The sequence below is a fragment of the Tachyglossus aculeatus genome, chromosome 2, assembly GCF_015852505.1.
Source record: "Tachyglossus aculeatus isolate mTacAcu1 chromosome 2, mTacAcu1.pri, whole genome shotgun sequence".
Classification (NCBI taxonomy): Eukaryota; Metazoa; Chordata; class Mammalia; order Monotremata; family Tachyglossidae; genus Tachyglossus; species Tachyglossus aculeatus.
In genome coordinates, this window is record NC_052067.1 from 150746132 (window position 1) to 150818220 (window position 72089).

The window sequence follows — 72089 nt, forward strand, 5'->3', positions numbered from 1 at the left end:
ATTGTATTTTCCAAGCAGTTAGTAACGTGCTGTGCACACAGTAAGCACTCGAAAAATATGATTGAATGACTGAATGAATAATCAATAATTTCAGTATTTGTTTATCACTTACTATATGCCAAGCACTGTTATAAGCTCCAGGGTAGATACAAGCTAATCAGGTTGGACACAGTCCCTGTCCCACATTGGGGCCTGCAGTCTTAATCCCCATTTTACAGATGAAGCAACTGAAGCACAGAGAAGTAAAGTGACTTGCCCAAGGTCACACAGCAGACAAATGGCAGACTGGGAATTAGAACTCACATCCTCTGACTCCAAAGCCCATGCTCTTGCCACTAGGCCCGCACGGCTTCACACTGTTGCATTGTCATGTTGTTTGTCTCTATCTTTAAACAATTTTTCCTCATTGCCTCATGCCAGTCTTTCAGTCTTCCCCATTGCAGATTGTGAGTCCAGATTCATGACATTCATCCTTTAATGTCTTTGAATCATTAATTGTACTTTCTTCAATGCTTAGTAAAATGCTACAGGTTAATTTTTTTTTACAAACTGCAAATTTAAAGTCACCTCAGTATCATAAACACAATAAAAAGGAGTGAAAAGAAAGGCTGTGAAAATGAGAAAATGGCTTTCATCATGTAGACAACTCTCCTACTTATTTCTCTTCACTACTGGATCAGGGAAATCCAGGCTTCACCCTAGGCTAGGGTTAGCAATTGTCAAACCAAGCAGCTGTCAAACCATTAATGTCTTTTGATTAAGAAGTGAACACACTTGTTTCTCTAAATGCTTACCTTTCCTGAGTGAATTGACTAGACATCCTTATTTATAAGAAAGAGGAATTTTTGTAGTCTATTTCACAACGAATTACAAGGAGCCAGCATGATATTAGGTGCTTTATAAATAAGTAAAATGTCCATTCCCAATGGGCTCTATTTGGACACTGTATAATAAAATGGCCTTAATTTGTAAATCTCCCCTTTTGTAACTGAATCCGAATAAGCGATTCTTCATGTTCTTGCAAACTGAAAGGAACATGAAAATACAGAAAATCATTAATTCTGCCATTCATCCTTGGTGCTATCACAAGAATCCAGCTAGCTTTTTAATATTTTATTGAATAGTATGGGTATCTGCCTGACTTCTAATATTCCCAATTCAGTTTTTCAGCCCAAAGCAAACTTTTATGGCCTATAAAGCCCAAATAAGCAAGGCATGTGGCGGGCTGGAGCATTTCAGGGCTGTTGAATAATGGGAGATAGAGGGGCTACAGTGTAACTAGATCTCTAAGTGTCTTGTTTTAAAAACATAAAATGCCCAAGCCAACTTTCAAACCCCAGCACCGATTAGTGCATCCCTCTAGACTGTAAGCTCATTAATAATACTAATTATAGTATTTATTAAGCATTTATTATGTGCCAGGCACTGTTCTAAATTCTGGGGTGGAGACACACAAATCAGGTTGAACACAGCCCCTTATCCCATGTGGGGCTCACAGTTTTAAACCCCTTTTTACAGATGAGGTAACTGAGGCACAGAGGAGTTGTTCAAGGTCACACAGCAGATATGTGTTGGAGCTGGGATTAGAACTCATGACCTTCTGACTTTCAGGCTCGTGCTCTATCCACTAGGCCATGCTGCTTCTCTTCACACTGTGGGCAGGGAAAATGTTTACTAACTCTGTTGCACAACACACCCATATAAGAATCATATTCCCTGCCCACAGTGAGTTTACATTAATTGATGCCATCATGAGACAGGATAAACAATGGCCTGATTTGTATGAAAAGATTATGTTGCTTTCAATCCTGTTAGCTTTTAAGGGTCATAGGCATATTTTGATTTGTGGAAGCTAGGGAAAACAATAGTCAAGGGGTAACATTCCTTCACAGGGCTTGTTATTGTGGATCGGAAAAAGAGCTAAGGTGGGTAAGGGATTTCTCCACTCCTCCATGTATAGAGGTGAGATCTGAAGGAGGAGAGGGGAAAGGAGAAAGTTGAGCCATGTGATGTGAGAGGACAGTCCAGAAAGATGACTGGCAGGGTATCAGGAATGTGAGAAGGGAACGAAAAGATCCCAGAGATGCCTGATGTGACAAGAATGAAGGAGTAGATGGGAGACTAATTAGAGAAAAGAACAGTGCAAATAAGGGCATTGAGCAGAAAAGAACTCTACACCCAGCTGGGGACCATCACCACTTGAAAACAAAGAGATCTTAATTCGGAATTTGAGCTAAATAATCTTTGGTTGAAGAAGTCAGCTGTTGTTTTCCTTGTGAAAACTGATGTAGGAAGACAACATAAAAACTTTAGTAAGTTTTTCTTGCTTCATCTCTCTAATCATCACTTGATATTTCCTTTATAACAGCCAAGGTTTAAAGAAGTTTATAGAAATGAAGCAACTTGATCTAAAATTTAACATTCTTAGAAACATAACTCTTTAGCAATGTGACCTAGTGGAAAGACTACTTCTAGACTGTGAGCCCACTGTTGGGTAGGGACCGTCTCTATATGTTGCCAACTTGTACCTCCCAAGCGCTTAGTACAGTGCTCTGCACACGGTAAGCGCTCAATATATACGATTGAATGAATGAATGAATGAAAGACGTCAAAGGACCAGGGTTCATGTCCCAGCTCTGCCACTTGTCTGCTATGTAACCTTGGGCAAGTCATTTAACTTTCCATGCCTCAGTTTCCTCCCCTCCTCAAAAATCTCTGGTGGTTGCCTCTCCACCTCTGTATCAAACAAAAATTCCTCACTTTTGGCTTGCCCCTTCACCTTGCCCCTTCCTACCTCACCTTGCTTCTCTCCTACAACCCAGCCCACACACTTCGCTCATCTAGTGTTAACCTTCTCACTGTGCCTCGATCTCCCCTGTCTCGCCGCCGACCCCTAGCCCACAACCTACCTCTGGCTTAGAATGCCTTCTGTCCTCAAATCCGACAATTACTCTCCCCACCTTCAAAGCCTTATTGAAGACACATCTACTCCAAGAGGCTTTCCCAGACTAAGCCCCACTTTTCCCTCATCTCCTACTCCCTTCTGCATCACACTGGCTTGCTCCCTTTGCTCTTCCCCTTGCCCCTCCACCCCAATCCCACAGCACTTGTATACATCTGTAATTTTATTTATTTGTATTGAAGTCTGTCTTCCCCTCTCTAGACTTTGAGCTCATTGTGGGCAGGGATTGTCACTGTTTATTGTTATATTGTACTTTCCTAAGTGCTTAGTACAGTGCTCTGCACACAGTAGGTGCTTAATAAAGACCACTGAATGAATGAATGAATGAATGAACTGTGAACTCCATGTGCTACTACTACTTCATTACTTAGCACATAGTAAGAATTTAACAAATAACACATTATTTACTGAAGATTAATCTAATTTCATTTACATGGTTATTTGTTAAGTGTTTATTATACGCTACACACTATTCTAAGTGCTGGAGTAGATACAAGATAATCAGGTTGGGCACAGTCCATGTCCCACCTGGGGCTAACAGTCTTACAAATGAGGTAACTGAGGCACAGACATGTTAAGTACCCAAGTTTACTCATCCGACAAGTGGCAGAGCAGGGTGTAGTTACAGATCCTCTGACCCCCAGGCCCATGCTCTTTCCACTAGACCACACTGCTTCCCTGACCACTGATCCTATCCTCTATCCTAATCCTCCTCGACCTCTCAGCTGCCTTCGACACTGTGGACCACCCCCTTCTCCTCAACACGCTATCCAACCTTGGCTTCACAGACTCTGTCCACTCCTGGTTCTCCTCTTATCTCTCCGGTCATTCATTCTCAGTCTCTTTTGCAGGCTCCTCCTCCCCCTCCCATCCCCTTACTGTAGGGGTTCCTCAAGGGTCAGTTCTTGGTCCCCTTCTGTTCTCTATCTACACTGACTCCCTTGGTGACCTCATTCACTCCCACGGCTTCAACTATCATCTCTACGCTGATGACACCCAAATCTACATCTCTGCCCCTGCTCTCTCTCCCTCCCTCCAGGCTCTCATCTCCTCCTGCCTTCAGGACATCTCCATCTGGATGTCTGCCCACCACCTAAAACTCAACATGTCCAAGACTGAACTCCTTGTCTTCCCTCCCAAACCCTGCCCTCTCCCTGACTTTCCCATCACTGTTGACGGCACTACCATCCTTCCCGTCTCACAATCCCGCAAACTTGGTGTCATCCTCTACTCTGCTCTCTCATTCACCCCTCACATCCAAGCCGTCACCAAAACCTGCCGGTCTCACCTCCACAACATTGCCAAGATCTGCCCTTTCCTCTCTATCCAAACCGCTACCCTGCTCGTTCAAGCTTTCATCCTATCCCATCTGGATTACTGTATCAGCCTCCTCTCCGATCTCCCATTCTCCTGTCTCTCTCCACTTCAATCCATACTTCACACCGCTGCCCAGATTGTCTTTGTCCAGAAATGCTCTGGGCATGATACTTCCCACCTCAAAAATCTCCAGTGGCTACCAATCAACCACCGCATCAGGCAGAAACTCCTCACCCTTGGCTTCAAGGCTCTCCATCACCTCGCCCCCTCCTACCTCACCTCCCTTCTCTCCTTCTACAACCCAGCCCGCACCCTCTGCTCCTCTGCTGCTAATCTCCTCACCGTGCCTCGTTCTCTCTTGTCCCACTGTCGACCCCCGGCCCACGTCATCCCCCTGGCCTGGAATGCCCTCCCTCCCCACACCAGCCAAGCTAGCTTTCTTCCTCCCTTCAAGGCCCTACTGAGAGCTCACCTCCTCCGGGAGACCTTCCCAGACTGAGCCCCCTCCTTCCTCTCCCCCTCCTCCCCCTTTCCATTCCCGCTGCCTTACCTCCTTCCCTTCCCCACACCACCTGTATATATGTATATATGTTTGTACGTATTTATTACTCTATTTTACTTGTACATATTTATTCTATTTATTTTATTTTGTTAATATGTTTTGTTTTGTTCTCTGTCTCCCCCTTCTAGACTGTGAGCCCACTGTTGGGTAGGGACCGTCTCTATATATTACCAATTTGTACTTCCCAAGCACTTAGTACAGTGCTCTGCACACAGTAAGCACTCAGTAAATACGATTGAATGAATGAATGAATGAATGATCCTGGATCTTCCTTGAATGGACAACATACCTCAATCCACAGCTTTAAGAGGGAAAATAAGCAAATAATTATAGCACATTTTGTCCCTGATCTTCAACTGGTAGACCAAGTGCCTTTATGCCAAAATCACTTAAACCCTCAGTCCCTCAATTTGCACACCAGAGGAATGATAGTAGTGACTCAATTGCCCTTTCTAATGTACTTTCAGATCACTGGAAAACAAGCACTTCCTACAGACTGTCATACACATTCATGGATCTATAGTGAAGCCTCCTTAACTGATTAACATATAAATGAATACAACATTTAGGAATTAAATCCTTTTTATTCTTATCAGAGTGGCAACATTTAATGGAATGAATGAAATATATAATCATCAAATTACTCAATAATGTAATGTAGGTATATAGGCTCTTTTGATTACACACTGAAACCAGAAAGCATTCTATTAGCCAGTTAGCAAAGCATTCATTGTCAAGTGCTGCTAAAGAAGTGATGAATTCCCTTTCCTGCACAGAAATGGCACTGATATTTAGTTGAAACCTAATCAGTGGCAAGAAAATGAGGGGCTCTTTATAGCACACCACACATTTGTCATTATTTATTAGTAGTATTTCCTTGGACTTAAGTACATAGAAGTGCAATGTGAATTTTTGGTTGGTATCCCTGAATGAATTCAACTTGAAGGCAATTAACTGAGAAAGTCCTCGACTCTTCTTTAGTCCTACTCAGAGGCTAAGCCTTTAGTTGATCAGATGTTACTTGTAAAAGGCAAGGAACAATGATATAGCTTATTGCTGAAATGTTTATGGTACTTAACACCCCCCTTTCTAAATGCTCAAAGAGGTTGTGAAAGGATAGAAATGAGGGAAACCACTATTGATTGTGCATTAAGATTCAACAGAGAGATGAAAGAGCTAGCTCTTGGTTTCCAGGGCTTTAATGGTAGAAATAAAAGGTACTGGTTCCTTCTCTTCCTCTTTGTCCTTCTTCAAAGCCGGCTAAAAATACATTTTCCAACCTCTTCTCACTGTGCTCACCAAGAAAAGCCAGCAGGTCTGGGGTTCTGCTTAATAAAAGTTGGAGGTATATGAAATCTGACAAAGTGAGAGCAACTCAGACAAATCTGACAGAGAAGCAGCATGGCCTAGAGTCAAGAGCACGGGTTTGGGAGTCAGAGGTCATGGGTTCTAATCCCAGCTCTGCCACTTATCAGCTGTGTGACTTTGAGCAAGTCACTTAACTTCTCTGTGCCTGTTACCTCATCTGCAAAATGGGGATTAAGTCTGTGAGTCCCACTTGGGACACCCTAATTATCTTGTATCTACCCCAGTGCTTAGAACAGTGCTTGGCACATAGTAAGCACTTAAAAAATACCGTCATTGTTATTACTAACTCCTCTAGAAATAAACTGTCAGGGTCCTGCTTCAGAACTTTTCTAAATTTGAAAGTTTAGGGGAATTCACCAGGATACTTAAAGTAACCCTACTACTGTCAACTAAGACATGCTTATTGCGTCTGACCTAATTAACTTGTATCCACACCAGCACTTGGGACAGTGCTTGACACATAGTAAGCACTTAAATACAATAATTATTTATTGAGAGCAGAGCACTGTTCTAAGCTTATAATGATAATAATAACAATAGAGGCATTTGTTAAGCGCTTACTATATGCTAAACACTGTACTAAGCACCGGGGCAGATACAAGGTAATCAGGTCCCACGTGGGGCTCCCAGTTTAAGTAGAAGGGAGAACAGTAGTTAATCCCCATTTTGCAGATGAGGGAACTGAGGCCCAGAGAAGTGAAATGACGTTTCCAAAGTCACACAGCAGATAAATGGGAGAGCTGAGATTAGAGCCAAGGTCTTGTGACTGTCAGGCCTGTGCTCTTTCCACAAAGCAGTGCTGCTTCTCCAAGATTTGGGGAAAGTACAGTTTGTAGAAGCGATATAGAGTTGGTAGAAGTGATACCTGACCACAAGAAGCTAAGTGTTTAAGGGGGAAGGTGTTTTTACCTTTTCAGTGGTGGAGTGAACCAGGACTGTGTTGTCAGTTTGTCCTATATCGATTGTATTTATTGAGTGCTTACTAAGTGGAGAGCACTGTACTGAGCGCTTGAGAAAACCAACCTAATCTTTGCCACCATATTGAAGATGCAATGGGGAATCTGGGAGTAGGTGTCAAAATAATCTTCCAATATACTGAGAAACTCTTCCAGTTCAACAGCTAAAAACATCCTCAAAAGTCTTTGGGACAATCACTCAGCGCAACTGAATACATACTACTGTGATCTTTTTTTGTCTTGTTGGTTTTTATGGTATTTGTTAATCAATCAATCAATCGTATTTATTGAGCACTTACTGTGTGCAGAGCACTGTACTGCACTTACTTTGTGCCAGACACTGTTATAAGCATTGGGTAGGTACAAGAAAATCAGGTTGGACACAGTCCCTGTCCCACATAGGATTCAATGTCTTAATCTCCCATTTTCAGATGAGGGAACTGAGGCACAGAAAAGTTAAATGACTTGCCCAAGGGCAATCAATCAACCAACTGTATTTGAGTGCTTCTTGTATGCAGAGCACTGTACTAAACACTTGTGAGAGTAAAATATAACAATATAACAGACAAATTCCCTGCCCATAGTGAGCTTACAGTTCAGTGGAGGAGAGACTTTAATATAAATAAATAAATTATGGATATGTAAATAAGAGCTGTGGGCTGGGATGGGGGATGAATAAAGTGAGCAAGTCTGGGCAAGGCAGAAGAGAGTGAAAGAACAGGACAAGAAGGCTTAGTCTGGGAAGGTCTCTTGGAGGAGATGTGCCTTCAACACAATTAATGACTTTCAGAAAACTGCTCCAGGCAGCAGTACAGATTGGAGTAGGGAGAGAAAGGAGGCAGGGAAAGTCAGCGAGGAAGCTGATGCAGTAATCAACGCAGGATATTGTAAGTGATTGCATCATCTTGGTAGCAATTTGGACGGAAGAGAAAGTAGATTCTAGAGATGTTCTAATTCATCCTGCCAAAACTTCTTGGTTACTGTGAGAGTCTGGTAGAAGCATGCCTTGTCTCCAAGGATTTGAGAATATTTCTTAGAAAATAATTAATTGTCAGCCATTCCAGATTCATGAGTTTTCAAACATGCTCATATATCCCCTACCCTGAAAAAACCCTCCTTTAACCCTGCAGCTCCCTCCAGTTATTGCATCATCTCCCTCCTATCATTCCTATCAGTCAATCAAGCAATCATATTTATCAAGCACTTACTGTGTGGAGAGCACTATACTAAGAGCTTTCTCCACTTCCTCTTCTCCAATTTTTTCTTTGACTCTCTCCAATCTGACTTCTTCCCCCTTTATACCACGGAAACTTCCCTCTCCAAGGTCACCAATGAACTTCTTGCCAAATCCAATGGCTTTGACTTCATCCTCCTTGGACTCTCAGCTGCCTTCGCCACTGTGGACCACCCATTTTTCCTGGAAACACTATCCAATCTTGGCTTCACTGACACTGTCCTCTTCTGTTTCTCCTCCTATCTCTCTGGCTGCTCATTCTCAGGTTTTCTTGTTGGGGGTTGGTGGGCCCCTTCACTACCTACGGTCCTCACACTTTGCTCCTCCAATGCCAAATAGCTCACTGTACCCTGATCTCATGTATCTCTCACCAACTTCTTGCCCACATCCTCCCTCTGAACTGAAATGTCCTTCCTTCCATAGACAGGAGACTTACACTCTCACCATTTTCAAAGCTTTATTAAAATCCCATCTCCTCCAGAGTCCCTTCTCAACTAGACCTTCTCTTTTTCCCAACTCCCCCTCCCTTCTGTATCACCTATGTACTCAGGTATCACTGCCCTTTAAGCATTGATATTCACTCCACCCTCAGCCCCTTACCACTTTTATGAACATCTGAAATTCATCTATGTATGTATTTATATTAATGTCTTTCGCCCCCTCTAGACTGTAAAATCCTTGTGGACAGGGATCATCTCTGCCAATCCTGTTGTATTGAATCCTCCCAAGTGATTAATAAAGTGTTCTGCACACAGTAAGTGCTCAATAAATATCATTGATTGATTAACTGACCATTAGGTGACTCACAAAGCCTGAAAGAGAGTTCATTCATTCATTCAATCGTATTTATTGAGCGCTTACTGTGTGCAGAGCACTGTACTAAGAGCTTGGGAAGTACAAGTTGGCAACATTTAGAGACGGTCCCTACCCAACTGCGGGCTAGGTACACCTGACAGGTTACCTCACTTTCCACTCTTTCCCTATTCACCCTACTGTCTTAACTGGCTCTAACCATCCCCTTATTTAGTTCTATGAGGCACAGTTTAAGGAAAAAAACATAAACATTGCTGAACTGTCAGTGTCTTTTGGCTTTAGATCAGGTCATATTGTGATCCACCAAAGTAGCTCAAGACAGAGCTCTGTATCTTCCCTCCCAAATACTGTCCGCTCCCTGACTTTCCCGTCACTGTGGACTGCATTACCAACCTTCCCATCTCATAAGCCCACAACCGTGGTGTCATCCTTGACTCTGCTCTCTCATTCACCCCAACATCCAATCCATCACCAAAATCTGCCCGTCTCACCTCCGCAATATTGCCAAGATCTGCCCTTTCCTCTCCATCCAAAACCACTACCTTGCTGGTTCAATCTCTCAACCTATCCCAACTGGGTTACTGCATCAGCCTCCTCTCTGATCTCCCATACTTCTCTCTCTCCTTGCTTCAGTCTATACTTCATTCTGCTGCCTGGATTATCTTTCTACAGAAACAATCTGGGCATGTCACTCCCCTCTTCAAAAATCTCCAGTGGTTGCCTATCAACCTTTGAATCAAGCAAAAATTCCTCACTCTCAGCTTCAAAGCTTTCCATCACCTCACCCCCTCCTACCTCACCTCCCTTCTCTCCTTCTACAGCACAGCCTGCACACTCCGCTCCTCACTGGGCCTCCTTCTCGCCTGTCCTGCCATAAACCCCTGGCCCACGTCCTACGCCTGGCCTAGAATGCCCTCCCTCCACACATCTGCCAAACTAGCTCTCTTCCTCCCTTCAAAGCCTTAGTGAGAGCTCACCTCCTCCAGGAGGCCTTCCCAGATGGAGCGCCCCTTTTTCCTCTCCTCCTCCTCCCCTCCCCATCACCCTCCCTCCCTCCTTCTGCCCTACCCCCTCCCCCTCCCCACAGCACTTGTGTAAATTTGTATATATTTATTACTCTATTTTATTAATGATGTGCATATAGCTATACTTGTTGGCTACTTGTTGTTGTTTTTTTGTCTATCTCCCCCTTCTAGACTGTTAGCTCGTTGTTGGGTAGGGACTCTCTCTTTATGTTGCCGATTTGTACTTCCCAACTGCTTAGTACAGTGTTCTGCACACAGTAAGCGCTCAATAAATGGTTGAATGAATGAATCAATAGTTGCCCTCTGTTTTTCAGGGAAAAGGACCCAACTGCCATTATCACCTGAAAACAGAATTATTTACTTAATTCCTTTTAAATGGGAATCAATATTCTTTTTTAGCACTTAAGCATTCTTGTGCTCTTTCGGGTTGCCATTTGACTGTTGGGCCAAAAGGATGAGTTCCAGTGTTCCAAGTTACAATAGTCCAAGACTTCATTGTGGAAAGCCTGCGCCTGCCCCTTGGAATTGAGTTTTGAGCCTTGTGACAGTAGTGGGTTAGTATGAATTTTCTTTCCAGAAAACGTGTGGAAAGATCAGAGACAACAGGGACAGCAACAGTCATTTACTGCTCTCTCAGGGACTAGGACTCTGGAGAGAGCAGCATTCAAGCCACCCAGTAGAAGGGTAAAAAAAACTTCTCTGGGGCAGTAACAGGAGGAATACCTTTGTTCTATTTTCAAATTTTGCAATGCTAGGTTGTCAGAAGGGGAACCAATGTCTTCTTAATGCTTATTGCAAGGCTAATCTCTTCAGACATGATTAGATTTGTAGCAAGTAACCTAAATTGGTTTGCACCTGCCTTTCATTTTGTTTCAATTTACCTACAACATAGCTAAGGGAAAAACATTGCTGAATTGAGAATAAATAGTTTACAATCGAAGAGTCATGTTTCAGTTTGATGGCAACCTGTTAGTCAGTCAGCTATCCATGCTCATTGTATTCATGCTCCCTACCTGCTGTGTGACCTTGGGCAAATTACTTCACTTCTTTCTTTCCTTAGCTGGAAAAATGGGGATTCAATATTTGTTCTCTTTTCCCCTTGAACTGTGAGCCCCATGTGAGACAAGGCTGTGTCCAAAATGTTTGTATTGTATTTGTTCCAGGGCTTAGTATGCTGCTTGGCACATAGTAAGTGCTCAACAAATACCACACTTAATTATTATTATTATTATCATTATTACTATTGTTATCAGTGCATGTGAGGGTTATTGAAACAACAATCTATTGCCCACTTTCTTTATGAAATGCAGCAGTACACTGGGAAGTAGCATGACCTAGTAGATAAAGCACGAGCATAGCATCAGAGGACCTGGGTTCTAATCCTGACTCTGCCATTTGTATGCTTTGTGACCCTGGGTAAGACTCTTAACTTCTCTGTGCCTTAGTACCTCATAATAATGATAATAATAATGGTATTTGTTAAGCACTTACTATGTGCAAAGCACTGTTCTAAGCACTTGGGTTGATATGAGGCAATCAGGTTGTCCCACGTTTAATCCCCATTTTACAGATGAAGGAACTGAGGCACTGAGAAGTTAGAGAAGCAGCGTGGCTTAATGGAAAGTGCCCGGGCTTGGGAGTCAGAGGTCGTGTATTCTAAACGTGCCTCTGCCACTTATCTGCTGTGTGACTTTGGGCAAGTCATAACTTCTATGTGCCTCAATTCCATCTGTAAAATGGGGATGAAAACTGTGAACCCCCATATGGGTTCACAGATGGGTTCACCTCACCTTCTAGTTATCGCCCCATATCCCTCCTACCATTCCTTTCCAAAATCCTTGAACGAGTTGTCTGCACACGCTGCCTCGAATTCCTCAACAACAACTCTCTCCTCGACCCCCTCCAGTCTGGCTTCCGTCCCCTACATTCCACGGAAACTGCCCTCTCAAAGGTCACCAATGACCTCCTGCTTGCCAAATCCAACGGCTCATACTCTATCCTAATCCTCCTCGACCTCTCAGCTGCCTTCGACACTGTGGACCACCCCCTTCTCCTCAACACGCTATCTGACCTTGGCTTCACAGACTCCGTCCTCTCCTGGTTCTCCTCTTATCTCTCCGGTCGTTCTTTCTCAGTCTCTTTTGCAGGCTCCTCCTCCCCCTTCCATCCTCTTACTGTGGGGGTTCCCCAAGGTTCAGCACTTGGTCCCCTTCTGTTCTCAATCTACACGCACTCCCTTGGTGACCTCATTCGCTCCCAAGGCTTCAACTATCATCTCTACGCTGATGACACCCAGATCTACATCTCTGACCCTGCTCTCTCCCCCTCTCTCCAGGCTCGCATCTCCTCCTGCCTTCAGGACATCTCCATCTGGATGTCTGCCCGCCACCTAAAGCTCAACATGTCGAAGACTGAACTCCTTGTCTTCCCTCCCAAACCTTGTCCTCTCCCTGACTTTCCCATCTCTGTTGACGGCACTACCATCCTTCCCGTCTCACAAGCCCGCAACCTTGGTGTCATCCTCGACTCCGCTCTCTCATTCACCCCTCACATCCAAGCCGTCACCAAAACCTGCCGGTCTCAGCTCCGCAACATTGCCAAGATCCACCCTTTCCTCTCCATCCATACCGCTACCCTGTTCATTCAAGCTCTCATCCTATCCCGTCTGGACTACTGCATCAGCCTTCTCTCTGATCTCCCATCCTCGTGTCTCTCTCCACTTCAATCCATACTTCATGCTGCTGCCCGGATTATCTTTGTCCAGAAACGCTCTGGGCATATTACTCCCCTCCTCAAAAATCTCCAGTGGCTACCAATCTGCGCATCAGGCAGAAACTCCTCACCCTGGGCTTCAAGGCTGTCCATCACCTCGCCCCCTCCTACCTCACCTCCCTTCTCTCCTTCTACAGCCCAGCCCGCACCCTCCGCTCCTCCACCGCTAATCTCCTCACCGTACCTCATTCTCGCCTGTCCCGCCATCGACCCCCGGCCCATGTCATCCCCCGGGCCTGGAATGCCCTCCCTCTGCCCATCCGCCAAGCTAGCTCTCTTCCTCCCTTCAAGGCCCTGCTGAGAGCTCACCTCCTCCAGGAGGCCTTCCCAGACTGAGCCCCTTCCTTCCTCTCCCCCTCGTCCCCCTCTCCATCCCCCCCATCTTACCTCCTTCCCTTCCCCACAGCACCTGTATATATGTATATATGTTTGTACATATTTATTACTCTATTTATTTATTTATTTATTTTACTGGTACATATCTATTCTATTTATTTTATTTTGTTAGTATGTTTGGTTTTGTTCTCTGTCTCCCCCCTTTTAGACTGTGAGCCCACTGTTGGGTAGGGACTGTCTCTATATGTTGCCAATTTGTACTTCCCAAGCGCTTAGTACAGTGCTCTGCACATAGTAAGCGCTCAATAAATACGATTGATGATGATGATGATGATGATATGGGACATGGACTGTGTCCAACCTGATTATCTTGTATCTACAGTGTTTCTGACACATAGTAAGCATTTAAGAAATAGCATAAGAAGTCCAACTAAAAAATACCATTTTCCCCTCCAAACTGGGCAGACTGGAGCTGGAAAGTGGCAGAGCAGAGTAGAGTAGTAGTGTTTCAGGAGGTATGTAGTGCGGCCTGGCCAGCCTGTCACAATAATCATAATAGTAATAATTATGGTATTTAGTGTTTACTATGTGCCAGGCACTATATTGTGCTGGAGTGGATGCAAGTAAATCGGGTTGGACACAGTCCGTGTCCCACGTGGGGCTCATAGTCTCAATCCCCATTTTACAGGTGAGGTAACTGAGATCCAGAGACGTGAAGTGATTTGCCCAAGGTCACACAGCAGACATGTGGCAAAGCCAGGATTAGAACCCTTGAGCTTCTAAGTCCCAGGTCCGTGCTTTTAGCACTACATTATGCTGTTTCCCTGTCACTTCTACTTCTGGGCATATTTTGGAAGAACTAACCCCAGTGAGACCGAATCCAAAAGGCATCTCTTTTTTAAAAAAATGGTATTTGTATACAGAAAGACATCTGATAAATAAGGGAAATCCAGTTGTAAGCTCATTAGGGCCAGGGAATGTGTCAGTTTTCATACTGTAATCTCCCAAGTGCTTAGTACAGTGCTTTGCATACAGTAAGCACCCAATTAGAGAAGCAGTGTGGCTCAATGGAAAGAGCACAGGCTTGGGAATCAGAGGTCATGGGTTCTAATCCCCGCTCCGCCACTTGTCAGTTGTGTGACTTTGGGCAGGTCACTTAACTTCTCTGTGCCTCAGTTATCTCATTTGTAAAATGGGCATTAAGACTGTGAGCCCCATGTGGGACTACCTGATTACCTTGTATGCCCCCCAGAGCTTAGAACAGTGCTTGGCACTTAGTAAGCACTTAACAAATGGCATCATTAATTGAATGAATGAAAGAATGAATGAATCCAGTTCACCTATCCATGTGTTGTCCTTTCTCAGACCCAACAGCCTCACCAGGGATTGTGATAATGATTTCCCATCCAGCCAGCCCAAGTGCTACAAGTGATTCAATCCTTTCTGGACAATGACTGTTCCCATTGTAATATTATAACCCATGTACTACACTGCAAAATTTCCTGCTTAATAATAGAAGTAGAATTCCAGCATGGCCTACTGGAAAGAGCACAGACCTGGCAATCATGAGGCCCTGGGTTCTAATTCTGGCTCTGCTGCTTGCTGTGTTACCTTGGGCAAGTCACTTGAGTTCTCTGTGTCTCAGTTTCCCCAACTGTAAAATGGAGATTCACTACCTGTTCTCACTCCTTCTTAGACTGTAAGGAGTATAAGGAAGACACTGGATGAAGAGCTTATATAATTTAATAATAATTAGTGATTATGGTATTTCTTAAGCACTTACTATGTGCCAGGCATGTTCTAAGCTCTGGGTTGGAAACAAGCATATTGGGTTGAATCGAATCCCTGATTCAATTCACAGTCTCAATCTTCATTTTACAGATGAGGTAACTGAGGCACAAAGAAGCAAAGTGACTTGTTGAAGGTCACACAACGGAGATGTGGTAGAGCAGGATTAGAACCCATGGCCTTCTGACTCTCAGGCCCATGCTCTATCCACCTCGCCATGCCACCTCTCTCGGGGAATAGTTGGTCAGGAACTCGGACATTCTAATCCTGGCTCTGTAATAAATTTCCCGGATCTGTCCTTGGACATGACATCTAATCTTTCTGGGGACCCATACCTCATCAGCAAACAGGGAGGGTGAAAACATTCTCCTGCCCCAGAAGCCAGGTGCCGTAACGCAAAGGCAGAGATATGGAGAATGAATTCAGTCCGACAAGGCTGATTGAGTGCCAACTGTGAGCAGTACAGTACACTAGGTTTTATGTCACAACTCTCTTAGATTGACAAGTGTTCCAAGATTAAAGCATGTGAAAACTTGTCAAGTGGCTGGGAGAACTTTCTTGCTGCCAGGCTGAACCGGATGGGATGGATGTCCTTGAAAAGCTCCTTAAGAGGCCCTAGGTTTTCTCTCTCTCTGATCCTTGAAGTTTATATCTCAATTTCGAGTGCCAGGAAGGGTCCATTTCTAGGATGTGCTAATACATTAATTTGCTTCTAGTTCTAGTTTCTTCCCTTATTTTGGTTTAAAGGTGACAATAAACAATCAATCAATGGTATTTAGACTTTTAGACTATTTAGGCTTTTAGACTGTGAGCCCACTGTTGGGTAGGGACTGTCCCTATGTCTTGCCAACTTGTACTTCCCAAGCGCTTAGTACAGTGCTCTGCACACAGTAAGCGCTCAATAAATACGATTGATGATGATATTTATTGAGCGATTGCTGTGCGCAGAGCACCATACTAGGTGCTTGGAAAAGTACAATGCAATAGAGTTGGTAGATGTGATCCTAGCCCACAAGGAGCTCACAGTCTATAAGAGTTATAGACATTAAAATAGATTAGGGATAGGGAAAAAAGTGGAGTATAAGGATATTTCCATAAGTATTATGGGGTTGGGGTTAGTAGCAAGGCCTAGTGGAAAGAGCCAGGTGCTGAGTTCTAATCCTGGCTCTGTCACGTACCTGCTGAATGACTTTGGGTAAGTCACTGAACTACTCTGTACCTCAGTTCCCTCATCTGCAAGCTGGGAATTCAATATCTGTTCTCCTTCCTACTTACTCTGAGTGCCCCATTTGAGTCTTGATTATCCTCTATATACACAAGGCCTTAGTGATTAAAGGGTACAGAGTTCATAGTCAATGCAGAGGGAAGGGCAGTGAGGAAAAATCCTCTCTTGACCCCACTGCCCCTTCCAGTTATCACCCTATCTCCCCCCTACCCTTCCTTTCCAAACTTCTAGAAAGAGTTGTCTACACTCGCTGCCTCAAATTCCTCAACTCCAACTTTCTCCTAGACCCCCTCCTATCTGGCTTCCATCCTCTCCACTCCACCGTAACTGCCCTCTCAAAGGTCACCAATGACCTCCTTCTTGCCAAATCCAACGGCTCCTACTCTATCCTGATCCTCCTTGACCTCTCAGCTGCCTTCGACACTGTGGATCACCCCCTTCTCCTCAACACGCTATCCAACCTTGGCTTCACAGATTCCGTCCTCTCCTGGTTCTCCAGGAGAGCCACTTATCCTATCCTGCCTTGATTACTGTATTAGCCTCCTTGCTGACCTTCCAGCCTCCTGTCTCCCTCCACTCCAGTCTATACTTCACTCTGCTATATGGATCATGTTTCTACAGAAACATCCAGAACACGTTTCCCCACTCCTCAAAACACTCTAGTGGTTTCCCATCCACCTTGGCATCAAACAAAACGTCCTCACCATTGGCTTCAAAGCACTCAATCACCTTCACCCTACCTTTCTCACCTCACAACTCTCCTACTACAACCCAGCCTGTACACTTTGCTCCTCTAACATGAAACTTCTCACTATATTCACTATACCTCGATCTCATCTATCTCACCACCGACCCCTCACCCAGGTTCTGCCTCTTACCTGGGATGCTCTCCTTCAACTCTGACAGCTAATTACTCCTCTCCCTTCAAAGCCTTATTTAAGACCCAAGGCCTCCAAGAGGACTTCCCTGACTAAGCCCTCCATTCCTCTTCTCCCACTCCCTTCTGCGTCACACTGACTTTCTTCCTTTATTCATCCCCCCTCCCAGCCCCACAGCGCTTAAATACATATCTGTAATTTATTTATTCATGTTAATGCCTGTTTCCCTCTCTAGGCTGTAAGCGCTTTCTGGACAGGGAATGTGTCCGTTTATTGATACATTCCACTTAGTATAGTGCTCTGCACTATAATTCATTCATTCATTCATTCAACTGTATTTATTGAGTGCTTACTGTGTGCAGAGCACAGTACTAAGCGCTTAGGAAGTCCAAGTTGGCAACATATAGAGATGGTCCCTACCCAACAGCGGGCTCACAGTCTAGAAGGGGGAGACAGACAACAAAACAAAACATATTAACAAAATAAAATAAATAGAATAGTAAATATGTACAAGTAAAATAGAGTAATAAATATGTATAAACATATATGCAGGTGCTGTGGGGAGGGGAAGGAGGTAAGGCAGGGGGGATGGGGAGGGAAAGGGGGAGAGGAAGGGGGGGGCTCATTCTGGGAAGGCCTCCTGGAGGAGGTGAGCTCTCAGTAGGGCTTTGAAGGGAGGAAGAGAGCTAGCTTGGCAGATGTGCGGAAGGAGGGCATTCCAGGCCAGGGGGGAGGACGTGGGCTGGGGGTCGACAGTGGGACAGGTGAGAACGAGGTACAGTGAGGAGGTTAGCGGCAGAGGAGCGGAGGGTGCAGGCTGAGCTGTAGAAGGATGAATAAATATGATTTAATGAAAGATTGAATGGGTGAATGAATACAGCATCAGCCTCCACACTGGCCTCACCACTTTCTGCTTCTTCTCACTTCTCAGTCCTTACTTGATTCTGCTGCCTGGATCATTTTTCTAAAAAAAAAGTTCAGTCTACATGTCCCCACTCCTCAAGAATCTCCAGTGGTTGTCCATCCATCTCTACATCAAATAGAAACTCCTTACCATTGGCTTTAAAGGATTCAGTCAGCTTTTCCCACCCTACTTTAGCTCGCTGATTTCCTACTACATTCATTCATTCATTCAATCGTATTTATTGAGAGCTAACTGTGTGCAGAACACTGTACTAAGCACTTGGAAAGTACAAGTTGGCAAAATATAGAGACGGTCCCTACCCAACAACGGGCTCACAGTCTAGAAGGGGGAGACAAAGAACAAAACTACAACCCGGTCCAAACACTTCACTCCTCTAGGCATTAAGTTCATTATGGGCAGGGAATGCTTCTGCTAATTTCTCTTGCTTTGTACTCTCCCAAGCACTTAGAATAGTGCTCGGCACATAGCAAGAACTCAATAAATGTCATTGATTAATTGACCAATTGATTAATGCCAACTTACTCACTGTACTTTGATCTCATTTATCTCACGCCTGACTCCTTGCTCAATTCAAGAGAAGCAGTGTACCCTAGTAGTAAGAGCATGGGCTTGGGAGTCAGAGGACATGGGTCCAAATCCTGGCTCCACCACTTGTCTATTTGACTTTGGGCAAGTCACTTCGCTTCTCTGTACCTCAGTTACCTCAACTGTAAAATGGGGATTAAGACTGTGAGCCCATTGTTGGGTAGAGGCCATCTCTATATGTGGCTGACTTGTACTTCCCAAGTGCTTAGTACAGTGCTCTGCACACAGTAAGTGCTCCATAAATATGATTGAGTGAATGAATGACTGTGGGACAACCTGATTACCTTGTATCTACCCTGGTACTTAGAACAGTGCTTGGCACACAGTAAGTGCTTAACAAATACCACAATTATCATTACTATTATTATTAAGTCCTTCCTCTGGCCTGGAACTCCTCCCCCCTGACAGATGATCACTGCCCCAACTTCAAAGCCTTTTTGAAATGACATCTCCTCCAAAAGGTCTTCTGTGATTAAGCCCTCTTTTCCTCAACCCCCTCTCCCATCTGTGTTACCTATACGTTTAGATTTACCCTTTAAACATTTAATATTCATCTCTCCTCCAGTCATACAGTACTTATGTACTTATCTGTAATGTATGAATTTAATTTAATATCTATCTATCTCTCTAGCCTGTTGGTTCCTTGAGGGAAGGGAATGTGTCTACCAATTCTGTTACATAGTACTCTCCCAAGTACTTATTACAGTGCTTTAAACATAGTAAGCACTTAATAGATATCACTGACTGATTGATACTACCCTTACCCTAATGCACTCAAAACACTTCCCGATATTGTCATTATCCTCTTGACATACTGGCGAAGCAGGAAAGGAGATAAATTTTAATCTACCCTTTGCAACTATGTATCTCTTTATTTCCTACCTGTTGCACTTTTTGTTTCTCCAATTCAATATGATTCCTCTGGTGCTAAACATTCCAATTGGAGAGGATCTATTCAAAGTCCCAAGGGAATAAAACCTATTGAGGAAAATGTACATTTTCTAGCTAGAAAGCACTCCTGACCGTTGGCTCCATTAGCCTGAGGAAAATTTTCTGTGGAGAGTGTTGATACCTCTATCTCCAGAGACATTTACCACTGGACTGGAAAGTGCAGCTACCGAGCAGACTGGGAAGAGCAATTCTCTCCAGGCCAGTGAACAGACTGAAATCCTAGCTGAGATTTTCCAACAGGAAATCTGAACAGACGAACCACTCTACTGACAGATTTGACCTGTGTCCTAGCTAGAATTGCCTTCATCAAGTCGCGTTATCTTTAATAATAATAATAATAATAATAATAATAATAATAATAATAATAAAAACAATGGTATTTGTTAAGCACTTACTATGTCCCAAGCACTATTCTAAGTGCTGGGGGAGATACAAGGTAATCAGGTGATCCAGTTTTACAGTCTTAATCCCCATTCTACAGATGAGGTAATTGAGGTGTAGAGAAGTTAAGTGACTTGCTCCAGGCCACACAGTCGACAAGTGGTGTCTTGACCTTTGCAGAAACCAACAATCCTCCTCTCTTATTGTATAATTCTAACATTGTTGATTGCCACCTTTCATGTGGCAAGTCTCCACAACACAACAGTTTGATCAAATAATGCCCACATTTGAGCCAGGGAACCAACAATTTTTTTCACCATGCACCTGGGGCTTCTATCAGTCTTTCCTCATATTGAGTTTGGCGCTAACTAGAACAAGAGCTATATTTGGCTTCCCTCCAAGATTTACTGTCATATGCAGTCCAATAAACAATAGAATGAGATTTTGATACTCTGTAAGCAGAGGATAAGGGGGCTAAGAAGATGAGAGTTGACACTTGATGGACAGTGATCAGTATTTATTCACCATGTCCTGATTCATTGCTAGTTTCAGAAGCCCAGAGCCATGAATAACATATTAAGTGATATTAGTGTGAAATATGGTTCCTGCTCCAATCACAGACTGAGAAAATAGATGGCTGCTCTATGTAAAAAATCATACTCAGGCCTTTCCTGCTCTGTCCAAACTTTACTTCAGGTACCTTATCAAAAGCTGTTCTAAATCTAGTGATGATACTCATTACAATTTTTTTTTCATTTAGCTATCAGGTTGGATCTTTTCTTCAGATTTTACGCTTCCAGTTCTATAGATGATGTGCCTTTTCTCCATTCCCACCCCCGCCACTCCCCAACCCTTGAGTGGTTGGGAACTCAGAATTGCAGTATTTCCTAAGCACTTACTATGTGCCAGCACTGCACTAAGTACTGGGGTAGATATAAGATAATCAGTTCAAACACAGTCCCTGTCCACATGAGACACACGGTCTAAGTAAAAGGGAGAACAGGTATTAAATTTCCATTTTACAGATGAGAAAACTCAGTCATTGAGAAGTTAAGTGTCTTGTCCAAGACCACAAAGCAGGCAAGTGGCAGAACAGAGATTAGCATTATTAATAATAATAACAATAATATTACTATATATAATTTACTATATATTACTATACATTATTAATATAATAATAATTATAATGGCATTTGTTAAGCACTTAGTATGTGTCAGCATTTACTGTAGCATTTACTATAGCATTTACTATTTACTATGTGTCATAGCATTCACTATGTTCCCTGGCCACTATTCTAAGCACGGGGGGGATACATGGTGATCAGGTTGTCTCCTGTGGGGCTCACAGTCTTAATCCCCATTTTACAGATGAGGTAACTGAGGCTCAGAGAAGTTAAGTGACTTGCCCAAAGTCACACAGCTGACAAGTGGCAGAACTGGTATTAAAACCCACGACCGCTGATTCCCAAACCTGGGCTCTTTCCACTGAGCCACGCTGCTTCGTTAGAAAGTAAGCTCATCCTCTAGACTGTAAGCTTGTGTGAACAGGGAATGTGTCTGTTTATTGTTATATTGTACTCCCCCAAATGCTTAAGATAGGCCTCTGCACACAGTAAGTGCTGAATAAATGCAATTGAATGAACCAGGTGCCCTGCTTTCCAGCCCATGCTCTTTCTACTAAATGCAAATCGCTATGCCACCCCCATCTTTTGAAATAATTCTTGTTAACCACAGAGCCAGGATTAGAATCCAGTTCCTCCTGACTCCTAAACCTGTTCTTTTTTCACTACGCCACACTGCTTCTAAGGGTTCTGGGAAAGTCTGCATGCCTGAAACTGGGAAAGGAATAAAGACAGAAATAATGACAGGCCCCAGAGGAGGCCTGACCCAGCCCACACCCTCCACTCCTCTGCCTCCAATCTCCTCACCATGCCTCGTTCTCTCCTGTCCCACCATCGACCCCCAGCCCACATCATCCCCTTGGCCTGGAATTTTTATTTTATTTATGTTTTTATTTATTTATTTATTTAATTTTATTTATCTAATTTTATTTATTTTTATTTATTTTATTTTGTTAATATGTTTTGTTTTGTTGTCTGTCTCCCCCTTCTAGACTGTGAACCCGCTGTTGGGTAGGGACCGTCTCTACTTGCCAACTTGTACTTCCCAAGCTCTTAGTACAGTGCTCTGCACACAGTAAGCGCTCAATAAATACGATTGAATGAATGAATGAATGAATGAATGACAGCAGCAGCAGCAGCTTCAGTCCCTGGAGCCATTAGCAAGGGACTGCAAAACAGAACCGTCTTCTACTCCTGAACCCGTAGCTGCACCGCTGCTGCCACCACTGCCACCACTGCTGCCACCACTGCCACCACTGCTGTCACTGCCGTCTGAGGGGAAAAATCATGAGGTGAGTGTCTCTGTCGGTGACGGAAGGGGTGGTGGAAAAGGAAGTGACTGCTTCTGATCAATCAATCAATCAATCGTATTTATTGAGCACTTACTATGTGCAGAGCACTGTACTAAGTCCTTGGGAAGTACAAATTGGCAACATATAGAGACAGTCCCTACCCAACAGTGGGCTCACAGTCTAAAAGGGTGTGATCTGCTTCTTTCTGGATCTTCTCTTTCTGTCACATGCCTTTCCCTTTCTCTCTGCTTTATCCCTGTCACCTACTTCTATCTCTCTGTTTTTCTCTTATTTCATCCGTCTTTCGTTGGTCTATGTCTGTCTCTCTCTCTGAGAGAGCCACGACTGCCCTTTCTCCCCAGAGAAACAGCATCCACTGTATTTATATCTCCACGACAAAGAGAGTGATATTTCTCCTCACTAATTTCCTTTCATTTTGTTCTATTTAACCAAATGATTGTTCTAGTTAGCACTGAGAAACAGCGTGGTCTAGTGGATAGAGCATGGGCCTGAGCATCAGGAGGACCATCTAGAAGATCTCATCTGTAAAATGGGGATTAAGACTGTGAGCCCCTTGTAGGACATGGACTGTGTCCAGCCTAATTAGCTTGTATCTACCACAGTGCCTAGCACATAGTAAGTGCTTAACAAAACCCGTAAAAATACATTGTTGATTACGAATAATTTTACAAAGAAAGTCTGAGTAATTTATTGTTTTAAAAGAAATTTTTCCTAAGTGGCCCATCCTCAGGAATGCCTTACTGTATTCTATGGCAACATGTTAATCAATCAGTCAATCAATGGTATTTATTGAGCACTTACTATGTGCAGAGCACTGTACTAAATGCTTGGGAAGGTACAAGACAATAGAATTAGCAGACACTGTACTAAATGCTTGGGAGACTACACAACAATAGAATTAGCAGGCACATTCCCTGTCCATAACGAGCTTACAGTCTAGATACATGTCAAATAAGCAGAAATCAAAAACCCCAAGTGTCCACTGGTTCTGTGGAGTGTGGTAGGGCAAAAATCGGGGGTAGGCAAATCTACTAAAATCACATGTCCTCCAGGAAGCCTTCCTGACTAATCTCTCATCTCCACACTCTGTCTTTCATAACTGTCAGCTATGCCTGTGAATCCATACCCTCTAAACCCTTAAATACTCAAACCATCCACTGCCCACCCTGACAGCACTAATGCAATATTTTTCATATTGGGCTCCTTCCCCTTTGTGTAATTTATCTTAATATCTATCTCCCTCATTATACTGTCATTCATTCAATTCTTTCAATCATATTTATTGAGTGCTTACTGTGTGCAGAGCACTGTACTAAGCGCTTGGAAAGTACAATACAGCAGCTCCTTGAGGGCAGGGATCACGTCTACTTACTCTAGTACACTCTCCCAAGTGCTTAGTAGAGTGCTCTGCACACAGAAGTACTCAATAAAGCCAATGATTGATAACTACACTAGAGCTTTTACTCCTCCCTAAACTCCTTGAGGGCAGAGATTGTTTGTACTCTCCAGATAGCTTAGTACAGTGCACTGCACACAGCAAGTGCTCAATAAATATTTATCGACTGAAGTGTTTCCAATCTCTGATTGCCCAAGTGCTATATGCCTGGTGCCCCATGTCCTGACGGATGGGCACTGGACTTGGAAGGGCTGAAATGAAGGGCACAAAGAATCTATGAAGGATAATGACATGTCAAAAGAGAAGTTGAAAATTATTTTCATTAGCAGCATTTAGAAAGGACTGGATATGGGAAGATTGATTTATAGATTACCCAGGAAGGACTTGATAGCAGTTGGAATCAGTGACTAGATTCTTATCATTTGGATTTGATCGCTGAGAGGATCTGGGCTGGCACTAAACAGTTGCCTAGTCTGGGGAGGCTGCAGGGTCTGAGATGGATCTTCATTCATTCATTCATTCATTCATTCAATCATATTTACTGAGCACTTACTGTGTGCAGAGCACTGTACTAAGTGCTTGGGAAGTACAAGTTGGCAACATATAGAGATGGTCCCTACCCAACAGTGGGCTCACAGTCTAGAAGGTGGAGACAGAGAACAAAACAAAACATATTAACAAAATAAAATAAATAGAATAAACATGTACAAATAAAATAAATAGAGTAATAAATACGTACAAACATATATACATATATACAGGTGCTGTGGGGAGGGGAAGGAGGTAAGGCAGGGGGAATGGGGAGGGGGAGAAGGGGAAGATCTTCAGAAGGCGACATACAGAGCCCAAAGCTCGGTTGGCCCAGGTCACCAGAGGAGCACTGTACTGACTCCCCAGGGGTCTGAGAGCACAAAGAGGCATACAAAGTGGAACGGTACAGGCTCTCTACAACAGCAAGTCCTCCTCTCTCTTTAGCAACTCAGCAGTCATTCAACCAGTCAATCAATCAGTCATATTTAAAGAACACTCCCTGGGTGCAGAGCACTGTCCTAGGAGCTTAAGAGAGTACAATATAGCAGAGTTGATGGGCACATTCCTTGCCTACAAGGAGCAACATGGTTTAGAAGCAGCATGGCTCAGTGGAAAGAGCATCAGCTCGGGAGTCAGAGAACGTGGGTTCTAATCCTGCTTGGCCACTAGTTTGCTTTGTGACATTGGATAAGTCACTTACCTTCTCTGAGCTTCAGTTACCTCATCTGTAAAATGGGGATTAAGACTGCGAGTCCCACATGGGGCAACCTGATTACCTTGAGCCTACCCCAGTGTTTAGAATAGTGCTTGGCACATAGTAAGTATATAACAAATGCCATAATTATTATTAATACTATTATTAATGCACTCATGCACTCCAGTGACCATCTGCATACCTAATGGCAAAAAGGAGAAGCAAGTGAGGTGTCCCCTCCACCTCTCCAAGAAGCATGGGCCCTTGTGAGAATCAAGTGCAGCACTTGTAAATCGTTCAATTTCTCACTTTAATATGGAATTTTTCTTCGATCAACTTGTCTCTTCTTCAATTTGTGATCTCCTTGGCCTTGATAATTCTTTGAACCCTTAAATGTGAATTACCAAGCAGCTAAGTAAAAAGGAGACTCTCAAAAAATAATGAATTTTTTTAAGGGCATATTTGGGGAGGGTAATTGCTTTTTGCTAAGGAGGAGAGTATCCAAATGCATCCTCTCCTATTTGGGTAGGGCTCCTATGGAAAATGGGACCTCAGGAATTTAAAGGAAGAATATTATTAAAGAGGAAGAGAGACCTAGTAAAAAGAACATGGCTGAGAATCTGAAGACCTCGGTTCTATTCCCAGTTCCACCACTGACTTTCTGTGTGACCTTGTACAAATCACTCACCCTCTCTGGGTCACAGTTCCTCATCTGTAAAATTGAAGATTGTGAGACATGTGGGACAGGGACCATGTCTGATCTGATAACCTTCTAGGTACTCCAAGTCTCAGCACATGTAAAGAATTGAAGAATTCCATAATTACTAAATTAGATATGATTCCACATTCATTCAATCATATTCATTGAGCACTTACTGTGTACAGAGCACTGTACTAAGTGGTTAATATGTGGGATGATGTGGAAAAGGAGAAAAATTTGTAGTGGGTGAAGGAATTGTTGTGAAGAAACCAGGTGACAGAGTGGATAAGGTTCAACAATCAAAACAATAGTATTTACTGAGCGTGTACTGTGTAAAAATCACTGTACTATGTTGAGCTACTAGCAGGGAAAGGCATGGCTCCTGCCCTCTAGAAGCTTACATGCTAATGTCATGTAGCCTAGAGGGAACAGCATGACTTAGTGGATAGATTATGGGCCCGGGAGTCGGAAGGACCTGGGTTCTAATCCTGGCTCCTCCATATGTCCACTGTGTGATCTTGGCCAAGTCACTTAACTTCTCTGTGCCTCAATTACCTCATCTGTAAAGTGGGGATAAGAGTGTGAGCCCCATGTGGGACAGGGACTTTATCCAACCTCATTAACTGGTATCATCCCCAGCTTTTAGAGCAGTGCTTGGCACATAGTAAGTGGTTAACAAGCATCATAATTATTATTATCAGAATGGATAGAAGTAGAGCTATGGAATCAAGGAAGCTTAGCTGAGTCTGATATGAATCCATGAAGAAGAATGATATCTCAAAACAGCAGATGAAGATTATTTTAATTAGCAGCATTTAGAGAGGGCTGGGTATGGGAAGATTAATTTATAGGTAATCCAGGAAGGAGATAATAGCAGTCTGAACCGGTGGCTAGATCCCTGTCATTAGATGCAGGGAAATATTTATCTTGCTAAGTAGTTCCAAAGCCTTGGCTAGGAAGATACAGGCATCCAGACTCTCCCAGGAAACTGCCAAACTTTGTCTTGACCTAGGGATGTAGTTGCAATTACCATGACAACCAGACCCCTGGTTTGTGGTCAGGGAATGTGTCTACCTACTCTGTGTATGACACTTTCCCACAGCACCTAGGTACAGATCCGTAGTTTATTTGTTTATATTAATGTCTGTCTCCCCCTGTAGACTCTAAGCTTGCTGTAGACAGGGAATGTATCTGTTATATTGTTGTGTTGTACTCTACCAAGTTCTTGGTACAGATCCCCTACACACAGCAAGTGCTCAACATATATGAATGACTGAATAGCTTGTGTAAAATGTATACACTGCCAGTGAGTACAGTACTTGGAAGGAGTCTTTGGGGATAAATATTAATCAGGGAAAACCTCCTGGAGGAGATGGTAATTTAGAAGGGCTTTGGAGATAGGGACAGAGCACTGTGCTAAGCACTTGGGAGAGTACAATACAATGTACAATACAATATGTGCTACGGATGATTTAACAAGGAAGGAAATCCCAGGCAGTGAGAAGGGCCTAAGAGAGGGGATTCATGAGTTCTAGGATGATGACCCAGGCAGAAGAATATAGCATAGGCTGAGGAACTTGGTTCAGTGGAAAGCATATGAAACACAGACAGGACTCCTAGGTTCTATCCCCTGGCTCAACCATTTAAACTTCTCTTTGACCTTAACACTTGACTTTTCCTTGCCTGATTATTCTCATCTGCAAAAATAGGCATAAAAAACTTTAAAAGAAAAAAGAAAATATAATAAATATAAGATTGAAAGCATTGTAATGCCTCTATAATTAATGCACGCAATTTAATTTTATATTTCATTAATAATGCTAATAAAATAAAAAGTTTAAAAAAGGATATATCTGTAAAAAATATGCATAAAACATGAGGCCCATGTAGGAAAGGGACTGTGTTGATCTTATTATCCCATATCTGCCCCAGTGTTTTGTCTACTGCTTGGCATATATAGTAAGTGTTAAATAAATACCATTATTGTTATTATGATAATGATGATGATGATGATGATAATGATGATTTTTTCACTGACAGGAGAGGAGCTGGAGACAGTAATCCAGATGGGAAATAACACAAATTTGATTCAGGGCACTAGCAGTTAGGGTGGAGAAGGAGAGGATTTTTTTCATTTATTCATTCAATCATAATAATAATAATGATGATGTTTGTTAAGTGCTTACTATGTGCAAAGCACTGTTCTAAGTGCTGGAGCACTGTTCTAAATGAGTGCTTACTTTGTGCAAAGCACTATACTAAGCGCTTAAAAGAGTACAATATAACAACAGACAGACACAATTCTTGTCCACAACAATCTCAAAATCTAGATTTGGAAAATATTCCGGAGAAAAATCAGCAGGATTTAGTTAGTAATTGATGAAATGTGGAAGGGAAAAGACAGAGAGGAGTCAAAGATGGTACCATAGTGACCTTCTGGTGCAGAGAGGTTTGTTTGATTTTTTAATAGTATTGTTTAAGAACTTACTATATGACGGACCCTGTTCAGAGCACTGGAATAGATACAAAGCAATCAGGTTGGACACAGACCATGTCCCACATGGAGCTCAGAGTCTTAATCCAAATTCTACAGATGTGGTAACTGAGGCACAGGGAAGTGAAGTGACTTGCCTAAGATCACACAGCAGACAAATGGCAGAGCAGGCATTAGAAACTAGGATTAGAAGGACTCCTGGGCCCATGGCTCTTCATCCCTAAAAATACACGTGAGAAATCACACTGCTTCTTTGGCTTAGCCTTAACCTGTTAATGGAGAGGGTGATATTCCATGATGATTTCTTTACCATCAACTCTCTCCCCTTTATTCTCGAAGATGGTGATGGTAATAAAAGATGGTGTGGAAGCAGAGCATACAAAAATTCACACCTAAATTTTTCATTAAACCGTGTGTTTATTTGGTTTAGAGTTAGATTTTTTTCCCTACATCATTTTATGAAGAAATTTGAAAGTGAGAAATATTTACTTGTGACGATGATAAATATGCATGAAAATGCTAAACAACAATGCAATGCCAATATTTATGTCCATTTGCATGTATTTCAGAGTAATATGAATCAAAAAATCTAATATTATCATTTAAATACTCTTCAATGGGACAGAGAAAACAAATAGCATATATTATGAAATTCAGTTCAATGTTTGACTATTTTTTCCAAATAAAAGCCAAATAAAAAGAAATGAAACAGTTTTATCTGTTTAAATTAAGACATCAAGTTTAGGCATAACAAAGTGAAATATCCTAATCTATACATGAGAAGCAGCGTGGCTCAGTGGAAAGAGCCCAGGCTTTGGAGTCAGAGGTCATGGGTTGGAATCCCAGCTCCACCACATATCTGCTGTGTGACCTTGGGCAAGTCACTTCACTTCTCTGAGCCTCAGTTCCCTCATCTGTAAAATGGGGATGAAGACTGTGAGCCCCATGTGGGACAACTTGATCACCTCGTATCCCCCCAGCACTTAGAACAGTGCTTTGCACATAGTAAGTGCTTAACAAATGCTATTATTATTATTATTATTATGTGAAGGAGGTACCATCAACCAATACAACATCTGTTAAAACAGCTGAATGTATTTTTCACTTCTCATGTATTAGAATATGTACTTGTATATTAAGAAAGAAAAATATACCTGCACTAAAAAGATGTCATATTTAATTTCATACTTAAGTTCATATCTTCAACCTTGACTATGAATGTAGTATTTAATTTTATATTAGTATAAAAAGTGAAAGATGATGTGCTTCTTGAACTCTTCAGAACATACACGTGGATAGTCTAGTGGTTACATGTTTATGAAAGAAAATTGCAGAGCTAGGACATCAGCAAAGCTTTATCTATAGCAATTACAACATGCACCCCTTTAATGTTTAATTACTGTACTACTACTACTACTACTACTAATAACTGTGGTATTTTTAAGCACTTGCTACATGTCAAAGCCTGCACTGAATGCCAGGGCAGATACAAGAAAATCAGTTTGGACAGCCCCTGCACCTGAGAAGCAGTGTGGATTAGTGGAAAGAGCATGGGCTTGGGTGTCAGAGGTCATGTGTTCTAATCCCGGCTCTGTTACTTGTCCGCTGTGTGATTTTGGGCAAGTCACTTAACTTCTCTGTGCCTTAGTTACCTCATCTGTAAAATGGGGATGAAGACTGTGAGCCCCACGTGGGACAACCTGATCACCTTGGATCTACCCCAGTGCTTAGAACAGTGCTTGGCAAATAGTAAGCACTTAACAAATTCCATTATTATTATTATTATTATTATTATTATTATTATTATTATTATATGGAGCTTATAGTCTAAGTAGGGGGGAGAATAGGTATTGAATCCATGTTTTAAAGATAAAGAAACTGAGGCATTGTGATGACCAGTTCCAGGGGTCCTCACATTTAGGTGACAGATGAGGAAGTCAGGAGCCACTACTTTTTGCCCCTTCCTGAAGTATTAGCTGAACTAATCAAGTGGTTGGGTGAGTACTAAGCAGCTAGCAAACATGATCCCTGACCTCAAGGAATTCACAAACTAGAGGGGAATGATTAGCCAAAATTTGGCCACTTGCCTGCTGTTTGACCTTGGGCAAATCACTTAAATTCTCTGTGCTCCTGTTCCTCGCTTGCACAACTGGCATTAAATACCTCTTCTCTGCCCCCTAAGGCAGTGAACCCAAAATGGGACAAGGACTTTGACCAAACTGATTTTCTTGTATCTGCCCCAGGACTTAGTACAGGGTTTGGTGCATAGTAAATGCTTAACAAATACCATTATTGGTAACAATGATAGTAATAGAAGTAGTATTTAATGCATCAGCTAAGGGTCTAAAATATAATATCAAGCTCCAAAGAGGCCCTATTACCTCACAAAATACAAGACCAAAATTGCCAAGTGAAGTGGGGAAAAAGATACTGTGTCTAGACAATCTACTAAAGGTGGAGAAAACAAGGGGAGAATGGTCAATAGAGGTCCAGGCAAGGCCTTGAGAAGGATGCTGGCCTGTAATTGTTTTCCAAAACAATTAGGTTATGGTGTGCTGACAAATCTAGGAGTGTAAAGTTGCTAACAAAATGATGAAAATAGGATAAAAGGAGTTATCAACCCATGGAAATAAACACTTAGAACCCCTGCTTCAGAGTTCACTGCATTTGGAAAAGCACAAACACAAAGGAGGAGCATATACTCTGCCTATGAAGAAGTATGTTCTGTATTTATTTTGCTGAAGAACCACAGGGGCTTTGATTGATTCCTGTGTTCATTCATTCATTCTATCATATTTATTGAGTACTCACTGTGTGCAGAGCACTGTACTAAGCATTTGGAAGAATACAGTATAACAATGAACAGACACATTCCCTGCCCACAATAAGTTTACAGTGTAGAGGGGGAGACATTAATATAAATAAATTCCAGATTTGAACGTAAGTGCTGTGGGGTTGGTTAGGAGGGATAAATGATGGAGGCCTTCCCAGACTGAGCCCCTTCCTTCCTCTCCCCCTCATCCTCCTCTCCAACCCCCTCATCTTACCTCCTTCCCTTCCCCACAGCACCTGTATATATGTATATATGTTTGTACATGTTTATTTCTCTATTTATTTATTTTACTTGTACGTATCTATTCTATTTATTTTATTTTCTTGGTGTTTGGTTTTGCTCTCTGTCTCCCCCTTTTAGACTGTGAGCCCACTATTGGGTAGGGACTGTCTCTATATGTTGCCAACTTGTACTTCTCAAGTGCTTAGTACAGTGCTCTGCACACAGTAAGCGCTCAATAAATACGATTGATGATGATGATGATGATGATGGGAGCAAGTCAGGGTGACACAGAAGGGAGTGGGAGAAGAGGAAAGGAGGGCTTAGTCAGGGAAAGCTTCTTGGAGGAGATGTGCCTTCAATAAGGCTTTGAAGTGGGGGAGCGTATTTGTAGTCGATTATTATTATTATGGTATTATTACTATTATGGTATTCTATCATTTCCAAAGGTGGGTATTAGAGAGGCTCAATGGCCAGTTCCATATGGCACTACTAGTAGAAGGATTCTTAGTAGTGATAGTAGCTTTTTTTTGTCATATTTGTTAATTGCTCACTATATGCCAAGCACGGTTCTAAGCACTGGAGTAGATATGAGGTAATCGGGTTGGACACAATCCATGTCCCACATGGGGTTCACAGTCACAATCCCCATTTTACAGATGAGGTAACTGAGAGAAATTAAGGGACTTGTCCAGGGTCACATAGCAGACAAGTTGCGAAGCACTACTTATCAAGTGTCTATTGTGTGTAAAACACACATGAGAACAAATAGCACACATAAAATCTGTCCCTGTAGTTGTAATAGCAACAGCATTTACAGAGTGCCTGCGGGGGTAGTACACTGTATTATATGCTTTGGAAGGACAAAATACTCAAGGGGCACATTCCCTGGCCATGCAGAGCTTACACTCTAATGAAAGAGAAAAAAGAAGGAACTGATTATACAACAGAGAAGTGCATATTGTATCCTTAATGCTGATGATAGCTAGGAGCTCAAAATGTCACACAGAATAAGGGGCAGACAAGAGAAAGTTTTTTGTTCTTGTTTTTAACAGCTGAGAGGCATGTTTACTTCAATGAAAAGGGAACCTAGAACCCTAAAACGTGTCCATCCTAGGACTATCCTACCTTTAACTCTGAACATAGCATGTAACACCACAATAGAGACAATCTGAACCACTAATGTGGAAAACAGCCCATTTTAAAATTAGTGTACGAATTATCTCTAGTTCATGGAAAGAAAGTCACTGCCCTTAATCTAGACTTCTTGTCCTTGATGTGTCATTATTGAGTTTATTTAATTGCACCGTTTGAAGGAATCGTTACCTTGTTCCTCCTAGCTGTTTCTACTGCCTTATAATTTGGCTCAATTATTAGCCATATTAACTAATTTCCCTAAAGATCATCTAAAGGTTTCAAGCTGAAATATTGCACTATTTTATTTTTCAAACAAATGAAATTGTTTTAAATTGCTAATTTATAATCATTTACCTAAGCCTTAAAGGTAGCCAATTTTTAATATGTCATCATGAGAACTACAATGTTGCAAAAGAACAATGATGTCTCAAGGGATAATGGTGCTAATAATTAAGATCTGTGTTCAAGCAAGACTAGGCTCTCTAACTGAAGGTCTCCCTAAACTCCATGAGATAGAGAGTAGATCTTATTTTTATTTCTTGATATCCAGGACTCTTCTTTTGCTTGCTGGTTTTGCTGTTTAGTAATTTTCATTTGGGTGCTTAAATAGAGAACCATATTTAGAATAAATTAAGCACAGTGATGATTTGTGGCAGCCCTGATAAATCCTATCTCTATGTGCACTGTGATTACATGAAATGAGAGGACCAGCCAGCCATAAGACTAAGAAATTCCTCAGAGAACAGATTCAGTTGGAGGTGCAATGAAAATCTCTTTATCTTTTCTCTGTCCCCACCGTACCACTGTTCCCTACTATCTTGTATTCCTAGATCCATTCAGTATGGCCTTATTAATGTTTAGTTAATGTAAGGTACAGCATCATTATCATAAATTACCTTGAGAAAGCTTCAACCTGAAAGCACTGTGTTATTCCTTTCTCTCCTGCCACTAAGACTAAGTCCAGAAAGTGGTAAGAGATAGATTGCTCAGAACTTTACTATAGATTGAACATTTCTCTCTCTTTAACAAGTCCAAGGGAGACTGGGTGTTTTAGTATAAGGAAAACAGGTGTTTGTTTGTCCATAGAGTAGGAAAATCGTACTTTGTGTGGATGTCTAAGCCCGATAGATAGGAGACAGGAATGCTGCCTCTGACTTCCAGTATATGCACCTACCCACACCAGGATCTTTATAAGCATTAATAAACTAAATAATAAATAGTAAATCAAGTAAATAGTAGTTGTCCTAGTACTGTAATGATGATGGCATTTATTAAGCGCTTACTATGTGCAAAGCACTGTTCTAAGTGCTGGGAAGGTTACAAGGTGATCAGGTTGTCCCGTGGGGGGCTCACAGTCTTCATCCCCACTTTACAGATGAGGTCACTGAGGCCCAGAGAAGTTAAGTGACTTGCCCAAAGTCACACAGCTGACAATTGGTGGAGCCAGGATTTGAACCTATGACCTCTGACTCCAAAGCCCATACTCTTTCCACTGAGCCATGCCACTTCTCTATTGCAGTGTGGTACATTGCACTAAGCAGTGAGAGAAAGAAGGAGAGAAAAAGAGAGTGTGGGGGAGAGAGAGAGAAAGAATGAGAAGGTTGGAGAGAGAAAAAAATGACAGATTTGGCACAGACTGAATTTGCAGGTTAAATGAGAGGGAGAAGTCAAAGATACTGCCAAGGCTGCCAATCTGTCAATGGTATTTATTAAACACTTACTGGGCACAGAGCACTGTGTGCAGAACCAGTTTCAGAGATGAGGATGATGATGATGTAGTCAGCTGTGGTGGGAAAGGTAGGTGGAGGAGAGGATTTGCGAAGGCAGATGAGGAGTTAGCTTTTGGCCATATTGAACTTGAAATACCAGCAGACATGCAAATAAAGATGTCCTGGAGGTAGGAGGAAATATGATATTGCAACATTGGAGAAAGGTAATGACTGGCAAAGTGGATATAGGAGTCATCCCTGTAGAAGTGGATAGTTGAACTCGTGAACCCCAAGGGAGTGAATATAAAAAGAAAACGTGAGGTGTGAAAGTGAGAAATGGACCTAGAAAGAGGCTCAAGGAAAAGAAGAACATCTATTTAGGATGTGGGAAAGTGTTTTGGATAACTGTTGTTGGAATGATTGTCATTTCCTTTGTGCAGCAGTCATTGATGTTTACTAACATTTTTCCTTTTATCAGAATCTAGGAACACTCAATCAGCTCTCTGCTTCCTACCTAACTTCACTCCTCTCCCACTACAACCCAGCCCCAACACTTCCCTCTAACACCGAACTATTCACCGTACCTCCATCATTCACTCGTTCACTCAGCCAATCAATGATATTTATTGAGTGCTTACTATATGCAAAGCACTGTACTAAGCACAAGGGAGAGTACAATATAACAATAAAACAAACACATTCGCTGCCCCCAGATAGCTTACAGTCTAGAGGGGAAGACAAACATTAATATAAATAAGTGCATTACAGATATGGACATAGTAATAATAATTATCATGGTATTTGTTAAGTGCTTACTATGTGCCAAACACTGTTCTAAGTGCTGGGGTAGATACAAGCTAATCAGGTTGTCCCATGTGGGGCTCACAGTCTTAATCCCTATTTTACAGATGAGGGAACTGAGGACCAGAGAAGTGAAGTAACTTGCCCAAGGTCACACAGCAGACAAGTGGCGGAGCCAGCATTAGAACCCATGTCTTCTGACTCCCAAGCCCGTGTTCTATCTACTAAGCCACCTTGGGGCCAAGGGAGGGGTGAATAGAGGATGCAAATCAAAGTGGAAGAGTGATATAGGAGGGAGTAGGAGAAGAGGAGATGAAGGCCTGCTCAGGGAAGGCCTATTTGAGAAGATGTGCTTTTAATAAGGTGGAAAGCTGTTAGAATGTTTTAAAGTAAATGGAAAGGAGTTTCTGTTTTATGTGGAGGTGGATGGGCAACCACTGAAGGTTCTTGAGGAGTGGGAAAACATGGACTGAATGGCTTTATAGAAAAATGACCCGGGCAGCAGCGTGAACTTTGGGCTGGAATGGGGAGAAACAGGAGGCAGAGAGGTAAGTGAGTAGGCTGATGGAATAATCCATGCAGGATAGGATTTGTGCTTGGATTAACATGGTAGAAGTTTGAATAGAGAGGAAAGAGCAGACTTCAGTAATGTTGTGAAGGGTGAGTCGACAGGATTTGGTGGCATATGATATATGATATATCATATATATACATATATATATATATATGAAGTGATATATGAGGGTTGAATGAGAGAGATGAGTCAAGGTTAATGTCAAAATTAAAGGCTTGTGAAGCAGAGAGGGTGGTGGTTCTGTCTACAGTGATGGGAAAGTCAGAGGGAAGACAGGGTTTGGGTTAGACGATAAAAAGTTGTGTATTGGACATGTTAAGTTTTAGCTGTTGGTGGGACAATCATATAGAGATGTCCTGAAGTCAGGAGAAAATGCGAGATTGCAGAGGAGAAGGAGAGAGATGTTTTGTTTTGTTGTCTGTCTCCCCCTTCTAGACTGTGAGCCCCGTTGTTGGATAGGGACCGCCTCTATATGTTGCCAACTTGTACTTCCCAAGCGCTTAGTACAGTGCTCTTCACACAGTAAGTGCTCAATAAATACGATTGAATGAACGAATGAATGAATCTGGGCTGGAGCTGTAGAATTGGAAAACATCCTCAATGAGATGGTAGTTGAAGCCTTAGGAGTGAATGAGTTCTCCAAAGGAGTGGGTGCAGTTGAACTGAACCTTGAGGGACTCCCACATCTAAGGGGTGGGAGGCAGAGGAGAAGCCCATGAAAGAACTGCCAAAGAGATAGGAGAACCAGGAAAGGGCATTGTCAGTGAAGCCAAGGATTGATAATGTGTCCAGGAGAAGGGGGTGGTCGACAATGCCAAACGTTGGGTAGGGACTGTCTCTATATGTTGCCAACTTGTACTTCCCAAGCGCTTAGTACAGTGCTCTGCACAAAGTAAGTGCTCAATAAATACGATTGATTGATTGATTGATTAAGGAGTATTAGGAAGAAGTGGAGGCCATTGGATTTGGCAAGCAGATTATTGGTGATCTTTGAGAGAGCAGTTCTGTGGAGTGAAGAGAGTGGAAGCCAGTTTTTCAGAAGAGAATTGGAAGAAAGGAACTGAAAACAGCAGGTGTAGACAACTCACTCAAATAGCTTGGAAAGGAATGGTAAGAGGAAGTTGGGGCAATAACTGGAGGGAGCAGTGGGATAAAGGGAGGATTGTTTTAGAATGGGGAGATATGAGCATGTTTGAAAGCAGAGGAGGGAAAACCTTTGGAGAGCAAACAGTTGAAGTGGTCTGGGAGGGAAGAGGGAGGGGGTAAGTGCTTTGATAAGTTGAGAAGGGATGGGATCAGAAACACAGATGAAGAACTCGGATTTTGAGATGAGGCAGGAAATCTCCTCTTGAGATGCTTCTGGGAAATAAGGGAAAGTTGGAAAGGGGGAAGAAAGAGAGAGACTGGAGGGGAGAAGGGGAGATTTTAGGGAGATGTTTCAATTTTCTTTATTTTCAATTTTCACTAGGGTCAAGTGATGGGGGGCAGGGAGGCTAAGGAGGGAGTTAAACATCTGAAACAATTGCCAAGAGCAATGGACTTGGGAGTCAATAAGAATGGAGAAAAAATGTTGCTGGGTAGAGGAGAGGGCAGAGTTAAAGCAGTCAAGGATGAACTTAAAGTGGCAACATGGTCTAGTAGATAAAGTATGGGCCTGGGAGTCAAAAGGTCATGGGTTCTAATCCTGACTCTGCCAGTTGTCTGCTGAGTGACCTTGGGCAAGTCACTCTACGTCAGTTACCTCATCTGTAAAATGAACTTAGAGCGGCAGCATGGTCTGGTGCCGCTACTAACTTCTGCTAACTTCTCTCTGCCTCAGTTACCTCGTGTGTAAAATGGGGATTACAAGTATGAACCCCACCTGGGACAAGGACTGCGCCCAACCAGATCTGCTTGTATACACCCCAACACTTAGTACAGTGCCTGTCAAATAACAAGCGCTTAATAAATACCATTATTATTATTAACATTAGGTCGGGCTGTTATCTGGATATCTTGATCTCATCTTTCTCACCACCGACCCCCTTGCTCGTGTCTTTCATTCATTCATTCAATCGTATTTATTGAGCAACTACTGTTTGCAGAGCACTGTACTAAGCGCTTGGGAAGTACAAGTTGGCAACATATAGAGATGGTCCCTACTCAACAGCGGGCTCACAGTCTAGAAGGGGTAGACAGACAACAAAACAAAACATATTAACAAAATAAAATAAATAGAATAAATATATACAAGTAAAATTAATAAATAGAGTAATAAATATGTACAAACATATATACATATATACAGGTGCTGTGGGGAGGGGAAGGAGGTAAGGTGGGGGGGATGGGGAGGGGGAGGAGGCCTGTTTCCTCTGGCCTGGAACTCCCTCTTCCTTTAGATGATGATGATGATGATGATGGCATTTGTTCAGCGCTTACTATGTGCAAAGCACTTTATATCTATTAGATTACCACATTCGTCATCTTCAGGGCCCTCCCTGAAGCTTTCTCTGACTAAGTTCTCATTTCCCCACCCTCTGCACCCTCCCTACTGTGTCATCAATGCACTTGGGTCTGTATTCTGCTATACTCTGCTACCTCCCCTAGCTGTAGTTTATCTTAATGACTGTCTCCCCAACTAGATTGTAACCTCCCTGACAGTGCTCTTCACAGGTAAATGCTCATTAAATACCATCGATTGAGTTTTCAGGGACATTGTTTTAGCTCTTTTTGAAAACCTGTGTTTAAGTTTAAACACAACTTCCACAGTTGTCAATTAAAGACAACTTTCTCCACATTCCTTCGTTCCCTCGCACCTCCCTCCTCCCATAAAACACATGAATATACACTTTACTGTATTTATAGCTGAGTACATTTACAAGCAGTGATGACTATATACTAACGGGTTGTGTAATATATTTTCTGGATTTCATTGTAGGAGTTTTATAAAAATGAATTGATTCAATTATGAAAAATTAAGTCCTTGGCTGCTACTGTTTATTTTAATTACAAGTGCTTTAGTATTTGGATTTTGCACTTCCTTGCATCAGTTATGAGCAGGGGATGAAATCTGTTGCTCATTTGGAACTGTGCTGTGGATTCTTTTAACATGATTTGCTCTGATCTGGGTTTCTTTGGTGAGGTTGCTCATTACATTTACAGCACGTTAATAAGCTTCTCTTATCTTCTGAGGCACTATTTATGGCAGGGTTGTTTGACTTTGATCAGGCCTTTTTCATTAGAGAGCTTGATTTTCTCAGTTTTCATATTGCTTGATTCACTGGAAGGATAATCTGCCACATAGTAGGGTTGCATTTCCACATATTGTTTCCAGCCCCCCTTTTCTCCAAATCTGTTACAGAATTTGGAGGAATTTCAAATTAGTTACTGATGGATGATATTCATCATCATCATCATCATCATTATCACCATCACCATTAACATAAATAGTATTAATTACATACCAGCTATGTGCAAAGCCCTTGGGATCAGGGTTATATTTTGTCAGGCACACATTGTCAAATGATCAGTCAACCCATGGTATTTATTGATTGCTTACTGTGTACAGAGCACTGTACTAAGTGCTTAGGAAAGTACAATCCAATAGAGTTGGTAGGCATTATCTATCTGCACAAGGATCTTACAGTCTAGAGAGGAGGCAGAGATTAAAATAAATTACAATTAAGGGAAATGGCAGAGTATAAAGTTCACAAGTGCTGTGGGGTTGGGGGTGGGGTGAATATAATAATCATTCATTCATTCATTCATTCAATACATTCAGTCACATTTATTGAGTGCTTACCGTGTGCAGAGCACTGTACAAAGTGCTTGGGAGAGTGCAATCCAACAATAAACAGAAACATTACCTGCCCACAATGAGTTTACAGTCTACAGCGGGGAAGACAGACATCAATACAAATAAATAGATTACAGATATATGTACATAAGTGCTGTGGGGCTGGGATAGGGAAAGAAAAAAGGGAGCAAGTCAAGGCACTGCAGAAGGGAGCAGAAGAAGAGCGACCGACAAGATTTAGTGATGGATTGATTGTGTGGGTGGAATGGGAGAAAGAAGTCAAAGATTACAGCAAGGTTGTGGGCTTGTGAGGCAGTAAGAATGGTTGTGCTGACTACAGCATTGGAAAAGTCAGGGGGAGGACAGGGTTTGGGTGGGAAGATAAGGAGCTCCGTTTTGGACATGGTAAGTTTGAAGTGATGGGAAGACATCCAAGTAGAAATGTCTTGAAGTCAGAAGGAGATGCAAGACTGGAGAGAGGGAGAGAGATCAGGGGAGGAGATGGAGATTTGGGTTTCATCTGCATAGAGGTGGTAGTTGAAGCCAAGGAAGTGAATGACACCTGTCTACTTGTCTACCACCTGTCTACTTGTCTACTTGCTTTGTTTTGTTGTCTGTCTCCCCATTCTAGACTGTGAGCCCACTGCTGGGTAGGGACTGTCTCTATATGTTGCCGATTTGTACTTCCCCAGCTCTGCACACAGTAAGTGCTCAATAAATACGATTGAATTAATGAATGAATGAGTTCTCCAAAGGAGTGGGTATAGATGGAGAATTGAAGGGGACCCAGAACTGAACCTTGAGGGACCCCCGCAGTTAGAAGGCAGAAGGCAAAGGAGGAACCTGCGAAGGAGATTGAGAATGAATGGCCAGAGCGAGAAAGAGGAGAACCAGGAGAAGACCGAGTCAGTGAAGCCAAGGTTGGATAACATTTCCAGGAGAAGGGGATGGTCCACAGTGTCAAAGGTAGTTGAGAGGTCAAGGCAGATTAAGATGGAGTAGAGGCCATTGGATTTGGCAAGAAGGAGTTCATTGGCAACCTCTGAGAGGGCTGTTTCTTTGGAATGATGGTGACAGGAGCCGTATTGAAGAGGGTCAAGGAGAGAATTGGAGGAGAGGAATTTGAGATGGCAGGTGTAAACATCTTGCTCAAGGAGTTTGGAGAGGAATGCTAGGAGGGAGATGGGGCGATAACTGGAGGGAGCCATGGTGTCAAGGGAAGGACAGACGATTTCTCTCACCCTCTTCAAAGCCTTATTGAAGGCACATCACCTCCAAGAGACCTTCCCACATTAACACCCCCCCCCGCCCCCACCCCCAGTCTTCTTCTCCCACTCCCTTCTTCATTGCCCTGACTTGCTCCCTTTGTTCTTCCCCTCTCCCAGCCCCACAGCACAAGATTGGATAATGTTTCCTGGAGAAGGGGGTGGTCCACAATGTTGCTGATTGATTGAAAAATGCCAGCATTTTTCTGGAGTTTAAAGGGAGTGGATCAGATAGTGTTCTCCCTATAACCACTACTGGATTTTTTTTACAGGGAGACTCCAGTTTCATCCAGGCTATTTACTAGACCACTGCAGGATTCATGGACTGACTTATAACAGCACAGTACTCAAATTCAGTCACTTTTTTTTTCTCGGATTTAGTAGGCAAATTATTATCTATTATTGAATGAGAAATCAGTGCATGCAAAGCATTAAGCTATTTAGTGGGGAAGAATGCAATAGAGAGTAAGTCAATCTATGGGATTTGTCAAGCATTTACTTAGCGCAGAGTGCTATACTAAGCATTTGGGAGAGTATAGTACAATTGATTTGGTAGACACGATCCCTCCTCTCAAGAAGTTTGTGGTCCTTTGGTTTTCAAAGGGCTCCCAATCTAAGTGGAGGGCTGGAAAGTTGGTAGCTGGTACGTGAGAAGCGATTAAAAAAAATGTAAGAACACAGAGACAAAAGCATACAAGAAAAACTTCAAATCACTGCAGTTGAAAGAGACAATCGCAGATTCCTTAATGCTTAAACAGAGCTGTCTAGAGTCCAATAGCCATGACAGTCACAGAACAGATAGTGAATCCCCATTTTACAGATGAGGAAAATAAAAACAGGACAAGTTAAGTCATTTGCCCAGTGTGACACAGGAGACAGTGGAGGTGCAGAGATTAGAACCTAAATCCTCTGGACATGCTGCTTCTTTCAATAGGAAGCACCTAAGAGATATTATTGCTAAGGCAATCTTTCCATGCACATGAGGCAGAAAGAACTGCAAGCCTTAAATCGGTCTTGTATCACATACACACACACACACACATACACAAAGAGAGAAATAAAATCTCATCATCAGTAACATCATCTTCAAACCCACAGATGGCTCTATTTACAGTATGTGTGCAAGAAACAGAGCTAGAGCCAGAGGTATAATTTAGTATAGCTTTTCTAAATAAATACTGTCCTCTACCTCCCTCACAATGTGCCTAGTTATTCTAGGTATTGATTTTAAAATGGAAGAATCTTAATAATTGTCCCTTAAAGAAGTATGGTATTCTATTTAGTAAAATCTCTCTCTCCTTAGAAATAGTCAGAAGGTTTCAATATAGCCCAGGATAATTCATTCATTTCATCTTAGCTTTTTTTTGTTAAATAAATAAGAATAAAAAACATTTTTATTAATCTTCTTTCCATACCATATTGGCAAGCAAAGCAAGAAAACCATGAATTTTCACCTACTTAAAAAATATTCAGCAGTGATAGGGAGGAACAAGGGAGATGTGAAAGGAATAATAATTTTGTAAATGAAAAGGCTTGGGTAAAAGCAGTTCATTTATTCTTGGGATAGAGCAAGGATATACAAACATATTAAAAATAAACTGATGAAATTTCTAATGTTGGATAGTGTGATTGCAAACAATTTATAATCTCTCTGAAAACCACCGTGAGGGGAAAATACTTAATCTTCAGGGTTTTGCCTCAAATCTTCTTTATTTTCTCACACCCCATTCATTTCAAGTAGACCCCCAACAGACTCTCACTCAGTAGGAGGAAGTTTTGCCGACAGCCCTGGCTAATGATAGCTGCCACAGAAATGAGGTTTCTTGCAAGCTATTCCCCTCCATAATCGTGATTGTGGCTTTAATGGAATTTCCGTTATTTTTAAGACTCTGAGATTAACTGCATATATGGCATAACTACTTCGAAAGGTAAATGCCTATGTGATTTTATAACAATTCAATTTTGCATGATAATATAAGGGTTTTTAATTCACAATTGTGATAAACCAACCTAGTTAATCAGGCATAAATAGTGCCTCTACCAGAAAAACTTGATTTTTTTTTCCTTTATGTGTTTTTATGAGAGCTTGTAGCCTCAGTGATTTTCTGCTTTTATTTTTACATTAGAGAGAAGGCAATCCCCTGCCCTCATTATGGCCTGATCTGCACTGACTCTCGGCCTGCGGGGACTTCTGACACAGCTGAATAATAATTAGAGAAACCACTTGTTGGCCTTCTGCTACTGGTTTAGGGGGTAGACGAGGAGAAGGAAAACAAAGACTGAAGAAGGAAGAAGAGTAATAGAGGAAAAGTCTTCCTTTTTTCCATTGAGGTGAAATCATAATAATAATAATGATGGCGTGTTAAGCACTTGCTATGTGCCATGCACCGGACTACACACTAGGGTAGATACAAGATATTCAAGTTGGAACAATCCGTATCCCACATGGGGCTCACAGTCTAAGTAATGAAACGTACAATGAAATCCATTTTCTGAAAGTATATTTTGGCTCTATTCCCTTGTAGCATAAACTCCTCCAGTAAAGTTACACAGCAGGAGTAATTCTATTTGTAAGAGCTGGTTGTTGGAAACTAAAAAATGAGCACAAATAAAGGCAGTAAATGTTCTCCAACAGCAAAGCAACTTTTCACGGTTGTATGATGCTAAACTGGGTTTCCTTGGGTTTGTTTTAGTGAAGGTGGAATCCACTTATTTTATAGTCTGGGTATAAAATGAGTCATTTTGAAATATGAATCCAAGTGGCAAATTTTACTTTGGAGAAATTGAAGGTAATAATAAAAGGATGAAACATTTCTTAGTCATGCTCTAATTCTAGCTTCTTGGTGTACAATGAGAGAGAGAGAGGTGAGTTACAGCTTAGAAACCTGGAATACAAATGAATAAAGCAGCCGATGATATTAGGAAACAAATAAAACTGATATAGCCATTTTCTCAAGGTAGTTTTATCATTAATTAATAATATTCATTAGTCACGCATAACAATGACTATAGGACCTTAAACACTACATTTCATTTCCAGATAATAAAATATTGAATATCTAATATTTATTGAGCATCCCTTGATCTAGAACACTGCACTAGGCACATGGGAAATTCAGAATATAGAAGTGGTACATTCCCTGTCACAAGAAGCTTACACTCTAATGGGGTCACTAACATATGCATTCATTCATTCACTCAATTGTATTTATTGAGTACTTACTGTGTGCAGAGCACTGTACTAAGTGCTTGGGAAGTACCAGTCGGCAACATATAGAGACGGTCCCTACCCAACAATGGGCTCACAGTCTAGAAGGGGGAGACAGACAACAAAACAAGTAGACAGGTGTCAAAACCATCAGAATAAATAGAATTATAGCTATATGCACATCATTAATAAAATAGAGTAGTAAATAGGTACAAGTAAAATAAATAAAGTAATAAATATGTAAAAATATATACAAGTGCTGTGGGGAGGGGAAGGGGGCTGGGCAGGGGGGGCGACTGGGAAGGGGGGAGGAGGAGAGAAAATAGTGTCAGTGGGTATGAATGAATTCATATGGGTTAGAGTTGACTGATAGGATTATATAGCTTAGAGTGCTGGGAAGTAATTAGGGGAGACTTGGGGTAGGAGATGGAATCTTTGGAGAACATTGAGCGTACAGAGAATTGTGGTCCATTGGATTTGGGGAGAGAAGGAGTTCCAAGTCTGGAGAATATAGTGAGCCAGAGGGTGAAGGCAAGAAAGACATGAGAACAAGGAAAAAAGGAGCAAAGAGTGGAGAAGGGCAGCAGTGGGAGAAGAGAGTAGATAGATAAGATGGACAGCCTTGCAACTGATTGTGAGGAGTTTTTGCTTGATATAGAGAAATACAGGAAGCCAGTGTAGAGTTTTGAGGAGAGAAGAGATGAGCAAAGCTTCAAGAAGACGATCATGCAACCGTGTGTAATATCAATCAATTGTATTTATTGAGAGCTTACTGTGTGCAGAGCACTGTACTAAGGGCTTTGGAGAATACAATATTACAGAATTGGTAGACAAGTTCCCTGCCCACAATGAATATAGATTGGAACAGGGAGAGACTGGAGTTTGGGAGAACTAGTGAAGTGGTTGATGCAATAGTCTAGCCTGAAGTGATCAAAGTTTGTCCAAGGATGGTAATAGTTTGGTTGGTGAGGAAGGGGTGGATCCAAGAGATATTGTGCAGGCAGAACTAGGACCTGGGTTCTAATCCTCAAAAATCTCCAGTGGCTGCCTGTCAACCTACTCATCAAGCAAAAACTCCTCACTCTTGGCTTCAAAGCTCTCCATTACCTCGCCCCCTCCTACGTCATCTCTCTTCTTTCCTTCTCCAGCCCAGCCCGCACCCTCTGCTCCTCTGCTGCTAACCTCCTCATTGTACCTCATTCTCACCTGTCCCGCAGTTGACCCCCGGCCCACGTCCTCCCCAAGGCCTGGAATGCCCTCCCTCTGCATATCTGCCAAGCTAGCTCTCTTCCTCCCTTCAAAGCCCTATTGAGAGCTCACCTCCTCCAAGAGGCCTTCCCAGATTGAGCCCCCTTTTTCCTCTCCTCCTCCCCATCCCCACTGTCCTACCTCCTTCTCCTCCCCACAGCACCTGTATATATGTTTGTATGGAATTATTACTCTATTTATTTTACTTCTACATATTTACTATTCTATTTATTTTGTTAATGATGTGCATTTAGCTTTAATTCTGTTTGTTCTGACAACTTGACACCTGTTACATGTTTTATTTTGTTGTCTGTCTTCCCCTTCTAGACTGTGAGCCCGTTGTTGGGTAAGAACCATCTCTATATGTTGCCACCTTGTACTTCCCAAGTGCTTAGTACAGTTCTCTGCACACAGTAAGTGCTCAATAAATACGATTGAATGAATGAATGAATAATCCCCACTCCCCAACTTGTATGACCTTAGGGCAAGTCACTTAACTTCTCTGTGCCTCATTTACCTCATCTGTCAAAATGGGAATTAAGACTATGAGCCCCACATAGGTCATGGACTGTGTCCAACCTGATTACCTTATATCTACCCCAACATTGAGTACAGTGCCTGGCACATTATTATTATTATTATTATTACTATTATTATTATATGCCTTTGAGTTGTTTCTGATTCATAGCGACTCCATGGATATACTTTCTCCAGAACATCCTGTCCCCTGTCATAATCCGCAACCTTCCTAATGGTCCTTCCATTATCATTGTTACGGTTTCTATCCATCTAGCTGCTAATCTGCCTCTTCCACAGTTTTCCTGGACTTCTCCTAGCGTCAGTGTTTTCTCCAGAGAATTAGTCCTCCTGATTATGTGTCCAAAATATGCTAATCTAGGTCGAGTCATTTGGCCTTTAGAAGACCACTTCGGTTTAATTTGCTCCAAAATCCATTTTTTTTCAGGCAGTCCATGGTATTCACAATAGCCTTCTCTGACACCACATTTCAAAAGAATCCATGTTCCTTCTATCCTGTTTCTTCACTGTCCAGCTTTTGGATCCATACATTGTCACTGAAAACACCATGGAGTTGACAATTTGTATTTTTGGGTCAATTGTTACATCAGCAAATAGTAGACAATTTGTATTTTTGGGTCAATTGTTACATCAGCAAATAGTAGTAAGCACTTAACAAACACCATAAAAATAAAGTAAGCTGAATAGCACAGTTGAAGCATTTATTATCAGTTAATCACTGGGGTAGATACAAGATAACCAGATCAAACACAATCCAACTAGGCAACTCTGCCTCACTTACATTGAGAGACTCAAGATCCCAGATCCCCACATGCTCTGGGCCTATGGAGCCCAAGAGATTTATTTTTACTGTACTAGTAAAACAGTGCTCTAAATTTTATAACCCTGTGATTCTGACTGGACGCTGAATGATCCAGGCGGCCGCACCTTGTGACCTCTACTGGGGCACTTCGCTACCAGAGGTACTGGGCCTTGAACATTGACATGTTTGTTGTTCCTGGGTCATAATTATTGTTATTATTATTATTATTATACTTGTTAAACACTTACTATGTGCCAAGCATTATTTTAAGCACTGGGGCCGATACAAGTTAACAAGATTGGACACAGTCCCTGTCCCACATGTGGTTAAAACTCATCCCCATTTTACAGATCAGGTAACTGAAGCCCAGAAAAGTTAAGTGACCGGCCCAAAGTTACACAGCAGGATTGTGGTGGACCCCGTATTAGAACCCAGGTCCTTCTGACTCTCCTATTATTATTATTATTATATCTGTCAAGCTCTTACTACATGCCAAGCAGTATTCTAAGCACTGGGGTATATACAAGTTAATCAGATCAGACACAGTCCCTGTCCCCCATGGGGCTCAGTCTAAGTAGGAAGGAGAATAGGTATTAAATCAGCATTTTCAGATGAGGAAACCAACACAAAGAGAAATTAATTAATTAATTCAATTGTATTTATTGAGCTCTTACTGTGTGCAGAGCACTGTACTAAGCGCTTGGGAAGTACAAGTCAGCAACATATAGAGATTGTCCCTACCCAACAACGGGCCACGATCACAGAGCAGACAACTGGCAGAGTTAGGATTAGAACCCAAGTCCTCTGAATCCTAGGTCCATGCTCTTCCCACTAGACCACACTGCTCCTTTATCTTTATTGTTAGGTCTGTTTCCTAATCCTTGCCCACTTTATTCTTAAAGGACCAGACACCTGTGTAATTCTCACCCATGCATTTTTTCCCAACACTCAGTATAGTGCTCCGTACCCAAGAAATTCTTAATCAATACTATTACTACTGTTATTTCTGTGCTGCATTGGGCTCACAAGGAGGAAGAACAGATATTTTATCCCCATTTTACAGGTTAGGAAACCAAGGATCAGAGAGATTAAGTGACTTCCCAAGATCATACAGCTAACCAGTGGCAAAGTAGGACTAGACCTCAAGTCTCCAGACTACCAGTCCCATGCTCTTTCCACAAGGGAACCCTAGTAAGCTTCTCATCTAGACTGTAAAATCTCATGGGCAGGGAACATGCCTACTAACTCTGTTGTATGGTTCTCTACCAGGCACTCAGTACAGGGATCTGTACACAGAAAGCACTCAATAAATACAATCCACTGATATACAATTCATTTCCACATTCCATTTATTTATTCCAACTCCACTTCTTGTATTTCTACATCTGTCTTTCCCACTCCTTGTGGGCAAGAAACATGGCCCATCCCTCTGTTGTACCTTCCCAAGTGCACTTATTTACATATCTGCAATTTATTTACATTAATGTCCATCTCCCCCTCTAGACTATAAGCTCACTGTGGGCAAGGAATGTGTTATATTGTACTATCCCAAGTGCTTAGTAGCAGTAAGCTCTCAATAAATATGACTGAATGAATGAATTACTTAGTACAGTGCTTTCCAGGTAGCAAGCACTCAGTAAACATGATTACAACAACTATTATTACCACCACTCATTAGTACATATCAATGGCCTAGACAAATAAATGTTCCCCTTCTCTTATTTTCAATCAATAGTCTTTAGTTGGGGCTTACTCTGTGCAGAGCACTGGACTAAGCTTGGAGGACTGCAATGGAGTTAATAGATGTGCTCCCTCCACTCAAGGAGTTTAGAGTCTAGCTCTATAATTTGTAAAATGAAGGGAAAGTGAGTAAAATGAACTCTGTAGAAATATGGCCCACTGAGAGAATTCTCTGTGTTAATAATAACAATAATAATAGCTGTATTTGTTAAGGTCTTACTATGTGCCAGGCACTGTACTAAGCACCGGGGTGAATACAAGCGTAGGTTGGACATAGTCCCTGTCCCCCAAGGGGCTCACAGTCTCAATCTCCATTTTACAGATGAGGTAACTGAGACACAGAGAACTGAAGTGACTTGTTCAAGGTCACACAGCAGTCAGGTGGCAGAGTCAGGACTAGAACCCATGACCTTCTGACTACTTGGCCTGTGCTCTATCCAACTAAGCCATGCTGCTTCCCCAGTGTTCTGAATCTATTCTGGGAATTAGATGATAAATATTTCACTTTCCTGAGGAGGAGAGGTCATGGTTCTGTTTTGTTTTTGAAACCATTAAGGCAGCCCAGAATATAACTGTTCATAAGAGCAGTAAATGTGTGTGGCAATGAAATGAACGGTTCTTAACTCAGTGAATCCATAGGAATTGTATTAGTAGGAACAGAGAACACCAATACTTTATGTCTACAGCCCTTTACACCTGACTAACAAGCTCATTAAATAGCCCTCCATCCAGGCTCTAAATCACAGTATGTACCCAGAGGAGAGGATCGATATTACGTGTAAAATTAGCACATGTGGCCTCCTTACTCAGACTGAGATCCTGGAAAAGACTGTCTTTGCCTCCTTCTCTGCCCTTGAAACTTGGCACTCACATTTTGCTTAGTCTAATGTTCAAAGAGTTTCTCCCACAGCCTACAGATGTCACAACAGAGATACTTATCAGCATGTTGTCAGCATGTCTTGCTTCTAGCTCCTGTCCTGACTCCTACTAATTCCTGAAAATGGTTCTCCAAGAAAGGAACTCTGCCAGTAATTTGAAATACTGATTCCAATCGATCAATTATATTTATTGATTACCTCTAAAGCTACCATCTCTGGTTACATGGCTATCTTCCTCTCTCGACCTTCACATGGTCAGTAACTAAGTTAAAAAGGTAAGGGTGTACCCTTTTCCCCAACCTTATCTGCCTCAGAAAGGCTCTGGATGGGATACTTAATTGACTTAGAACACTGGTGAAGGAATTGTAATCAAATACTAGTAACACTTTGCAAGGGCAATTTTCCTTTCCTTTCACTAATGGAAAGACAAACTGCCCAACACAGCAGGATGCATATTCACATATAAGACTATATCATTTGTCAAAATCTTTTTTTTATGAATATCTTATGAAGAAATTTGGCTACCTTCAGGACCAGTGCTTGCTATGGTAATCCAGGGCTCTTACAAATTTTCCTTTGCCTCTCTCTCTGACTCTCTTAGCATGCTTCCTCTTACTTGAGTTTGTTGATTGCAAAATCTACCCAGTTCTCACGGAATATGGCTTCTCATGTTTTACCCATTCGCTGTACTGCAAGATGCATTTGTCTCCCACTAGGTATACTGGACTGCAATTAGTAACATTGACTGGACATACAACATATTAATGCTTAATGGTCTTGGGTCACACAATTCACAGGCAAAATCATTCATGTACCTATGAAATAATTGAAGAGAGCTGAGAGAAGAGAAAGGGGAGGTGGGACACAGAGAATGGAAAACCTAAAAGTCACTCTAATCAAATTCATACCACATTAATAGAAAGGAAGTCTATATTTTCAGTCTCTCATTATTCAAATCTCATTGATCTTTAATGGTCAATTTGATTCTTTTAAGAAAACCAATTTGAAACATTTTTTTCCCCAAATAAATGTGACCTTGCTGTGTTGTAAAATGATGGCAATACTAAAGAATTATAGGAAAGGAGGAGGAAACCTATAAAACATCACTGAAGGAAAAATGTTTTCTTTAATATATAGTAAATATCCAGTTATAGCTCTCTGTCTCTGAAGTTTTCTTTTGCTCTTTTGATTTTTCATTTTCAAGATGGTGAGCATATTAAAATTCACACCACATCACGGTTTGTTTCTACTGAAATCTGGTACTCTTAATTTGATGTTACCAGGCAGACTTTAGGTAACCCTTGTCTTACCTCTGAGAAGGCTGTTTAAGCTTCCTACTGAGGCATCACACTAATTCCAATTTCATGTAACCCCTCAAACTCATGTTTCATGTGCAGGGCTCTTCATATTGACAAGCAAAGGATCTAACCGAGGTGAAACTTTTCCTTTCCTCTGCTACTGTTTTTGCCATTGTGTAAAATTTACTGCTATGTGGTAAACAGGTGTGTATACATAAATATAAATATATAAATATTACAAATATATATATATATCAATCATATTTATTGAGCACTTACTGTGTGCAGAGAGCACTGTACTAAGTACTTGGGAGAGTACAATATAACATAACAGACACATTCTCTGCCCATAATGAGGTTACAGTCTATATTCATTCAATCGTATTTATTGAGTGCTTACTGTGTGCAGACACTGAGAAGCAGTGTGGCTCAGTGGAAAGAGCCCAGGCTTGGGAATCAGAGGTCATGGGTTCTAATTCTGGCTCCACCATTTGTCGAGCTGTGTGACTTTGGGTAAGTCACTTAACTTCTCTGTGCCTAAGTTATCTCATCTGTAAAATGGGGATTAAGACTTTGAGCCCCATGTGGGACAACCTGATTACCTTGTATAATAATAACAATAATGTTGGCATTTATTAAGCACTTACTATGTTCCCAGCACTGTTCTAAGCACTGGGGAGGTGACAAGGTGATCAGATATCCCCCCCAGCGCTTAGAACAGTACCTGGCACATAGTAAGCATTTAACAAATGCCATTATTATTATTTCTATAAATTTTATATATTTAAAAATAAAACATTATAAATTATTTATTTATAGCAATGTCTGTGTCCTCCTCTAGACTGTAAGCTCGCTGTGGGCAGGGAACATTTCTAGCAACATTTCTAGTAAGGGCTCCTCAATAAATACCATTGATTAGCAGGTAGTTTATTTAATTGTAATACACAGATCAGCTCAATTCTTCTCTTTTCCTCCTTTCCTGTCCCTCCTCTTCTCTGTCTATTCTCAGAGGTTGGCGACATTCAAGTTGTGTAGGAGTAGTGTGGTAATTGCATGCAGGCCATGGCAAAGGCCTAATGAACAGTCTGTTTATGAAGAATGCAGTTCCAATTCCTAACAGCACTTTGGTAAATTATACAAATTAAATATTCATTACTTTGTACTTCATTAGTTCACATTTGGAACACTTTTTCTTCATTATAATAGCCTGGGGTAAAGGGTGGGTTTTTTTAATACATTTCATTCTGTTATTTTTCAGAAAGTCCTTAGTTACAATATTAGTGCAAAGCTGTATAATTTTCCGCAGAAACCATAATATTCCTAGTTTTCTAAGAGGCTGCAGATTAAAGAAAGTGGCTGTGTGCCTGTTGGTAGTTACTACTTAACAGGATGAAATGTTAAGTGTTAGCATGAAAATGTGTAAGCTCTTCATTCTGATTTTCACTCCTAGTTTACATCATCAGTTCAACCCTATGGAAATAAATTGCTATTTCATTAGTGAGAAACCCAGAGCCACATGTAACAAGCCACATTATACTACAGGAGAGTTATAAAGAATGTGTATTTCCTGAAGTGGAGTAGCACTGTGTTGATTTATAAGTTGTCTTCCTCAGAGAAGTTTGAAAATATCTTACCTTAAAGCACTAGGATTGTTCATCTGGGCAGATGATAAATAAATGTTCCCCTCAGTCCTTGGAAATTAAAGTAGATGAAAGAATTATGTTTTTACCACGTTTAAACTCCCAGCCTGCTATATGAATTCTTCATGGAAAGTATTTGCAAATGTGTGGGTTGTAGTAAATGTATGCTACCTTTGCAGGATTTCATCAGCTCAACTCTCAGTGTTCAGCAGAGTCGCAGCAGGCAAAGGGGGAGGTGAAAGTGGATCCAGTAGGCTCAGTGAAGTATTTGTGAATCTGAAGGAGTTCATAATGTTTCACCTTGGAATTGGAATTATACACTCAAATGCTAGATAGAAATCAGTAATGGGTTGTCTTCGAAAGAAATTCACTTGGACAAAAGATGAGGAGAGTGTGACTCAGACATAAAAGTGTTCTTGGTGCCTTTCACCCCCCACTTGAATAGATCTTCCACCAAACAAATATCAAATCCAATGCCACATTTCACAACCTTAATAGGACGAGACTATCTCAGTGTGCATTTGTTCTCCATTCTTCTTCCCCATACTCCTGCATTGGCCAAGCAATCAATGGTATTTATTGTGTGCTTTCTATTTGTAGAGCACTGCACTCTGCGCTTGGGAGAATATACAATGCAACAGAATTAGCAGGCATGTTCCTTGCCCACAAGGATCTTACAGTCTAGAGGATTGGTCAAGGAAGAATATCAGCCCCATATCTGCAGCCTCAAGGTTTCAGACTGGGGTGAAGGGACAGGAGAAAGGGGAGAGTAGGTTGCAGAGTGGCGGGGGGAGAGGAGGAAGGGAGATGGATGCATGAAGTCCACACGGCAGGGAAAGGATGCTTTGTCCATGGCAAGGCACGTTTGGGAGATTGTTGCGGTGAGGTTGTGGGTGAACCATGGGGCAAAGGAACAGATTTGCTATTTTGGGGTATGTGAACTAAGGGAAACAATGGGAGTGGAAGTTTAAGGGTTAAAGGAGGCTGAGTGAGTAAAGATAAACTAATTAACAAAAGCATCTCTATTTTTGAGAAAAATTACTAGGCTTCCTTTATCCCTTCTCTTTTCCAAGCTAAATAATCCCAATTCCTTTTTCTTTTACTCAGAAGTTTTGTTTTTCAATCCTTTAATCATATTCATTGGAAGAGCAAGGACCTGAAAATCAAGCTCCATTTCTGTACTGTTCATTACTCGAGGTTCAGCTGACAATGATTTAGGAATACTAGAAATGCTACTTCCAGTGAGATCACTTTACTGATTATTAGGATTGAGAGTAAATGCACACACCCCCGGCCCACGTCATCCCCCGGGCCTGGAATGCCCTCCCTCTGCCCATCCGCCAAGCTAGCTCTCTTCCTCCCTTCAAGGCCCTCCTGAGAGCTCACCTCCTCCAGGAGGCCTTCCCAGATTGAGCCCCTTCTTTCCTCTCCCCCTCGTCCCCCTCTCCATCCCCCCGCCTTACCGCCTTCCCCTCCCCACAGCACCTGTATATATGTATATATGGTTGTACATATTTATTACTCTGTTTATTTATTTATTTATTTATTTTACTTGTACATTTCTATCCTACTTATTTTATTTTGTTGGTATGTTTGGTTCTGTTCTCTGTCTCCCCCTTTTAGACTGTGAGCCCACTATCGGGTAGGGACTGTCTCTATGTGATGCCAATTTGTACTTCCCAAGCGCTTAGTACAGTGCTCTGCACATAGTAAGCGCTCAATAAATACGATTGATTGATTGATTGATTGATTGATCTGCTGTCTCCCTTCATCATTTTTCATCTCTATAATAATAATAATAATAATGGCATTTGTTAAGCACTTACTATGTGCCAAGCACTGTTCTAAGTGCTGGGAGGATACAAGGTCATCAGGTTGTCCCACATGGGGCTCACAGTCTTCATCCCCATTTTGCAGATGAGGGAACAGGGGCCCAGAAAAGTTAAGTGGCTTGCCCAAAGTCACACAGCGGACAAATGGAGGAGCCGGGATTAGAACCCATGACCTTTGACTCCCAAGTCCGGGCTCTTGCCACTGAGCCACGCTATTTATTGAGCACTTAAGTGCAGAGCACTGTACTAAATGCTCGGGAGAGTACAATGCAACAATATGACAGATACATTCGCTACCCACAATGAGCTTACAGTCTAGAGGGATGTACACTCAGTCTAATCCTGCACTAAGGACAAAACTATGAACAAGGGAAACTGAGACACTAGATGTGACCTGTGACCAGAAAAAGACCTGAATGGGAAGAATATAAACCTAGAAAAAGAGAAACTCTTTTCTCTTTAGGGACCTTAAAGATTAAGGCTAGCTGGTAGTATTATGGACCTTAAAGATTAAGGCTAGCTGGCTATAAATGGATTTCCTTTCATGTTGTTACTTTTTCAAGAAATGCTTTTTTACAATTGTTCACACTAATGTTAAAAGCCGGTTATGCTCCAAATAGAATGTTTCATGTTTTACTAGGAATAGTAATAAAAAATAAAAATAAAACATTCCCACCCCTCAGACAAAACTGTTGGTCAAAGCCAGGGCATAGTAGGTTCTGCTTCTGAGGACAACATCCAGAGATGTTCTGCTCCACAGCTACACAACCAGCACTCATGTCCCAATCAATCTTCACTTAATAAATGTTGTTGGCAACCAGGGACTGAGTACGGATGGCTCAAGGGCAACCAATCACCACTGCTAAAAACTTATCCTACCAGCAGTGGGATAGATAAACCCACAGGTAAGCTTCATCAACAGCATCATTTTCACATATTAGACAATTAAAAGTAATATGGGGAGTATGGGAAGCAGTGTAGCCTGGTGGGGTGGAAAGAGCACAAGCCCGGGAGTCAGAGGACTTGGATTCAAATCCCAACTCCCCCACTTGCCTGCTTTGTGACCTTGGGCAAGTCTCTGTTCCTCAGTTTTCTCAACTGTAAAATGGGGTTCAAATGACTGTCTCCTATCTGACTAAGTTGTATCTACCCCAGGGCTTAGAACAGTGCTTGACACAAAGTAAGCACTTAAAAAATACCATAATTACATCACACATATACTTATATACATGTGCACACACACAGTATAGTGCTTTGCACACAGTAAGCACTCAATAAATACGTTTGAATGAATGAATGAAACACACACACACACACATAGTCAAAGCCTATAGCATAATAAAGAAAGCAACAAAGCTGTGTGTTAATTGACATACACTTTGAGAACTAACTAATAGGCTCTCATTCTATCAATGATAACATCTGAAAACATAAAGCACTAAAATCTAAAATTAATATCTACTAAAAGGTAGTTACACAGCTTGAGGGAAAATACAGGCTTCTTAAGAAATCCCTCATGCCTCCTAGTTGATGATAAGGCCTGAATCAGCAAATATTTTTGCAATCAGATGGTATTTTCTATAGTGGTTCTATGATTACAATTATAATTACTAATCAGAATGTTATAATCAAGAAAAAGGATTAAAATGATTCCTCATTTTCTCCCCACACTTTGATATAGTCAGTCTATTGCTTGGTTTAATGTCTACCCTATTTTTACTTGGGTTAATTCAGTTTACTCTGTTTACCTGAGCCTTTATTCGTGTTGACGCTATGAATAAGTCCGTGAAGCTGATTCTCCAAGCCTTTTGGACACTTTCCTCCTTGTACTTAAGAGAGAGTAAAAATATGAAAGATACATGTAAGGCTAGTGTGAAGGTAGAGGGATTTGGCAGAATTTGAAGGGAGTTCTTCAAATTCATTTCCTTTGATGTTTATTTCTGCCCAACCACTGAAAAATGGTAGTAAATAATCAGTGCTTGGATACTACAGTGAGAGACATTACACAGATAATTATAATAATGATGGCATTTGTTAAGCGCTTATTATGTGCGAAGCACTGTTCTAAGGTACTTGGATGAGTCTCCAGGTAAAATTAGAGAAGTTATTGTAGCATCTTTGAAGTACATGGAACATCCTACTTGAAATACAAATCACAGATCTTCTCAAATCTGATGCTTTTGAACATTAAAAATGCTGCTTTGTAAAGTTTCAGGCTTTTAATAATGTATTTTAAACTGTAAAGAAGCAGAGCTTTGCTATGATTTTTACAGCTTAGCTTGAAGTGGGTAATATCTACGCAAGGGCATTAGCGAAGGAAAGCGTAGTATAGAAAGCTAGCCACTTCGCCCTTGTAACAAATTTCCACTGTTTATCACTTCCATGGCATTCTGCATTTTTACCAGAATGTTTTTCAGTCATTTGTTGGTGTGGCTATGCCTTTTTCAGGAGACAAAGCTAACACATGGAGGAGCTAATGGTGCTGAAATTATTCACTGCTTTGGTTTTCAGTCATTATATATTATAGATGAAAGATAGAGATAGATAAGATAGGTCGATAGATAGATAGTTGTCCTTTGTATTCAAAGAAGCCACCACGGATGGGTGAAGTTCACGTGTTTGTGTGTGTGTGTGTGTGTGTGTGTGTGTGTGTGAGAGAGAGAGAGAGAGAGAGAGAGAGAAATGGAATGAGAGATGCATAGTCCCAGCCATACTATGATCACAAAAGTGGTAGTCTTATACTGCATTGTTATGTCTAGTGTTTTCAATGCCTGATGCTGTTTCTTTTTTGTTTTTGTTTCTTAATGGTATTTATTGAGTGCTTACTATGTGCCAAGCATTGTTATAAATGCTGGGGTAGAAACAAGTTAATCATTTTGGATAAAGTCCCCATCCCACATGGGGCTCACAGAATAAGTAGAAATGAGAATGGTTATTGAACCATATTTTGCAGGGGAAGAAACTGAGGCACAAATAAGTTCAGTGACTTGCCCACTGTGTTGTTGAGGAGGGAATTGCTGAGTGGGAACCCCCTCGGGAGAACCAGTTTTCCTGAAACACAAAGGGCTCAGGGTGGAATAATAATGATGATGGATTTATTAAGCATTTACTATGTGCCAAGCACTGTTCTAAGCACTGGGGTAGATACAAGGTAATCAGGTTGTCTCACGTGGGGCTCACAGTCTTAATCCCCATTTTACAAATAAGGTAACTGAGGCCCAGAGAAGTGAAATGACTTGTCCAAATTAACACAGCTGACAAGTGGCGGAGGCAGGATTAGAACCCATGACCACCGATTCCCCAGCCTGTGCTTTTTCCACTAAGCCGTGCTGCTTCAGTCACTGACCTGAGGATGGGGAACCACTGCCAAACAGTAGCCTCAACTATCAGGATCCTTGTTTGGGGCTGACGGTTCCCAGGTGATCCCCAAATCTGCCATCGGCAGCCCTTCCTCCTTGTGCCCATGCAAGGATGGGTGAGCATATTCATTGCTGTGCCTCTGGTAATGCATCACATACATTAGAAGCAGCATGGCTTAATGGATAGAGCATCGGCCTGGGAGGCAGAAGGTCATGGGTTCTAAGCCCCCTCTACCACTTCTCTGCTGTGTAACCTTGGGTAAGTCACTTCACTTCTCTGGGCCTCAGTTACCTCATCTGTAAAATGGGGATTGAGAGTGTGAGCCCTCTGTGAGACAGGGACTGCTTCCAACCTAACTTGTGCCTGGCACTTAGTAAGTGCTTAGCAAGTACCATAATGATTATTATTATTATCATTATTTGGAGTGTCTCAGATCCCAGAGTAGGATCTTTCCCATCATGTCAGCCACAACGAGGTGCCTAGGGAAGCTTCACAGAGTTTCCGGCCAAATCGTGGATCAGATGGGTGGCTTTCCGGGCCAAATCGGTGGTGAAGATCTCTCCAGAGCAGCACCCCTTAATCCAGCAGCAGGGCCTGTGTAGCCAAGCGCTGGGCCAGGGCGTCGCTGCCATTGCTGAGGTCTGCCCGTGACCAGGACTCGCGTTTGACAAGAGGACCTGGTAGGATAGGTTGGATCCTGAAGAGGTGGCTGCCTGGATAATAACAATAGTAATAATAATAATCATGGTATCTGTTAAGTGCTTACTATGTGCCACTGTTCTAAGCGCTGAGGTAGATACAAGGTAATCAGGTTGCTCTTCGTGGGGATCACAGTTTTAATCCCCATTTTACAGTTGAGGTAACTGAGGTACAGACAAATTAAGTGACTTGCCCAAAGTCCCACAGTTGCCTAGTGGTGGAGCCGGGATTAGAACCCAAGCCCGTGCCCTTTCCACTAAGCCACGCTGGATATTGAGGTACCATGTGCCTACTGAGAGCCCTACTGAGAGCTCACCTCCTCCAGGAGGCCTTTCCAGACTGAGCCCCCTCCTTCCTCTCCCCCTCCTCCCCCTCCCCATCCCCCCGCCTTACCTCCTTCCCCTCCCCACAGCACCTGCATATATGTATATATGTTTGTACAGATATATTACTCTATTTATTTTACTTGTACATATTTATTCTATTTATTTTATTTTGTTAATATGTTTTGTTTTGTTGTCTGTCTCCCCCTTCTAGACTGTGGGCCCACTGTTGGGTAGGGACCATCTCTATATGTTGCCAACTTGCACTTCCCAAGCGCTTAGAACACTGCTGTGCACACAGTCAGCGCTTAGAACAGTGCTTTGCACATAGTAAGCACTTAACAAATGCCATTATAAAAAATAAATATGACTGACTGACTGAATGAATGAATGAATGAATGTGCGGAGCCAGACAGAAGCAACATTGCATAGTGGATAGAGCATAGAACTAAGACTCAAAAGGTCATGGGTTCTAATCCCGGCTCTGCCGCTTGTCTGTTGTGTGACCTTGGGCAAGTCACTTCACTTCTTTGGGCCTCAGTTACCTCATCTGTAAAATGGGAATTGAGACTGTGAGCACCATGTTAAACGGGGGCTGTGTCCAACTTGATTAACTTGTAGCCACCCCAGTGTTTAGTACAGTGCCTGGCACAGAGTAAGTGCTTAACAAATAATACAATTATTATTAGCCAATGGAAATCTTGAAGCTGCAGAGCATCCCAGCACAGATTACCTGGATTGGAGTTGCTGAACAGGAAAGCCGGCAGCATACTGGCACAGAAGCAGTGTGGTCCAGTGGATAGAATAAAGGCTTGGGAGTCTAAAAGACATGAGTTCTAGTCCCAGCTCTGGCATTTGTCTTCTGTGTGACCTTGGGAAAGTCACTTCACTTCTCTGGGTCTGAGTTCTAAAATCGGTATGACTGTGAACCCCATGTAGGCCGTGGACTGTATTTAGCCCAGTGCTTAGAACAGTGCCTGGCACATAGTAAACATTTAACGAATACCATAAAAAAAACAGGCTGGAGACTCTGCAGTGCCCTGAGGCAGGAGAGAATGTGGGAATCGGCATGAGTCCATGAGACCCAGCCAACAGGATTCACTTTGTGGTTGGTAAAGTATTGCAGCTTGGCCTAGTGGATAGAGCCAAGAGGACCTGAGTTCTAATCCCAGCTCCATTACTTGTCTGCTGAGTGACCTTGGGCAACTCCGAGAAGTGGTGTGGCTCAGTGGAAAGAGCAGGGGCTTTGGAGTCAGTGGTCATGAGTTCAAATCCCAGTTCCACCAGCTGTCAGCTGTGTGACTTTGGGCAAGTCACTTAACTTCTCTATGCCTCAGTTGCCTCATCTGAAAATTGGGATTGACTGTGAGCCCCCCGTGGGACAACCTGATCACCTTGTAGCCTCCCCAGCACTTAGAACAGTGCTTTGCATATAGTAAGCGCTTAATAAATGCCATTATTAGTAGTATTATAAGTCACTTCACTTCTCTGTGCCTCAGTTACCTCATCTGTAAAATGGGGGATTAAGACTGAGATCCCTTTGTGGGACAGGGACTGTATCCAACCCAGTTACCTTGTATCTATTCTAGCGCTTAGTACATTGCCAAGCACATAGCGCTTAACAAATACCACAGCTATTACTAGTAGTATTGAGGGTTTCCCCCACCAGGCCACTGAGTTTGATAAGCCCATACTTGCAGACTACATCCACATCTACTTCACATCGCTAACCAAAAATATCCATTCCTGCGTAGCATCCTCCACTATAAATTTAAAATGAGCGGTCCTAGAATTGGAAGAGTCAGGGGTCTGAACTTCCACTTTTGTCCTCTGTATGCTGCTTGCCTGCAATTCATGGACCATCTGGCAATAGCTGCTGGAGACAACCAAACTCAGCTGCTTCCAGCCCAGGACTAGTGAGGAGTTTGATCCAGGTCTGCCTGCTTTCTTTCCTGGCATGTTCTCTTGAAGTGATGATGATGATGATGATGATGGCATTTATTAAGCACTTACTATGTGCAACACACTGTTCTAAGCTCTGAGGGGGATACAAGGTGATCACATCCCACATGGGGCTCACAGTCTTAATCCTCATTTTACGATGAGGTAACTGAGGCTCAGAGAAGTTAAGTGACTTGCCCAAGGTCACACAGCAGACGTGGGGGAGCTGGGATTAGAACCCATGACCTCTGACTCCCAAGCCCATGCTCTTTCCACTGAGTCACGCTGCTTCACTAAGTGGACCCAATCCAGTTGGTACCATGAGTTCCATAACACATAAGAATGTGATTCCCATGTGGTACATGGACTATGTCCAACCCAATTATCCTGTATCTGCCTCAGCACTTAGCACAGTGCCTGCCACATAGTAAGTGCTTTACAAATACAATTAAAAAAAGCGGAGCAGCCAATCTAATTCATTCTGTTCTACATAGAGTAAGGCTTTGAAGGTGGGGAGAGTGATGGTCTGGTATATATGGAAGGGGGTTCCAGGTTACGGGGAGGGCACGGGAAATGGGGCGGTCACAAGATAGATGAGATTGGGGCATATTGAGCCAGCTAGGGCTAGAGGAGCAAAATGTGTGGGCTGGGCTGGGGTAGGAGGGCAGTGAGGTAAGGTAGGATGGGGCAAGCTTATTGAATGCTTTAAAGCTGATGGCAAGGAGTTTCTGCATGATGTGGAGATAGATGGGCAACCACTGGAGTTTCATGAGAAGTAGGGAGACACAGACTGATCTTTTTTTAGAAAAATGATCTGAGCAGCAGAATGAAGCATGGACTGGAATGATGGAGGAGACTGAGGTACAGAGAGAAGGTTGGCTTTAGAGGAGCAAAGTGTAGTAGTTGTAGTAATAGTATTTGTTAAGGGCTTACTGTGTGCAGAGCGCTATAAGAGCTGACAGAGAATAGACAGGTGGGAATTAAACAAGGTCCCTGTCCCTTGTGAGGCCTCACTATCTAACGGCCTAAATGAGGAGAAGACATGGAGACAGACACATCAGGAATGATGAAACATTTAAACACAACACAATCAAATAGACAAAATAGACTCAAAGTCGCAGTGGCAATGGAGAAGACTGAAAGCATACAGAAGAAGAGAAGCCACGTGGCTTAGTGGATTCAGCACAGGTCTGAGAGTCAGAAGATCATGGGTTCTAATCCTTGCTCTGCCCCTTGTCTGCTGTGTGACCTTGGGCAAGTCACTTTGATTCTCTGTACCTCAGTTACCTTATCTGTAAAATGGGTATTGAGACTGTGAGCCTCATGTGGGACAGGGACTGTGTCCAACCTAATTAGCTTATATCTACCCCAGTGCTTAGTACAGTGCCTGGCACATAGTAAGTGCTTAACAAATACCTCAATTATTATCATTATTATTATCATTATTATTAACAAGTCAGGAGTAGCATTGGTGAGTGATGGGACGATGGCTGCAGTTACCATGGTGTTTTTCTCGGCGGGGATGGAGGAGTCCAAGAGCTTTTCTCTCTGCCCAGGAGGTTGCAGAGCAGGCCAAGATCAAGGACTCCTAGTGCAAGAGGAAAGGTGATGGTTACCACAGGGCCTTTCTTGGTGGGAATGGAAGAGTGTAGATTGGGTTGTGTATGAGATCAAATACCATCATACCATCATTATTATTATTATCAGGGAATTTAGGTTTGAGGGAGTGAGCTGGGTGCCTTAAAGTGCCTTAGAGCCGATGATAAGGAGTTTCTGCTTGATGCGGAGGTGGGTCGGCAACCACTGGTGGTTTCTGAAGAGTGGGGAGAGATGTGGATTGAACGTTTTTTAAGAACCTACTCTGGGTAACTGGAATGGAGAGACAGGAGGCAAGGAGGTGAGCAAGAAGGATGATGCAGTATTCAAGACGGGATAATGATAAGTTAGCAGCATGGCGTAGTGGTACTTGCTTTGATGACTGCCTCCCTGCTTCTAGACTGTGAGCCCGTTGTAGGCAGGGATTGTCTCTATTTGTTGCTGAGTTGTATTTCCCAAGCACTTAGGATGGTGCTCTGCCCACAGTAAGCGCTCAATAAATATGATTGGATGAATGATAGAGCCTGGGCCTGAGAGTCAGAAGGTCATGGGTTCTAATCCAGACTCCTCCACCTATCTACTGTGTGACCTTAGGCAAGTTACTTCACTTCTCTGTGCCTCAGTTACCTCATCTGTAAAATGGGGAATAAGACTGTGAGGTCTATGTGGGACAGGGACTATGTCCAATCCGATTTGACTGTATTCACCCCAGCGCTTAGTTCAGTGCCTGGCACATAGTAAGCACTTAACAAAGACCAAAATTATCATTATTTTATCATTTGATCAGCACAGTAGCCGTTTGGATGAAAAGGAAAGGGCAGATTTTAGAGATGTTGCTACGATAGAACCTACAGAGCAGCATGGCTCAGTGGAAAGAGTCCAGGCTTTGGAGTCAGTGGTCATGGGTTAAAATCCCGACTCTTCCAATTGTCAGCTGTGTGACTTTGGGCAAGTCACTTAACTTCTCTGTGCCTCAGTTACCTCATCTGTAAAATGGGGAATAAGGCTGTGAGGTCTATGTGGGACAGGGACTATGTCCAATCCGATTTGACTGTATTCACCCCAGCGCTTAGTTCAGTGCCTGGCACATAGTAGGCACTTAACAAAGACCAAAATTATCATTATTTTATCATTTGATCAGCACAGTAGCCATTTGGATGAAAAGGAAAGGGCAGATTTTAGAGATGTTGCTACGACAGAACCTACAGAGCAGCATGGCTCAGTGGAAAGAGCCCAGGCTTTGGAGTCAGAGGTCATGGGTTAAAATCCCGACTCTTCCAATTGTCAGCTGTGTGACTTTGGGCAAGTCACTTAACTTCTCTGTGCCTCAGTTACCTCATCTGTAAAAATGGGGATTGAGACTGTGAGCTTCCCGTAGGACAACCTGATCACCTTGTAACCTCCACAGTGCTTAGAACAGTGCTTTGCACACAGTAAGTGCTTAATAAATGCCATCATCATTATTATAATTATTACAGGATTTTGTGATAGGCTGAATGTACCAGTTGAATGAGAAAGATGAGTCCAGGACAACACCAAGGTTAAGGGTTTGTGAGACAGGAAGAATGGTGGTGCTGTCTATGGTGATGGGAAAGTCAGGGGGAGGACAAGGTTTGGGTGGTAAGGTGAGGAGTTCTGTTTTGGACCTGTTAAATTTGTCTGTGGGACAGCCAAATAGAGTTGTCCTGGAGATTCCATGAAGTATTGCCATTCACTCATTCATTCATTCAGTCCTATTTATTGAGCACTTACTATGTGCAGAGCCCTGTTCTAAGTGCTTGGGACAGTACAATACAACAATAAACATACACATTCCCTACCCACAACGAGCTTACAGTCTGAAGCTTACAGATTTACCACACTTTGAGCTATGACCCATTTATCAGCCAAAGTCCCTCATTCAATTCAATCATTTTTATTGAGCACTTACTCTGTGCAGAGCACTGTACAGAGCTTAGGAAGTACAAGTCGGCAACATATAGAGATGGTCCCTACCCAACAATGGGTCCACAGTCTAGAAGGGGGAGACAGACAACAAAACATGTAGACAGGTGTCAAAACCATCAGAATAAATAGAATTACAGCTATATGTACATCATTAATAAAATAGAGTAGTGAATATGTATAAGTAAAATGAATAGAGAAATAAATCTATACAAATATATACAAGTGCTGTGGGGAAGGGAAGGAGGTAGGGCCAGGGGGATGGGGAGGAGGAGAGGAAAAAGGAGGCTCAGTCTGGGAAGGCCTCTTGGAGGAGGTAAGCTCTCAGTAGGGCTTTGAAGGGAGAAAGAGAGCTAGTTCGGTGGATGTGTGGAGGGAGGGCATTCCAGGCCAGGGGAAGGACGTGGGCCAGGGGTCGATGGCGGGACAGGTGAGAATGAAGCACAGTGAGGAGGTTAGTGGCAGAGGAGCAGAGGGTGTGGGCTGGTCTGTAGAAGGAGAGAAGGGAGGTGAGGTAGGAGGGGGCGAGGAGATAGAGAGCCTTGAAGCCAAGAGTGAGGAGTTTTTGCTTGAATCAGGTTGACAGCCAACCACTGGAGATTTTCGAGGGGAGTGACATGTCCCGAGCATTTCTGTACAAAGATAATCTGGTCTGATGAAAAAGAAGGTGAAGCCAGGGAAGAGAGTGGGTGGGCCATTCCATGATCCACAGTCCTACATCTTCTGCAGTGGCTCTTTGCCCCCACTTCCCTCCTCCTACCACCAGATACCAGTGAAAGCAACAGTGGCAACACCTCACAAAGTGCCCACTGCATCCTTAATGTCCTCCAGAGGGGTGAGGGTTATGGTGGCAAACATTACACCTCCCCCAGGAGCTGGGATATGGTGGTTTGAGAAATAGCATTACTTAGTGAATAGAGCCCAAGCCTGGGAGTCAGAAAAATCTGAGTTCTAATCCTGGCTCTACCACATGTCTGCTGTGTGACCCCAGGTAAGTCACTTAACTTCTCTGGGCCTCAGCACCCTCATCTGTAAAATGGGAATTAAGAGTGTGACCCCACATGGGACAGGGTCTGTGTCCAACCTGATTAACATGTATTTACCCCAGTACTTAGAACAGTGCTTGGCACATAGCAAGCACTTAACAAGGACCATTATTATTATTATTATTATTATTATTATTATTATTATTATTATTATTATTATTATTATTATGAGGCTTGAGCACTTCTTAGCCATAGGAGAACTGGCTCCCTCACTCAAGTCAGATTGTATCAGTATGACTGGCAGATGTCATTGGGAGTATGCAGCTCATTAGCAGATCAGAAATCAACATCTTCAGCTAGGTGAATATAGTCAAATGGAAGCTCCGGGGCACCTTCGTAATCCAATCTAACACCTCTTATGCAAATACCACTCCTGCTGCATACCCGGTCTGAGGGTAGGAGGAAATGGACTGCAGAGAAGGAGAGACATCAGAGCCAGAGAGGTAGATTTGGAAATTATCCACATAGTTGAAGCTGTGGTATTGAATGAGTTCTCCAAGGCAGTGAATGTAGATGGAGAACAGAGGGAACCTGAACTGAGCCATGAAGGATTCTTACTGCTGGAGGGAGGGAGGCAGAGAGAGGAGGAGCCCATGAAGGAGACTGAGAATGAATAGCCAGAGAGGTAAGAGAACCAAGAGAGGACAGAATCGTTGAAGCCAAGGTTGGATAACATTTCCAGGAGAAAGGAGTGGTCCACAGTGTCGAAAACAGTGGAAAAGGTGAGAAGGATTAGAGTGGAATAGAGGCCACTGGATTTGGGAAGAAGGAGGTCATTGTGCTCTGCACACAGTAAGCACTCAATAAATGTGACTGAATGAATGAATGAGAGGTAAACTTAGAGACAACAGTTTCCATGGAATGAAGGGGGAGGAAGCCAGATTGTAGGGGGTTAAGGATAGAATTGGAGGAAAGGAAGTGGAGGCAACAAGTATAGACAACTCACTCAAGGAGTTTGGAGGGGAATTGTTGGAGGGAGAGGGGATAGTAACTGGAAAGGAGCCGTGGGCGTAAGGTTTTTTTTAGGATGGGGGTACATGGAAGTGTTTGCAAGCAGTGGGCAAGGAGCCATTGGAGAGTGAGTGGTTGAAGATGGTGGTCAGGGAGGAAAGAAGGAAGGGGGTAATTGTTTTGATAACGTGAGAAGGGATGGGGTCAGGAGCACAGGTGGAGAGTGTAGAATTTGAAAGAAGGTGGGAAATCTCCTTTTGAGAACCTGCTGAGAATGGGAGAGTCAAAGATGGGGCAAGAACTAGAAAGGAGCAGGGAAAACTTTAGGGAGATTATGCCTGAGAGATACAGTTTTATCCATGAAGTACATAGCAATGTCATTAAAAGCAAGAGATGGACAGGCAGGGCACAGGAAGTTTGAGGAGAAAGAGCTGAAAGTCTGAAACAGCTGGTGCAGGCAATGGACATGGGAGTCATTAAGGAAGGAGAAGCATTGTCGGGCTGAAGCGATGGCATTCATTCATTCATTCAATCAAATTTATTGCGCGCTTACTGTTTGCAGAGCACTGTACTAAGCGCTTGGGAAGTACAAATTGGCAATATATAGAGATGGTCCCTACTCAACAACAGGCTCACAGTCTTGAAGGGGGGGACAGAAAACTAAACAAAACAAGTAGACAGGTGTCAATACCATCAAAATAAATAGAATTATAGTTATATACACATCATTAATAAAATAGAGTAATACATATGTACAAATATGCACCAGTGCTGTGGGGAGGGGAAGGGGGAGACAAAAGGGGGGGCTCAGTCTGGGAAGGCCTCATGGAGGAGGTGAGCTCTCAGTAGGGCTTTGAAGGGAGGAAGAGAGCTAGTTTGGCGGATATGAGGAGGGAGGGCATTCCAGGCCATAGGTAGGATGTAGGCCAGGGGTCGACGGCAGGACAGGCAAGAACGAGGCCTAGTGAGGAGGTTAGCAGTGGGAGGGGAGCAGAGTGTGGGGGCTGGGCTGGAGAAGGAGAGAGGGGAGGGGAGGTAGGAGGGGGTGAGGTGATGGAAAGCTTTGAAGCTGAGAGTGAGGAGTTTTTACTTGATTCAAAGGTTGATAGGCAACCACCAGAGATTTTTGAGGAGGGGAGTGACATGCCCAGAAACAGGTGAGGATAAGACTGAGATGGAGAAGTTTGACCTGGTACTTGGAGTTCCACTAGTAGCACTCTGCAGCTTGAGCACAAGAGCAGAAGATGTGTACTTCGGAGGTTATCCAAGGTCATGGGTTGGGATATGAGATGGACAGAGGAATAGGAGAGAAAGATAACAAATACAAGTGTCCTGTGCAGGAATTGAAGTGGGCATATCATATTTTAGTCCAAGTCATATTACAATCTACATAGCCTTTAGAGGGAATTGAATGATTAACAAGAACCCTCTAGACTGTAAGTTCACTGTGGGCAGGGAATATGTCTGTTTATCATTACATTGTACTCTCCCAAATGCTTAGTACAGTGGTCTGCACACAGGAAGTGCTCAATAAACTGACTGACAACCTTCATTAATTATTAGATTTGGGGCATTCACTGATAAATGGTGCCAAGAATATCTGTTTTCCCACTAACAAAGACTTGGAACTATAATACTGCTATAGATGAGCCGGGTAGATTTCGGTGATTAGTTTTTAAACATAATTCGTGAGAAATAATCGTATTTATTCATCTGCTTTCCATGGTTACAGCACTATGAAACTCTAATTTCTTCCATTTTTGCCTAGAAATTTCAAGCATAAATTAGAATATGTTGAAAATGAACCAAGAATAGCAGTTCCTCCAAATGATATTAAAAAAAAAAATGCCCTCAAGCAGCGTTCATTAAAAAGGCACAACAGAGATCTAATGGAGACCTTATCAAATGCTGACAATATACAGGATTAATTCTGTGTCCATTTTGATTCCTTACACTCAGAGAAGAAATGAGGCTTGAGTGACAACTTTATTTAGTAAGTCACAGACTGCTGAAAATTTTATGAAATGATGCAACTTACATGCAAATCAGAAGAGCTTTTTATTAGCAGGTTCTGATGAGATATGTGAAAATGTGAATAATTCTCATTAGATATCAGGTAATAAAGGGCATGAAATAGAAATTAGCTCAAAGCCTGATCTGCATAAAACAGGCTTTGTGTTTGCATTGCAGGCCTTATCACGGTATACATTTATTAATATGACATTCATTTATTGGCCTGTCTGCTTTTATAAAATGCTAATTTTGAAATCATAATAATTTGTGCTAGCCAGCCTTGGTTTAAAAGTGACTGCTACAGTCCTCCACCTTCACAATACATCTCTGATTTCAAAGTCTCCAGGAATGTTCCTTAAGTACTTTGCTACTCACCCTAGCCATACGGCACTTGTGTAATTATTCTTATAATCTACTATTTCCCCAATCTGTGTTCTATTTTAGTATCTCTCTCTGGAAACTGGAAACTCCGTGGGAGCCAGGAGTGCATCTACCTACTCTGTTATTTTTCCAAGTGCTTTGCACACAGTAAGCACTCAATAAATACCATTGATAACCAATAATTAATTTTCAGAGCATGATTAGAAGCTTCAATCACTGGTATGTAATGAACACTTATTGTTTGTTGAGCACTGCACTAAGCACTTGAGAGGATGATAGGGTTGGTTGACACTATCTCTGCCCCACAAGGAGCAAAAAATCTAGCAGAGGAGACTTTAAAAATACTGCCAAAACTAGAGAGATGTGATTGAAGACTGTATTTTGAAATCATTTCTAAGGATATCTAAAGTCACACCCATTCTAGATCACACCAAAGAAGGTTTTCTTCATTAAAAGTGCAGGATCAAAAATACAGCCTCCCCTCCCTGTTGTTGTGGGGTGAGGCGTTCGTGTCGAATTGGAAGTTCACAGCAGGATTTTATGCCTTGAAAATAAATGAAATATTTTTACACAGAAGTCATTTTATACTGGTAAAGTGGAACGGGCTAGTAAAAAATGTCAGAAGCAAAAGTAGGAGGGTTTGGGTTTACGAGGGAGTCACAATCAAGAAGGGGTTAGCAAGGTGCAGAGGATAAAAGACCCCACAACTACAGTCACATCTCCTCTCACTACGAGTCCTCAACCTCTAAGTCTTGAGGAAGTTACCATCCCTCCTTCCCACAGCACTTATGAACGTATCCTAATGCTCTGTTGCTTCCCCCAACCTACCAATAATCAACAGTAATTATTGAGACCTTACTATGTGCAGAACACTGTACTAAGTAAGCGCTTGGGAGAGTACAATCAAGTTGGTAGACACAATTCCTGCCCGCAAGGAGCTCATAACAGTTGCTAAAATAAATTACAGGTAATGGAAGCAGCCGAATAAAAGAATAAGAATGTAAATGCTGAGGGGTGGTTTATTTAGTTTTACATCCAACTCCCCTACTAGACTATAAATTCTTTCAGGGCAGGGATAGTGTCAGTTTTCTCTATTGTATTTTCCCAAGCATTTGTACAGTGGCTTATTTATTTTAATGTTGCATCCTCCACCAGATTGTAAACTCCTTGAGGCAGGGATCATGTCTACTCAATTGTAGTAGTAATAATAATAATAATAATAATAATAATAATTGTGGCATTTGTTAAACTCTTATTATGTTCCAAGCACTTTACTGAACACTGCAGTAGATACAAAGTAATCAGAGTAAGTAGGAGGAAGAACAGGAATTGAATGCCCATTTTGCAGACAAAAGAACTGAGCATAGAAAAGTTAATTGATTGTCCAAGGTCACACAGCCGACAAGTGGTAGAGCCGGGATTAGAACCCAGGGCCTCTGACTTTCAGGCCATTGCTTTTTCCTCTGCTTTCCCAAGTCTATTGTAATAATAATTATAATGGCATTTGTTAAGTGCATACTATGTGCCAGACACTGTACTAAGTACTGGGGTGAATACAAGTAAACTGAGTTGGACACAGTCCCTGTCCCATGTGGGGCTCACAGTATCAATCCCCATTTTACAGGTGAGGTAGCTGAGGCATAGGTAAGTGAAGTGATTTACCCAAGGTCACATAGCAGACAAATGGCAGAGCCGGTATTAGAACCCATGACCTTCTCGTTTGTATAGTGGTTCATTTATTATAAACGTCTGTCTCCCCTACTATATTGTAAACTTCCTGAGGGCAGGGATTATGTCTACTTACTCCACTATATTCTCACAAGCATTTGTACGGTGCTCTGCTCACAGGAAGCACACAATCATTGCCTCTGATTGACTGATTGTGTTCTGGCCCTCCCAGCCCTGAGGAACATGCACCTTCTTTGAGCTTTTCCAAGCCAACTCATTGGATCGGGTATCTTATCGACAGCCACCAACCCTCTGCATGTTTGCAGAACCTAAGAAACACTCCCAGGAGTAGATTTATATTTAATTGTTTGCCAAGATCTCCTTCCACTCCTTGAAGATGGATGTATTATTGAACTGGCTGCTCAAGGACCAAGTCTGATAAATCCATTTTTCTTACATTCTAAAGGAAGAATTGGCAGCATTCTCTTTCACCAGCTACTTCTAAATGACATGCAGGAAAAGAAAGACACTGTAGTTAAATATATAAAAATAATTTTTCTTGGCTTACTGAGGGAGCAAACAAATATCTATGAGTAATGCCCTTATGTCGCCAGCTAGCAGGGCACTTAATAAAACCCAAACAACTGTCACACTCAGGTTATAAGGTCATTTCTCACACATAAGATAAACTAGAAATCCATCCAGAGGATGGAATCGAGGCGAGTGTTACGAAATTTACTGGAAAATAAAAAATGAGTTTCACATGTTATTTCATTTCCCAAGGGCACGTTGATAAGCACACACATCTGCTGTCAATACATAGAGAGACCCTGTAACATGTTCAGAAAAATGAAACAAGCAAGTTCCGAACAATAAATGACATTAGTAACAAATTAGATATTTCCTGTGGATGGCACGAAGACAAATGAAATGCAGATTAACTCCCCTGCCCCAAAATGTGAATGAAATGTAAAAGGGGGCATCCATGTATTATTCTCACAGAAGTCACTAAAGGTGCTATGATTCAATCTGTGGATTGTGAGGGTTTAGATGGGTAAAGGATATCTGGGAGTGGCAGAATTTAAGGATTAATGTTGGTTGATGAGTTGGATGGTATAGGAGTATGGAAATGTCTATACAAGATATGCATTTTGAACGGTTCTTTCCAAAAGTCAAGGAATGCTCTTCAGAATAAAGCAGAATTCTCTGTAAGCTTTCTAGAAAATTTTACAAGAAATCTTTATTTTCTTTCAAATGCCTGTCGAGATTCATAAATCAAGTGGGTCTGGCAATTGTATACTAAAGGCTAGGGAAAATTCCAAGATTTCACCCAGGCTATATTGATGACATACATCTTCTCCCGGCCTTTAGTATTTCATGTCCTTGTTTTTTTTTTTCTTGTTTGTTTGTTTGTTTTGTTTTTAGTTTTTTTCTTTTTTTCCGTACCCTCACCACTTCTGTTGCATTTACTATTTTGTGGATTGAATTGTTCCTTCTGACTGGAAAAGCAAAGGCCTGAGGACTTTACAGAAACACAAAGAGTTAACAAGACCTCTATACTGTTGTTGCATACACACAACAGACACACACAAATTCACATTTATACCCATACACTGTTATACTAGGCAGGGAGTAGGTGGAGGGTAAGGTTTTCTACCAACCATTCATTCATTCAATCGTATTTATTGAGCACTTACTGTGTGCAGAACACTGTCGTAAGCACTTGAATCGATTTTGCAGTCACAAAGAGGTAACTAGACAAAACCCAGGATCAAATCAGAGACCTTTAGATCTTCAGTTTAATGCTCTCCCAACTGAGCTATTCCAGCCATTAAATTGTAAGATCCTCAATATCAAGAATCATGGGTTAGAATTTTGTCTTATGTTGCTGATGACTGAAATATTCTTGGATATTCATGGGGTCAGCTGGGAAGGTGAAGGGGGCCCTAGCTATCAAAAGCATCATGGAGAGCAGTATTGCCTAACACAAAAAGCACAGGCCTGGGAATCAGAATACTTGGAAGAGTACTGTGCTCTGTAAACAATAAGTGCTCAATACAAATGATTATATGAAAGAATGAATGAATGAATGGAGACTGTTTCCAGATAAGGAGAATTTCTAGAAAGCAATTATTATGAAAAAACTGGGATTTGACTGCATTTATTTCTCTACAATTGTTCAAAATTGTTTCAAAAAACTTATTTCAACAAAAATCTTGTTTCAAGATCGAGCTCTTTGGAAGTCTGCTGGTTCTCTTTCCATTCCCATAGTCCATATACTACTACAGAATGAGCACTGCTGAGCTCAGCCTTTTGTTGGAGAAATATAACCCAGGCCACTGAA